The sequence below is a fragment of the Myotis yumanensis genome, unplaced genomic scaffold (genome assembly GCF_028538775.1).
Source record: "Myotis yumanensis isolate MYYU_CA2020_CCGP unplaced genomic scaffold, mMyoYum1.0.hap1 SCAF_6, whole genome shotgun sequence".
Taxonomy (NCBI): domain Eukaryota; kingdom Metazoa; phylum Chordata; class Mammalia; order Chiroptera; family Vespertilionidae; genus Myotis; species Myotis yumanensis.
The window spans coordinates 44,952,830-45,024,918 of NW_027223757.1; the positions used below are offsets into that span (position 1 = coordinate 44,952,830).

The following is a 72,089-nucleotide window of genomic DNA, read 5'->3' on the forward strand; positions in this document are numbered from 1 at the left end:
AGCAACGGAAGAATTAAGGCAAAGCAGATATGATATGAGGCACTCTGCTGGAAATTTCACTCTGCAGAACATAGCATCGAATCTGATGCATTCTTTAGTGGACTTGAAAAAAATCTGATTCTATTTGTGAGGTTACAGATACTAAGAACCTGAGTGGCTCATTTAAAAACAAAAATATTTTATTGATTTTTTACAGATAGGAAGGGAGAGGGATAGAGAGTCAGAAACATCAATGAGAGAGAAACATCGATCAGTTGCCTCCTGCACAGCCCCAACTGGGGATGTGCCCGCAACCAAGGTACATACCCTGATCGGAATCGAACCCGGGACCCTTCAGTCCGAAGGCCGACGCCCTATCCACTGAGCCAAACCGGTCAGGGCATGAGTGGCCCATTTTTTTTTTCATGATTGACCCCAAACATTTGGGCACAGTCAAGAAAATTTGTTTTGGGGTAGCCTAGGGATATTATAGAACCCAGAGCAATGCATGTATGTATATGTGTGTGTGAATGTTTGTATGTGTGTATTGCCTGTGTATGTGGGTAATCAAGGGAGGCTGAAGTGTGTAGGTTTAGAAGAAACTATTTTGGCCTGTTGTTTGGATTAATAAAGAAGAATAGTCAAGAAGGTGAAAACTAATGGAACTGTAGGAAAAATTCCTGTTCATCCTAGATTTTAATATGAAAAAGGGCTGGAAAACTGCACATTGACAGATGTAGAGGTTGTGAAAATAATTTTCTTTAAGTTCTGAAGAAATGTAGGTATGACTCTCTGATTAAAGACACTAAAAAGATAGCAACTTAGGTAAGCTGAGAGGTTTTGTTAAGGAAAGTCTGGTGTGACACTAAACATTTATTTTGATTGAAGAAAGTAGACGCGTAACAGCTAACAAGATGGCACAGCTGCCCAGGGCCTCTCGGATGAGCTCCAGACATGTCCCAAAGATGGAGAGGAACCTGTTACCAATGTGACAGTGGGAGGATCTTAGAGACTAGAGCAGTGACTTGTGGAAAACACAAAACCAGAAATACAACATACTTGAAAAATAAGTGTTTACATTTTAGCAAATGTTTGAAGGAAGAATAAACAAAGGCAAAACTCTCTTTGTACCTTCTGGTTTGCCTCTTCATTCAGGGGAATAACTTCCCAGGTAGAAAGGGTGGGAGCTGAGACCTGAGGCTGGGAAATAACCATTTGCCCTTGCAGGTGACTGGTAATTTGGTGTTTCTAAGTCAGGGGCTGGCTGTTTTTGCCTATCTAACTCCTCTGTCATTCCGGTAAAAAACTGCCTATGTCCTCATATCTGAGTTGTTCAGTGCATTTCTTCCAAAGGGAGGATTCTCTGTTTTTGTTATTAGCAACCATTCTGTTCTAGCACATTCTGGAATGGATGTGGTTTTGAAGACTCTGACTTTCCTACTGTTTTCACTGCTGCTTGGACAGGAAAGTCTAAAGTTTAATCTTTAAGAAGCTGAGACAAATGACCCAGAATAATAGTTTGGCTATTCTGGTTGCACACTGGCCATTGAATTGATTTCTCATTGGATTACCCAAGAAGCAAATGGAACTCAGGTAGTAATGACATTCTTCAGTTCTTCAGTTCAATAGTTAACCAGCTAGGAAAAGCTCTATGTCCAGTTATATTAAGAGGGTGACATGAGCGGACAGGACAACAAACAAAATGGTCCAGAAAATCAGAGGCCCCTGAACTTTACATCCCTGGCCGACTTCAGTGTTACTCAGAATTTATGGTTATGCCAGCCTGTGCACCCTGAAAACATTTTTTCAAGTATTTTAGGATTTTCACATACACATTGCTGCAGTGAGTATCACCAACATTTTGTAGCTGTTTTTCAAGAATAGCCAAGTGACATTATTATGGTCTGCCATCAAACCTGGGAAGCGTGGAGGAGACCAAAGCTGATCATTGCAGGTAAAGATGATATACACAGCAGAGTTTATGCCACAGATTTGTGAATGTTTCAACATATTAGCAGCATATTCGAGTCTTCTGTCTGCTTTTGGTACAGTGCTTCTCATATGTTTTCATCTAAACATTCACAATGAGAGAGATAAGCATTTACCTCATAGATAATTTTTTTGAAGTCTTGTATTTATTTTGAAAAACTTGTGTGGGTTTTGTATTCAATTAAAATGATTATAAAATAATATTTTGCCTTTGCACATTTCCCAACCATCTTAATGCATATAAGGATTACCAGGAATGCATGCTAAAATGTGAATTCCTGGTCTCTACACTCACTTTTCTGCCCCCAGGTTCTGAGAGGTGAGTGCAAGGTAAGACTTGCAAATAAGTACCTCAGGGGATTGATTCTGTTCAGCTGACCCAAGTAGCATGCTATGAGAAACTTAACTTTAGGAAGCAGCCCTGGGGTGTCTCATCACCTGTGTGAGAATCGCCTTTCTGAAGACCCTGAGAATATTTATTACAGAAATGAGTAATTCTGTCTCAGCTGTATTAACCATTCCTGCCCTTTATTCATCCTATGGTCAACCAGTCTGAACTCCTAGCTTTCTTACAAGACCCACATTTGTCTATCTTCAGTGTTTTCACTAGTAGATCATGCCTACCATGATTCTTTGAACGCAATTGCTGATCAATAATCATTGGTTGAATGGATGACTTGATAAGAAAATCTGGTATGTAGAGTCAGGAAGAACACAAAAACAGAGGAAAGAACAGCTGCTACTTAGTTCTGAAAATGTCATTAATTGGAACATGTTTCTTTTCTTTATAGATATTTCTCTTTTAAAAGAATATTTTTATTGATTTTAGAGAGGAAGGTAGAGGGATAGAGAGATAGAAACATCTATATATATATAAAAGGCTAATATGCAAAGTGTCCCCTCGGGAGTTCAGCCAGGAGACTGGGAGTTTGATCACTCATTATGATGTGTGCTGACCAGCGGGGGTGGTGTGGAACATAGCAGGCGACCAGTGGCAGCGGCGGGCACTGAGGGAGTGAGGGAAGGAGGAGGCAGGGAGGCGGGGAACCTGATTGGCCCTGATCGCCAGCCAGGCCGAGGGACCCCACCTATGCAGAAATTTCGTGCACCAGGCTTCTAGTCAATGATGAGAGAGAATCATTGCCTCTCACAGGGGATCAAGCCTGCAACCTGGGCATGTGCCCTGACCAGGAATCAAACTGTGACCTCTTGGTTCATAGATTGACGCTCAACCACTGAGCCACACTAGCTGGGCTAGAGATATTTCTCTTAATTAGGTGGAAAGAGAATCCAGAAACTGATTATGGCAGATATGCAATAAAAAATGGGCATTTGGACCCATAGAATGTACAACGCAAAAAGTGAGCAAATGTCAATTACGGAATTTGGTTGCATTAGTGTGTTACAATAGTACAAGAAATGTTACCACACTAATGTAAGATGTTAATAATAGGGGAAACTAAGTGGCAGGAGTTTGAGGGGGATAGATAAGTCTATATTTTCTGCTCAATTTTTCTGTTACTCTGAAAATGTCCCCCAAATAAAGTCTATTAATTTAAGAAATTAAAAAGTGGGCATTTGGTAATAAGAGAGAAAAAAAGGAGTAAGATGAAATGATAAGAAATTTATCAAAACAGAATTCACCCAATGCTTGTCATGAATGGTATTTCAAGAGTAGGAAAGCGAGGCCCAACTCGCTATGGTTGGGAACACTCTTTCATGATTGTTTATACATAACACTTCTAAAGAATTCTTTGAACTCAGCTTTTTCATTAGTGAAATGAGATTTTCACGTTTAGAAACATGTTATAAAATGCAAGTATCAATAAGCAAGCATGAACCTTATAATAAACATTGCCCAAGAATTCACCTTTTTATAAATTAGAATAGAATTGGTAAAGCAAGTGTATTTATGAGGGCAGAGGTGGAACAGAGCTGTAGGGAGGATACAGTCTACCAAGGAGTTTAAAGAATACTTTCAGGTGAATGAAGAGACATGCTATGGCATCAACCAATCATGGTTTGACAACAAGAGTGATAAGAGAGAAAGAGAGGAGGAGAGCAAGCAAGCTTTGTAGAGCTGGGCTCACTCATATTCAGCAATTCATTCAGAGGGACGAAAATAACAAGGTTCAATGCATGTACAGTGTAAGTATCAAAATGATTCAATGTAGAATATCGTATTGCAAACTCCTTCGGAATTATGCAGTCAGCACAACCTGCAAATTTGAATTGTTTTGTTTTAACCTTTATCAGGGTTCTCCATCCTCCATTTAGTGTTATAGCAATTCAGGATTTCTCTATTTTGTTCCTAAACCATTTTCATATATATATATATATATATATATATATATATATATATATATATATATAAAATTATATACACTTCACAAGCATTTCTCCATAAATAGAAAAGAGATGTTCGCACCTAGTAAGTGTTTCTATTTGGCTTTCTCTTCCCCTGTTAATATGGAGAAAACCATTTATAGTTCATGAGGGTGCTTTTTACCTACACCAGACAAGGCTGTTGAGTGTGATCTCAGTGCAAAAGTTCTAGATGCAACTGGCTCAGGAGAAACCCTTTCAGAAACCTTCTCAAACTTCAGGGTGTAAAAAAACGATCTGAAAATCTTTTCAAAATGCAGATTTTGAATTGGTAGGTCTGGGGAGGGGCCTGCGATCCTGAATTTCTGTCATATTCCCTGGTGATGCTGATGCTGCAAAGCAGGAGTACGAGGGGCTGTGGCTTACCATAGGACTGTTACCTGATCGGATTTTTAAAAAACAAAACACTTTAAACTGTGAAACCTCCAGAGATATGGAAGAAGCCTTGTTTCACTGATCCTTTCAGATGCTCTAAGGATTAACATTTTGTTTATTTCCTTTCTTCTGTCTACAAGGCAGGTGGTTATAAGAAGTTTTCATGAATGCCGCCAAACATTGTACATGCTGCAGTACGTGGCTTATGTAAAAGAGATTGTGAGTCGTCAAAGAGTAGAAACAGTCACCAGGGAGAAAGCTTCATGCTTTCTCAGAAACACAGATTAAGAACATCAAAACTGGCATTTGGTTATTTTATTTATTTAATTCATTTTTTAAAATGAAATTTTTAATTTTTCAATTATAGCTATAGCCAACAAACATTATTATATTAGTTTCAGGTGATTAGACATTACATAACTTACTTTACAATAAATCTCATGCCCATCTGATGCCATACATTGTTATTAAAATACTAAAGGCCCGGTGCATGAAATTCGTGCACGGGGGTGGGGGAGGGTCCCTCAGCCTGTCTGCACCCTCTCACAATCCAGGACCCCTTGGGGGATGTCCATAGGGATCGGCCTAAACCAGCAGTTGGACATCCCTCTAGCAATCTGGGACCACTGGCTCTTAACCGCTCACCAGCCTGCCTGCCTGATTGCCCCTAACCACTCTGCCTGCCTGCCTGATAACCCCTAACTGCTTGCCTGCCTGTCTAATTGCCCCTAACTGCTCGCCTGCCTGCCTGATTGCCCCAACCACTTGCCTGCTTGCCTGATTGCCCCTAATTACTCGTCTGCCTGCCCGATCACCCCTAACTGCCTCTGCCTTGGCCCCCACCACAGTGGCTTCATCCAGAGGATGTCCTGAAGGTCCTTCAGCGGTCTGGTCTAATTAGCATATTATGCTTTTATTATTATAGATTATTGATTATATTCCCTATACTGTACTTTATATCCCCATGACTATTCTGTAACCACCAATTTGTACTTCTTGATTCCTTCACCTTTTTCACCCATCCCTCCCAAGCCCCTTTCATCTGGTAACCGTAAAAATGTTCTCTCTATCTATGTATGAATCTGTTTCTGTGCCCTGACTGGGAATCAAATCATGACCTCTTGGTTCCTGGGTCAATGCTCAACCACTGAACTACACCGGCCGGGCTGGGACATGATTCTTGGCTCCCTCCCTGTGTTTGTTTCTATGTGTTAGATAGAGCCACTATATCTCCCAGACTTGGTAGAGTGGCCTAAGGTAGTAGGTGTTCTATAGGGTCCAGTGATATAGACTCTCCCATCACCCAAGCTGGGCACTCTGGGAGTGCCTCCCTGTGTAGGCTGAGTTTACCCTCCTGTTTTAGTTGAGCCTTGATTGCTGTTGGTATGTTAATGGGAGGAATTTACCCCCAGGCCAATCAGATGCAAGGACTGGCTATGACCACTCACCACTGACCTCTGACCACTGTGGAAGATCAGCTGTGCAGGGGCCCACACCACAGAGTAGGACTTCAGCAGGGTTCTGGTGCCTGATCAGTCTACCCCTTGAGTGTGTTGCTTGTGGAGGTGCTTGGGTGGTGGTGCTTCAGTGTGGTCTGAAGCTGTACACTGGGTGCCCTGACTCTGGGCCTCCCAGGAGGTGCAGGCCAAAGTTGGCTGATGCCTATGTTCTGCCTGGGGCCACCTGGCATGAGCTCCAAATCAGTCTGCAGATGGGTGCTGGCTTGGAGGTGCCCAGGCAAGGTCAAGCTGTGAACCTAGGCTGGCTGCTGCCAGTGCTGGCCTGGGGCCACTTAGAAAGAGGTATGGAGCTTACTGAGGCCAGATCTTGCTTGTTTGAGAGATATTAGGAAAATCTGAAGCATGAGCCAAAGCAGGCCATTCATATGGAAAAGCCACTGGAAACAGCTTAGGTGGGCCAGAAAGTTGGGTGGGGTGGAGCCTCAGGGAATCACCAGGGTGGGACAAACAGTGTTAGCCAGGTTGATGGAATCTCAGATATGGTGCCTGTCTGCTGGTTCTGTGGGGGAAAGGGCTCATCAAAGGAACAATGGCTTCTGCTAGCACTTCTATCTGGGGAAAAGCTGTCCCCCAGTTCTCACCCTGATGCCAGACTATTCAGTTTCTCCCCTTATGTCTCTGGTGCCTTTAAAGCTGCTGCTCCAATGCTGCAGGTCAGAGGGAGTGAGTCTGAGTTAGTTTGTGTGCAGGCCCTTTAAGAGGAACTGCCTGGGACTCCAGCATACCTGTCTTCCTCAGCCTCAGTCTCTGCTGGTTTTTACCAAAAGAGACTTGTCTTCCTGGCACTGGAACCGTGGGCTGGGGTCTGGTGTGGGGCTGGGACCCCTTGCTCCTCAGGGAGGACCTCTGCAGCTGATATATCCCTCCCAATTTTATCCACTACATGTGGGTGTGGGATCAGCCCATTTGGTGTCTCTCTGCTCCTCCTATCAGTCTTGATGTAGCTTCTTCCTTAATTCCCTAGCTGTAGGACTTCCATTCAGCCAGATTGCATGAAGTTAGGAATGATGGTTGTTCTGTAGTTTAGTTGTAATTTAAAAAAAAATATTTTTTATTGATTTTTTACAGAGAGGAAGGGAGAGGGATAGAGAGTTAGAAACATCAATGAGAGAGAAACATCAACCAGCTGCTTCCTGCACACCCCCCACTGGGGATGTGCCCGCAACCAAGGTACATGCCCTTGACTGGAATCGAACCCGGGACCCTTCAGTCCGTAGGCTGACACTCTATCCACTGAGCCAAACCGGTTAGGGTTTAGTTGTAATTTTGATGTGGTTGTGGCAAGATGCGAGTATTGGTTACTTATGCTGCCATCTTGACTGCAAGTCACATTTGGTTATTTTAAATAGCAAAGGAGATGTTCCCCATGATCATCTTTTTTTAAAAGGTAAAGTGATGATGAATTGGCAGTTGAAAATTGACATCTTCACCAGTCTAGATATGATTTCTCAATGGCCCATTCCTATGGATCCTCTGCCCTCTGCAATTTTTAAACAAATCTTTAACTGAGGATAAAGTTCTCCATTGATTTTAGAAAGAGAGGAAAGGAGAGTGATAGAGAGAACCCCAACTGGGGCTCAAACCTGAAACCTGGGTATTTGCCCTGATCAGGAATCAAACCTGCAACCTTTGGTGCATAGGATTATCCTCCAACCAACTGAGCTACCTGGCCAGGGCTTCCCTCTGCAAATTTTCACATGGTTTCATGACTATCTCTGTATAGAGATTGGTGTTTCATGACATAGAAAACACCTTATATCATAATTTGTTGCGTAAATACATTTAGCACCAACAGAGGAATCAATGAACTCATGAAGATTATCTGCAATTCCAAATGTTCTTGCCCGATGACAGCTTTAACCTGTAGAAAGCACTTTGCAGAGGAGCTGAAGTCAGAGTAGGGAGGGGGTGGGAAGAGTGAGAATAATGGGAAGGAAAAGGCAGCTTTGGTGGGGGGGTGGGGGGATGGGGAATCACTCCGAAGGAGGAGGAAAATGTGCTCTGCTCCCCAACCTTGCAGGTAGCATGTTTGGCTGCCACAGGAGCACATTATTTGTTCTTTTTCCCTGACACTGAACTAAAGAATGCATTGTGGGAAAACCCATCGTGACATATGACACACTGCAAAGGAAGATCACAGCATGAGGCAGCATCAAGGGATTGACATGGCCTTGATGCACTTGGGCACAGCACGGGGTCTCCGCGATGTGAGTGGCTCTTCCAACGGAAGCCCGGAAGCCCCGGTGCAATTTGCACAATTCTCCTGAGCGCTCCTGGAGAAGCCCCAAGCCCCCATAAACTGGGCCAAACAGGAGAGCAAAGACCCCGCCCTGCCCCCGCCTGGAGATACACAAAGGGAGGCATTTCAAAAGGAGCTTAGTTAAAAGGAAGAAAAATTATACACACATATTAGAGGAAAATTAGAATGGATTTTAAAAAAGAATCTAACAGTAAGAACTGGAGCAACAGGGAAGGGAAAGTGCAGAACACTGGCTGGCAAAGCACATATCAGAGTAATGTCTTAAACTTTCTTCTTTTTCTTTTTTTCAAGACAAAGTCTCTGGGGATGCTACAAGAGAATCTGATTTGTTTGGGTTAAAGAGTCTTCCCTCTCATAACTTTTCAGTGGTTGTCCACATCCGAATAAAAGTATGTATTTAAAAGAAAAAGGAGAGGGGGAACCCTGCAAGCCCAACCAGCATTTCTTTCTATTCTGTCTCTGAGCAAAAGACCCATCTCCATCCAATCTCTCTTGTTGCTCCTGCGTATAATAAAATGACACTTTTTTCATCAGATTTACTTTCCAAAATTTCTGTATTGCTGCCATACATTAATTATTAATCTTCTACCAGTCCTCTCTGTAGAAGCATCTTAAACTTTGATTTCACTATCCATTCTGAGGGAAATAAGCTTTAATCACAACCCCTTTCTAGTGGGTATTTTCCTCTTCTCACCCTATGAAAAATCTACCCGACACATTGCTAGATAAGTACTTAGAAAAATCTCAGATGTTTTAAAAAGCAGCTTACAAATGCCTCAGATTAAGAATGCCCATTGTTTTCCAGCATCATTGAAATCTCTTTAGAAGAATCTGGGTTATATTACAAACAAGAATTTTATTAAGATTTAATTGGGGTAAGGATAGTAAAAAACTAATCAGTTTTGTTTTGACTCAATTAACCAGCTACCTACTGTTCAAGCCAACCCAAACTGTCAGACCCATTGTTTGTGGCCCCTGCATTTGATGGAGTCTTCCCTCTGCTTGCAAACCTGGATATGGCATTAGTGTTGCTTATTGATTTCATTTCACTTTTAATCCAAAGAAACAGATCAAACTTACTATTTCAAGTTATATTTCAATATAGTAACTTCTTCATGGTTATGATTTTTTTGTAAGTTCTGTCTCTAGAATTGGCTCACTACCTATAGCAGGTGTTCCTAATATTTTTAGGAAGATCATTTACCCCTTTAAGAATTTTAGAAAAGCTATAAAGGTGAAGTGTGTGTGTGTGTGTGTGTGTGTGTATACTTTATACCATTTCAAGAGATTCCTAGGACCCTGAAAGATTATGCATGAACCCTTTCAAGTTTTTGAATCTTAGATCAAGAATTCATGATAGTGATATAGAAGTTCCTGAGTTTTGCTGCCCTACTTTTTCACCTCTACCCGCATGAATCCCAGCTGAAGGCTGTGATGTGCTTACTATCACATATGTAAATGGCCCTAGCAAGCATGGCGTCTGTGTCAATTGCACAGTTAGTGGTTGTGCAGAAATTTGGACACCAACTCTATTACTCTTTGTTGTTGCAGCTGGATTCACTTGGGGCTATATTCTACTTGTGGTCCTCTTGATTGCACTTTTGTTGTTAAGCATTGTGTTTGACATTGACAAGTATAGTTGATGGATCACAGCTCTTGGAGGAAAAACCATGAGACTAGGAGGCAGATGAGATGGTTCTAGGGTTCTCCTTGCTAAGATATAACTGTGTGGCCTTGAGCTAGTCACTTCATCTTTCTGGGCTTCAGTTGCTTTTCTTTTTCTTTTTTAAAAAAATATTTTTATTGATTTCTGAGAGTAAGGGAGAGGGAGAGAGATAGAAAAATCAATGATGAGAGAGAATAATTGATCCCCTGCCTTCTGCACACCCCACTCAGGGGATCGAGTCTGCAGCCCAGGAATTGAACCATGACTTCCTGGGCATAGGTCGCTGCTCAACCACTGAGCCACACTGGCCAGGCTGGGCTTCAGTTTCTTAATAACAGCTACCAACTGTGGAGCACATGCTATATGCTGCCCAAGGGCTCTACATATATCATCACATTTAATTCTCACAAGGACCCTAAGAGACAACTTCTCTTTGCCTCAGTTTAGAGTTGAGGAAACTGAGATTAAGAGAGGTGAAGAGGGCAGAGCCTGGATCTGAACTGAGATGAGTTTGAAGAGTCCAAGGTTAGTTTTCTACCATCTGTTCTACATAGCTCACCATGTAAAATGGGGTGATGAGACTCTAAATCCAAACTGTTCCACAATTCTAAAAGAGGTCACTTGGAGCCATATTGACTAGTAAATATTCTATTTTAAAAAAAGTAGATTTTAAAAACAGCTTTATTAAGGTATAATTGACAAACTATAAACTGCTCATGCTTAAAGTAATTCTTTGTTGAGTTTTGACCTGTGTATACATTTGTGAAACCATTATGACAATCACATTATAAATATGTCCATTACTCCTGAAAGTTTCCTCTTGCCCCATTGTAATCTTTCCTTCCCAACCTTCCCTGCACCTCCTTTCAAGGCAATCACTAATCCACTGTTTGTCACTGTAGATTAGTTTTCATTTCCCAGAAATAAAAAATAATAGTAATCTCTCATTGTGATTTAATTTTCATTTCCCCAGTGAGTAATGATGCTCTGCATATTTTCATGTGCTTATTTGCCATCTGTATATCTTCTTGGTGAAATGCCTTTTCAAATAATTTACTTATTTTAAAAATTGAACTGTTCATTGAGTTTTTAAAATGTATTTTTTATTGTTGACAGTATTACAGATGTATCCCCTCCCCTCCCTTCTTTACCCTCTTCTGCCCAGCCCCTACCCCCCTCCAGGTCTTCACCACCCTATTGTCTGGGTCCATGGGCTATGCATATCAGAATATAAGTTCTTTGGTTTCTCTCTCTGTTTATTGAGTTTTGAAAGGACTTTAGATGAATATAAGTCCTTTATTAGATATATGATTTGAAAATATTTAATCTCAGTCTGTGGTTCTTAGCGTCTTCTATAGAGCATAACTTTTTAACTTTAATGAAGTTCATTTATCAGCTTATTCTTTAATGGATCATGTTATAGTGTTATCTAAGAACTCCTTGCCTAATCCAGTGGTCGGCAAACTCATTAGTCAACAGAGCCAAATATCAACAGTACAGCGACTGAAATTTCTTTTGAGAGCCAAATTTTTAAAATTTAAACTATATAGGTAGGTACATTGTTATTAACTTAATTAGGGTGTTCCTAAGCTGGCCTTTGCTAAAAACATCCTCAATCTGATTGAGGTACGTTAGCTGAGGTAGATCCTTTCCAACTCTCGCATCCACACTCATCTTGTATACTTGTTTCGTCTATCTCCTTTCGTTCATCCTTTCTATATGTCCAAACCATCTCAACATACCTTTCTCAATCCTCGACACTACATCTTCTTTCACTCCACAACGTGCCCTAAAATTAACTTAATAAACTTTACTTAAAGTTTTAAGTCAACTTCGCACTGTACGTGTGTGCCCACACGTGGTATTTTGTGGAAGAGCCACACTCAAGGGGCTAAAGAGCCACATGTGGCTCGCGAGCCGCGGTTTGCCGACCGCTGGCCTAACCTAAATCCACAAAAGTTTTTTTTCTCAAAGTTTTGTAGTTTCAGTTTTTACATTCAGGTCTATGACTTATTTTGAGTAAATTTTTGTATATGGTGTGAGGTATGGATCGAAGTTTCTTGAAGTGAAAAAGGCTGCAATCCTATCAGAAAAGTAGACTAATGCCTTTTATAAGGACATTTGGTTTAAAGCAATGAAGGCTGGGGCCAGGTTTATCTATTTCACTATATCTATATATCTCAAGGGTCTCTCTATGCTGAAGAGTGTTAGACAGTGGGTAGACACAGAAACCTGCATTTCTGTCCCCAGCAGCTCATCTTTATTGCAGGCACTAAGGTGGAGCAAAGCCCAGATTCAGGAGTTTTTGCTTTATTCCTTAGAAAGAACTGACTGCTTTTGCAAAGAGGCCTGGTGAAAGGAGAATCATGCTTTAGCAAGAATCTGGCAATTGTGTGTTATGTATACAAGACAGGGAAGTGTCTATGAAATTCAGCAAGAACTTTCAGGATTGGATGTGAAAGGCTTGGATGGTGGCAGTGGGGTGTGCAAGGAAGGAGCAAGTTTCAAAAAAAGAAGAGTTGACTAGATTGGGAAACAGACTCCAGATACAAGGTGAAGCAGGAGGGAGCCCAGGATGACTTGAAGGCTTTGAGGAGGCTTGATTGATAGAATGCTGGTACCAGGAATAGAAATAGGGATGACAGAAGAGGAGCTTGTTTCAGAGTGAAGATGACACATTTATTTTTAGGTGTTTGAATTTTGAGGAGACAGTGGGATACTAAAGTAGATATGTGCAGCTGTTGTTAGAAAGTATAGGACTGAAGGAGGGTTCAGGGCTCAGGATATAGATTTGGGAGTCACCTGATGAAATTATAGTTCAATTAATTAACTTAGCTATTCATTTACCAAATTATTGGCCTAAACAGTTTGTCATATGCTGAGGTAGGCATTGGGATGGAAAGACACAAAAAAGTAGACTAAAAAGTGTGATCTCTATTCTTGAGGAACAAGTAAGCAGATGATGTAATAAAGGGCTACAATGGTCATGCCCATGGTAGAATGGCAGCACAATGCATGATACCCAGTGAGAGTGAGGGATGCTCAGAAAGCTTCCTGGAGGTGGTGTCACCTAAGCTGTGTCTTAGAACAAGTAGAGATAAATCAGGAAGAAAAGCAGGTAAAGGGTATTAAAGACTGAGGAAGCAGCATGTGAAAAAGTATAGAGGCAAGAGAGAACATAGAGGAATGAACCCAGCCGGCGTGGCTCAGTGTTTGAACATTGACCTAGGTACCAGGAGGTCACGGTTCAACTCCCTGTCATGGCACATTCCTGGGTTGCAGGCTCCATCCCCAGGGTGCGGCATGCAGGAGGTAGCCAATCAATGATTCTATCAATGATTCTATCTCATCATTGATGTGTTTATCTTTCTCTCCCTCTCCCGTTCTCTCTGAAATCAATAAAATTATATATTTTTAAAAAGATGGAGGCATGAAACTAGATGAATATCCCCATTTTAGGGAGCAGGAAGAGGACTTTTAAGAGGAAAGAACAGAAAGTGAGAATGTTGGACTTATTTCACTTCATATCTATATACAGATTTTGTAAGTTAGTAATTCACATATGAAACCTATATGTTCATGTTGAGTAATGTCACCCCCCCAAAAATTAAAATAATAACAATAAAAAACCTCAAAAAAAGAAAAAAAAAAGAAAGTGAGGATGTGCAATGTCACAGAAGCTCGGGGGGAATCTCAGTAAAGAAAGCATGCTCAGCAGTGCTGTCAAGGAGAACAGGAGTTGAAAGGATAACACTTTTTGGACAGTCGGAGGTCCCAGGTGACCTTAAACAGAGCTGGTGAGAGAATAAGCCATATAACCCCAAGGGAATGAGGCGATTTTTGAGGAAGTAGAGGTGGTGAGTGTAGATGGAACCAGTTACAGGATGCTGGGTCTCCAATTTGCCTAGTCATCCACATTATAAGACTCTCATATTTTAAATTTAGTTCTGATAGTTTATGGTATGAATACTGCAGTAGAGCTTGAGACCATGGTGCTTCCTGAAATTCATGTCTTAAGTATAAACATACTATCTACACTAATAAAAGAGAAACATGGTAATTAGCGTATGACCGCTACCCTTTTCATTGGCTAATCAGTGAGTATATGAAAATTAACTGTCAGCCAAGATGGCGGCCGGCAGCCAGGCAGCTGGAAGCGAACATGAGGCTTGCTTGCTGCGGACTCCAACATTCCCCGCCTCACTTGCCAGCCTCTGAGCTACAACTCTAAGCAACTATGTACTATGTTGCAAATAAGAAGATAAACAAAACCCCAGAAACCGGCTTTCATTCAGCCGAGGCTTTAGCAACATTGTATAGATGTTTTCAGAGGCGAGGCCTCAGAGCTAAAGCTGGCCCAGAATAAAAAAAGAAAAAAGAAAAAAAGGAGCAGTTGGGAGCTTCAGTCACTCGCAACCCAGAAAACAGCCCTCAGCCCCTCACCCAGACTGGCCAGGCACCCCAGTGGGGACCCCCACCCTGATCCAGGACACCCTTCAGGGCAAACCAGCCGGCCCCCACCCATGCACCAGGCCTCTATTCTATATAGTAAAACGGTAATATGCCTCCCAGCACCGGGATCAGGGGAGCAGCAAGGCTCCAGGCACCGGGATCAGCGTGACAGGGGGCAGCGCCCAAACCCCCTGATCACCCTGCGGCTCTGTGTGTAACAGGGGGCGGGGACACAACCTCCCTATCTGCCTTGCTCTGTGCCTGATAGGGGGGAGTTCCCCAATCCCCTGATCGCCCTGCGGCTCTGTGTGTGACAGGGTGCGGCGCCCCAACCCCCTGATCGGCCCTGCTCTGTGGGTGATAGAGGGTGGTGCCCCAACCCCCCTCCACGGGCCTTGCTCTGTGTGGGACAGGGTAGAGCCATAACCTCCCCATTGGCCCTGCCCTGAGTGTGACAGGGTGCAGCACCCCAACCCCCTTACCTACCCTGCTCTGTGTGTGACAGGGGGCGGTGCCCCAACCCCCCAATCGGCCCTACCCTGAGCGTGACTGAGGTTGGCATTGCAACCTCCCTATCCGCCCTGCTCTGTGCATGAGGGGGCGGTGCCCCAACTCCCCAATCGGCCCTGCTCTGAGCCTGACCAGGGGCTGCACCTAGGGATTGGGCCTGCCCTCTGCCACCCAGAAGCAGGCCTAAGCCAGCAGGTCGTTATCTCCCGAGGGGTCCCAGACTGCGAGAGGGCACAGGCCGGGCTGGGGGGGACCCCCCCCCCCCAGTGCACAAATTTTTGTGCACCGGGCCTCTAGTATATATATATCCCATGTTCAAAGGCTGTTAAATCACATTGTTTACCCATATCTTCAGAAAAAAATCACTTCTACTGTTGTGGTAAACAACCTGCTTCCCTATTTATAATGGTCTGGCTCTCTAGCAACTTCAGTGCGAAATTATAGCTAATTTGCCTACAAACGTCAGGTGGTCATAATAATCTGGCCACTCAGTGTATATGCCAAAGACATTTTAAAGAAAACAATAGCAAAAAATAAGAATAAACTTCCTCAAGGGACTGAATATAGTTTAAATCAGATTTTGCATCATCAGCCTTATTTTCTGATCTATTAATGGTTCACTGTTTCTGTTTCTTTTGACACTACATTTTATTTTCTCATGATCTCATGACAGAGGCTTTCCTAAGCTGAAAACAAAACAAAACAAAACAAAACAAAACAAACTCTTCTGTTTAGAATAAAACTTGAGTTAAGTGGAATCTATGACTGAGAAACCTAGTTTTGCTCCTTGGACAAAATGAGTATAATGTGAACTGGTGTCTTGCTGATACGTTATTAATTAAAGGCAGTTCTACCAAAAAGGCAGAATGGCTTCAAGAATACTGCTAAGTTAGAAAAAAAGAAATACCTACCTAACACTGGTATGGTACACACAATATCAACAATTTTCAGATGGTTCCATTTTGCTGGTTGATCAATAGCTAGAGCCTACTGAGTTTATAAACTTGGACTACTTTAAAAAATGCTTGAGCTAGTTTACAGATTAAACATGATGCTTCAGGATAGAATCAACTCTGAAGGCAAGAGAGGACATCAGGGGTCTTAGACATTACACTGGAAGCAAAGGCGAACAACGGCATTGGTTTATTAAAGTCTCACTTTCTGACAGCTCACAATAGACACATTTTTAAACAGATAATTAATGTACAAAAAGTGTTTTCTTTTCTGTAATTAAATTTCAGCAGGAATCTACTGAGCCCTGTGTATAGAGCACACACAAAGATGCTGTTTAGAAATAGTTTCTTTAATCAGACCATCCTAAATTACTTAGATTTCTATATTGTTGTATTCCCAGTCAAAAGTGGGATTGGAAGATATATTCAACCATCTTTATAAAAGACACCTGGAGAGGTCACGTATTGACCCTCTACAAGGGCAGAAGGCACAGCGTGGTGAATGGCTTTCAGTCATCAGGTGTCTCAGATGAACAGCCCTCATTTCATTCCTGGTGGTGATGCCTTAACAAGCAATCACATATTCTGAACTGTACCTACAAATGAGTTATAAACTCTGAATTGAGAAAACCTTGTGTATCATGAACTCTCTATATTTGTTTTTCTCAAAATCTTTGACTTATTTTTTTGATACTTTGATATGTCCCATCTCTCAGGCTACTGGTTTAGACATAGACTAAAGAAAAGAAGGGCAGCTTAGCTGGGGTGACTCAGTGGTTGAGCATTGACCTGTGAACCAGGAGGTCAGGGTTCAATTTCTGGTCAGGACACATGCCTGGGTTGTGGGCTCGACCCTTAGTAGCGGGTGTGCAGGAGGCAGCTGATCAATGATTCTCTCTCATCGTTGTTGATGTTTCTATCTCTCTCTCCCTCTCTGAAATCAATAAAAATATATTTAAAAAGAAAAAAGGGGCAGATCAGTGAGGCTGGCTTACTGTATCTAGTAATGGTAGTAATTGCCTCTTTAGACCCTTTATGCCCCTTCTCAGAGAGGAGGCCCACAGGGCTCTTTCAAGTGTGGACCTTGAAATTCTATGAATCCTTATGGGACCGAAAGGAGACCTTGGGAGAAACAGTCATTTCTGAGTTCAGGTTGGGTATGGGGAGTGATAAAAGGCAGAGGTTTTTGTTAACTATTTCTGTGTAACAAGCCATCCCCAAACTTAGTAGCTTAAAACACTTATTTATTATTATTATTTCTCATGGTTCCTTGAGTGACCGTATTCAGTGTCTCATGCAGCTGCAGCCAGATGGAGGCTGGGACTGAAGGCGAGGGGCATCCAAGACGGCATCTTCAGCTACATGTCTGGTACCTCCGCTCTGAGTCCTGAGGCAGCTGGGCTGGCCGGCCAAGGTCTGACTCTCTCTCCAAGTAGCCTCCCTATCTGGCTACCTTGGACTTAATTCAAAGCAGGCAATAGCAGAGTAGTCAGATTTCTTACCTGGAGGCTAGCTTTCCTCGGAGTGAGAATTCCTAGAGCTGTGTGTCTTTTTCTGACCTCCTCTCAGAAGTCATGCAGCCTAACTTCTGCTGCATTCTGCTGGCCGACTCGAGTCACAGGGGCCAGCCCAGCTTCAAGCGGAGGGGGTTTGCACAGAGGTATGAATCCCAGCAAGTGTGTTTATTAGGGAGCCAACTTTGGAGACTAAAACCCACAGCAGAACAAGGATATTTGGGGAATTTCAGACTAAACTAGGTTCTTGGCCATTGGTAAATCTCCAAACTGGAAACAGGTGTGGTGAACCCATTCTACAGGCACAAACCACTAACTGTCCCAAAAGTTCCTGTAAAAGGGGCATAGAAGACTAGTTCAGTGGGGAGGAAAACTTGGTTCCTTTGTCAAAATTTATTATTCTGGAACTGGCAAGACAATCATCCCTGGGAGTGATCTGGGAAATGCCAGATCACTCCCGTAGATGCTTAAGGAAATTCCCGTGCTGTAAACAAGTAAACTGCCTCTGCAGTCCTACACGTGTACAATTTCCTGTCCTCGAGACACTATTCCTGGACCTTATATAATAAAGCAAATACAGAGAATACAGAGGACTGGGGGCTATTTCGCTGCCTCTTGGTCTGTCTGTGATGTTTATTTATATCTCACTGTGGAGGAGTTTATTTATGGAACCAGCTTGTGGATGCCTTGGATCACCCTTAGTGCTTTGGCTCCGTGTAGGGTGCCAGACAGATGGGTTATATGTGGGGCAGGACTATAAGGTGTTACCCAAGAAACTGTCTTTCCAACCCTCTGATAGTCACCCTATCTCTTTTCTTCAGAAGTCTCCTCTTTATTGCTCCTTCTTTCAAATTTCAATAATGGTAATAATTATAAGAAGAAACATAAATACAACAAAAATAACAACAGCAATAGAGTAAAAGGGAAGAATTCCGGAGGATAGGAAACAGTCTTAAAGAAAGGACGTACAGTTTCTGGACACCTTCGCCCTGATGAATTTCATGCCAGGAATGTAATTTAAAATCAAAGAAACAAACAACCTGGATGGTCACAGGCGAGTGGGTAGAATAAAGAGCAACTTGATGACTGCATTGTGTATGATTTCAGGAGAGAAAAATAAGGGACAAAGTTGGAATAGAGTGTGGCAGAGAAGATAAAGGGAGCAGAGGGGAAAAGAGCATCAGAAAAATTTAGAGAAATCTAGGAAGAGGCCGCTCCCAGGAAGGAAAAATACAATTGCTACCAAACATGCTTCTCTATATTTAAGGGTTGAACATAAAATGATGCATAAAGTTTACAATCGTAATTTTTCTGAGAGATAGAAGTAGCGAGAAGATGAAGGTGTCAGAAGAGAGGCTTGTGCAATAAACATGCATAGTCACAGTGATGAAGAGGAAGGTCAAAGAGGGTCAAGGGCAACGGCCTTTCCTATGGTAACTTGAAAGCAAAAACCTTATGGATTGGGCTCATCCCCACACCTTGCCAGGCCAATATTTTTTGCTAATAGGATTGCAATAAATGCTCCTACCTGAAGAAGAATTTTTCACTAAAAGAGAGTCATATCTGAAAACTTGCTTTGAATGAAGACGTAACTGAGAACATAAGGGGTAGTATGATTCATTGTGTAGCATTGGAGTCAATTCCTCGTTCTGCCTCTTACCAGTTCTGTGACCCCGGCAAATTATTTATTCTCTTTCAGCGCCAGTTTTCTTACTCCCAAGATGGGGGATAGCAGCAGAAACATGCCTCAGATGGCTGCTGAGAGGATTAAATGGAACACCCGTGCAAAGACTGAGCATGTTAATGCAAGACAGTAGCTGATGTTATTATTAATCTATTGTCGTTAGTAATAATAACACATTTCAACTTCCTTCTATATTAAGTCCCTCCCTTCCCCCAAGGATGTCCTCTCTGACTGTAAAATCAAAGTGTATTTCTTTGCACGGTACATGGCTGTTAATGAAAAATGAAAATGTTTTGGCAGAGATGCAGTGTTTACTCAGATATACTGGTTAAGCCACACAAAACTTTTCCATTTTCCTGCCTCTCAATTAGCTCTAATTCTTGACTCCACTGCTCCTGCTTTTGGAGTGAAAGGGGTTCGATGGCCCACTGGGCCGCTGGATTAAGCTGTACTTAAGTTACTTATATGCAGAAATAAACTTGTCTTCTCTCCTCTTATCCTTCCTGTACAATGGCACATCCCGACTAATTACATTAGTTTCTGCGATTCTCCAGGGTCTCCAGATAACAAGAAGCAGCGATGTTACAGGACATATGCTTTTACGCTTTATTGGCCACTGTTATCCACGGACAGAGCACGGGAGCTGAGCAAACAGTCCAGACCCCAATATGAAAACCCACCGACTGTCAATCGCATGAAGTCTGGGTTTGATTGGAGTGCCATTTTTCTGCCCTTTCCTCTGTGCTCACAGAGAAAGCAACAGCTCTTAAGTCCCTAGGAGATGCTGCTTGATTTAAGCCCTGTGAAATTCTAACCGAAAGGTAATAGAAAGGAGAAACCAAGCTTATCAAATTTTCCTTAGGAGCATTGGTCTGTTTCACCTGTGGTAATTGGCTGAGTTCAGGCCTGCACTCCGACAAGCTACAGAAAGTTTCCAGAAAGTACTACTAATAAATAACCCAGTGCTTTGGAAAACAACCTTTTATACTCTCTGGTATTAGATTTAGATGAGGTCTAAGAAGAGTATAGAACTACACAGGGCTGGTAAGTGAATTGGGGTTGCTTTTTGGGGGAAGTAACAGTTATTGGTTAATTACAAGAAAAATTTAGGTGCGGTGAGGTTGTTAATTGGATGAAGGGCACTGTGTGGAATGGAGGTTGGTTTCTATTATCGCAGTGTAATAGAGGAAGAAGCCAGTGAGAGAATTACCTTCTTCAGACACAGATAATTTAACCTATTTATTGGAGCATTTTATAAGAAACAAAGAAGAAGAAAAAAGAACCTCACAGGTGTCCTTTTAATTTAATCAGTGCAGTTGGTGTTATGACCAAAACTGCTTAGGCTGCAGGGCCTTCTGTTGAAAGGGCAGTGCATGGAACCATCCTCTGGAAAGGTGTCAGGAGTGAAGCTGTTCATGGCATAAATAAGGAGATAAATCTTAAACAGCTTACTCTGAGGATCTGATATGAAAAATAAGAAAAGCCATCAGAGCGTTTCAGGCGGGTCTCACAGGCACAAACCAGCCCAGTCCGCTTTGCCAAGCCCGATGGCTGCACTCACACAACAGTTCATCACGGCTCCATGGGTTCTGGTGAAATTGAAAATCGCAGACAGAGTTGAGGATAACTGACTCATAGAGAGGACCAAGAGGTCCAAGTCTTTCTGTCGTTAGTGGCCAGGAGGAAGTTGGCTGCTCTTGGGGACAGAGCAGAGAGGGAGCGTGGGGAAGACAGTAGCAGGTACCTGCATGGCAGCTTTGCTCACCAAGGACAGGGAGCAGACGGACATTAGCACTGGTTCGTGGGCCTTCCATCACACTGTGAATGTCTCTTCTGGATCACCCACTCAATTTTTCTTTGGATTTTGTCTGATGTACAAGGTGCACTTCACATCAAAGCAAGAAAGAAATTCCAGAAATGAGTTTTGATTCAATTCTACAGATATCTATTGAGCACCGAAGGTCCAGCCACTGCTTCTGCATCTGGGCAAGTAGGCAGATACGAGATGAAAAGCAAAGATCCAGAGCAGACCACCCCTTTCCTCTAGGTGGGGAAATCCAAGTTCCAGATAACTCATTCCAGAGACGGACGGCCCTTGTGACACCCTCGCTCGACAGGTTTCACAAATGAAGCCGTTTCTCTGGCTCTGTGCTCATTGGGGCACCGCTGAAATGCCCCTTGGAGAGCACTAGTGTACCTCATGTCATTTTCAGTTTCAGGAATATTAGGAGAAAATGATTTCCCTCTATTGCCCAGAGCAGTACTGTGAGGGGATGGGGGGAGGGAGGGGAGGGATAGAAAAAACATGTTATTAGGAGAGTCAGAGCCTCCTGCTGTCCTAGGCTGCAGCCTGGCCAGGTCCAGCCTCCACAACCAGCGGCTCTGGCTGCTGTCAGCTGCGGTGACACTGCAGCTCCTCTGAGGACTGGGAGGACGTGCCGGGGATAACAAAGATGCCCATGTAAATAAGAAGCCACTGGGGTTCGCTGGGTTTTGACGGCTCGCCAGTGTCCATTTGTGGAAGTCTGCATTAGTGAAGCAATCGCAGTAGTCTCTGACCTTTTGTTATGAGCAAGAAGACCAACTGTGGGCCTGAAAAGTACATAATGACAAATTGGCAATAATATTAACACGAAAACTTTTGAGAAATGGGCTTTCGCTTGGTTTCTCCCTGGCCCATTTCCCATCCCTGGCCTTGGCTCTGGAGTTGGAAGAGCTTGTATTCCAGTTGCCTCCCCCTTGGGAGCCGTGAGGTTTGGGAGGCGCTGCCTCGGGGTGGACTGGCCATCTCTCTTCTGGTTCTCCTTGCAGCTTTGCCTGAGGAGCTGCTATAAATCCCCTGGGAAGGCACTGTGCCCAGTTCTTGGCTTCGGAGCCTTTTTCAATTAATAGGAATAATAGTTCTGAATTGAGAGTGTGCCTCAACATTTTAGCATTTTTAAGATGGGAATCCAGGGAGCATTCATTTGACACTTAATACATAATACTTTGTAGTATCACTTAACTGTCTGGAAATAGTTTTATTTTTTGGTGATTATAAAAAGAATACAGCTTACTGAAAAATCTTAGACAGTAAAGAAAAAAATGTAAGGGATGAATTAAAAAATCCTCTGTCTTTTAATTACCTAGACATAGCCACTGCTAATACTTTTGCATTTATTCTTGAAGATTTAACTGTATGTTAATACACAATATTTTTTTAAAATATATTTTATTAATTTTTACAGAGAAGAAGGGAGAGAGATAGAGAGCTAGAAACATTGATGAGAGAGAAACATCGATCAGCTGCCTCCTGCACACCTCCTACTGGGGATGTGCCCGAAACCCAGGTACATGCCCTTGACCGGAATCGAACCTGGGACCTTTCAGTCTGCAGGCCGACGCTCTATCCACTGAGCCAAACCGGTTCTGGCAATACACAATATTTATTTGTTAAAAATTCGACTGTACTATCCAAACTGTTTAGCAAAGTCCTTTATTTTTCTATATCAACAAATACGGATCTTAATTCCATTTTTATGGTCTCATAGTATTCCATAATGTGGATGAACCATAATTGACTCAGGCTGTTCATTGTTGGTGGGTATTGGGTTGTTTCTATTTTTAAAATGTTTGGTCTTATATAAATACAGCCTCAGTGAACATCTTTGTACATACACCTTTGCACTCGTAAAATTTTTCCTTGTGATAAACTCCTAGAAGTGTAATTTCTGGGTCAAAGTGAATACACCTTTTATTTATTATTATTTTAAATATATATTTTATTGATTCTAAGAGGAAGAGAGAGGGAGAAAGAGATAGGAACATCGGTGATGAGAGAGAATCATTGATTGGCTGTTCCTGCATGCCCCCTAATGGGGATCAAGCTTGCAACCTGGGCAATATGCCCTGACCGGGAATCGAACCAGGGTCTCCTGGTTCATAGGTCAATAGCCAACCACTGAGCCATGCCAACCAGGTGTGAATATACTTCTAAAAGGCTTGAAATGTATATTTTGGCTCCAGAGAGATCATCCAATTTTTTTTCTGTCAGCAGCAGCATGTGAGTGCCCATGTGCCCAGCATTCCCCAGAACTCCGTGCCTGTGCATTTTCCGTTCTGGTGAAAACTAAGGTCTTAACAACATTTTGATTTTTTTGTCATTGAACTTGTTGTTTTTGTTAAACTTGTTCATTTTGTCAATGACCTTGTTGTTTTATTTCACTTTCTTTGATTAAACATGACAGTTAAGGTCTTGTCATTCATTTACTAGCTTATTTTTCATTCATTTTCAAATACTGGTTAAATGGTTATTAAGTGCAGACACTGTGCTATATTACCTGGGTGAGCAATAGTGAGAAAAAAAGTTCTCACCTTCATGGTCTTAGAGTCTGAGGGGACACTGTATTAGTGTCCTAGGGCTGCCATAACAATCCCGCTAACTGCACGTTTTAAAACAACAGCAATTTACTGTCTCAGTTCTGGAGGGTTTCTAGAAAGGTCTGAAAATCAAAGTGTTGGCAGGCCCTGCTCCCTCTGAAACTTGTCAGAGAATTCTTCCTTATTTCTAACTTCTGTCAGTTGTTGGCAGCCTTTGGCTTGTACTGCATTGCTCCGGTCCTCCATCTTCACATGGTGATTGCCCATGTCTATGTCTTTACACGGATAGCCTTTTGTAAGAGAACCGTCACATTGGATCAGGGGCCCACCCTACTCTCTCTAGTACCGCACCATTTTAATGAATTACATCTGCAAGAGCCTTATTTCCAAGGAAGGCCATATTCTAAGGTTTAGGATATCAACATATCCTTTTTTTGTGTGGATGTAATTCAACTCATAATAGAGACCCAGACATTAATTAAGTTACTAGTGAAATGAATGATTATATCTGGAATCACTGCCATGATGGAGAGGTACAAGGGGCTATAAGAGAAAAGAGGGTCCCCGGGACTAGATGACCTATTTGAGTTGTTACAGAACAGCTGAAGTAGCCAGGCTGAGGGAAAGATGTGGAGGAAGAGCAGCCAGCAGGGCTCCCAACACAGCAAAGGCATCAGGAGGGCAGAGTGGGGCAGCTCAGGGACTAAGGAACAGTGTGACCAGAGTGTAGAGACCAGGGGCCAGGTGGGGGAGGTGAGGCAGGAAAGGTGCTGGAGCCTGGCATGTGGACCAGAAGCCTGATTCTGAGAACAAAGGGAATGCATTGACATGATTTGTCTGGGGTCGGGGAGGGGGTGAAAGGATTGGAATTGAGTTTCTGTGGCTTCACTATGGGAAATGGATTGGAAGGTTCTGGGTGGATGTCAGAGCCAGGTGGAAGCTGTTACAAAGTGTAGGTGAGAGATAGTAGTTTGGACAAAAGGTGGTGACAGTGGAGAAGAGGCATGATGACAGACCCAAGAGATGAGAGAGAAGCAAAAGAGTCAGGATTTGTTGAGAGATGAAGTCTAGGCGGTGAGGGAGAGGCAATACAAGAATAAGCCTAAGTCTTTCAGTTTGTGTCCAAGATAGAGGGTAGAGTCCTCACAGAGAAATCAGCAACACTTGGGAGAGATCCAGGGATCCAGGTGTTGGACATCTTACGTTGAGGTACCCTTGGGATGTGTGGGTGGAAATGTTGAACAGGGTGGCTCAGTGGTTGAGCGTCGACCTATGAACCACAAGGTCACAATTCGATTCCGGGTCAGGGCACATAGTAGGGGGCATGTAGAAGACAGATGATCAATGATTCTCTGAATACACACAGAGAACACAAAGGATACCGGAGACTTGGAAGCCACTGAGCCATATCCTCTGCACACTTGCCCAAACACTTTTTCCAGGGAAGTGCAGTTCCTTGTTTTGACATATAATGAATACTTGCAGGTAATTAATTGAAGTTACAAGCATACTGTTCATGCTAATGTAATCATTACTCAAGTTGGGATCTGCTTTCGTGATTCTAAATGTAGTAGTAGTAGTGATCACAGGAACTATTGTCCAACATGCAATGTCCTCACTCATTCAGAAACTTCATCTCTGCTGGTGTGTTCAGATCTGTGCTACGTAGACGTGAGGGCTCCTTATTTTTCTTCTTCTTCATTGTAATCTTTATGATTATTCATCCTTGCAAATCCCACTAAGTTTTGGATCTCTATTAGAGCTTCTAGTCCTGGGGGGAGAAGGTATGAGGAGGAGGGAAAAAAGAAAATATTGACATTTGTTTATGTAAGAGATGTTTATGAAGTGTCTCTCAATGCCATAGACTGTGCTGGCTCCATGCTGAACCCAGATGAGCTAAGGTCTTTTAGCTGGAGAGGAAATTAACACTAGCTTTCAAGTATAAGGTGAGATAGATGAGATGCCTATGCGGTGAAGGTGAGTAGCTTTCTTCATGTCAGCTAAGGATAAGGCAAAAACAAACAAACAAACAAAAAACCAAACCAACACACACAAAACAACCAACAACAACCCAGCATCATTTGGGTTAGAAGCAACTGTAAACAGAACTGGTGTAAGCACAGGGGCCATATTTTCTGAATTAGAAACTGAGACACATGGTCTGACACATGATCTGACAGATGGAGGGAATATTTTGGATTATGACTGTCCTAGAAAAATCTCTTACAGATGGCATAGGTGTAGTGCACAGCCATTGACATGTGACTTGAGGGGCATGGAGAAAATGCTGTGTCCTTCTTTAAGATGAGGTTTCCAGTGCCACATGTTCCACTATTAGAGATTTATTTCTGTGTCCTGTGGAAGCCTTTAGATATTCAAGCTTGTCTTATTCAAATGGGAATATATCCCGTATGTAAGATCTTAAACATTTTTCAAGTTACAGATTTTGTAGGTTCAGTTTTGAAAGTAAAAGTGTGTAGGAATGGGAACCTGTGGGAAATCACAGGGACAGGAGGCAAGGGAAATGTTCTTACATTTTGCCTAGAGCTTGCTTCATCTACAAGAGTTGCTAGATGATGTCACAAATACCCAGGAAAGTTGTGAGTCTCTTCCTTGGAAATTTGAAAGTAAAGATGTCTGGTCAAGGGGTAGCCTTGCCTGGCAAGCCTGAGCCCGGTGCAAGCGCTGCTCAGCTCACAGATGAGCAATGCATATGGTACACAAAGATGCACTAGACCCCTGTTATATCCCATTGTGTGAATCGTGAAAATTCACAGTATTGTCATATCAATAAACTGAACTCTTGCCTATCAACTGGCAGGATTTTAGGGGGCAAAATTTTGTGAGTTTATGATAAAATTCCACGTTCTTATTCATGCCCACTTAAACTTTCAAAAATTCGGTGTTCCCATCTGTTAAATGGGCATCATGATGCCTGCCCTTAGGGTTATTGAGAGTATGAAATGAGATCATGCAACCACAGCATCTAGTACAGTTGCTGAAGAAAAGTTGGTGTTAGATAATTGTACTTACCTTCTTCCTGGCTCAGGTCAGAGTTGGAGTATATGGCAGATACTCTTAGTTGCCCACCTAATTTTCCCTCTTCCCTTCTTTCTAGGTTCAGGCCAAATTCAGTTCAAGAAACCTGTATTTTTCAACCTCCCTTGTGGTTATGAGTGCCATTTAACTTGTTCCATCCAATGTGACATAAGTGGACTCCATCTTTTTGCTGATAAAGGTATCACCATTTTCTCTTGCTTCTTCTTTCGACCTGGAATGCAGATACGATGGCCAGAGCTGTGGCAATCATTTTGGGACCATGACAAAATGGACAAGGTAAGTATCATATAATTTCATTCAAATGTGGAATCTAATGCACTAACAAGCAAAATAGAAACAGACTCATAGATAGAAAGCAGGTTGACAGCTGTTGGGGAGGGGATGTTGGGTGGGGTGTGGGTTTGAACAAAAAAGAAAAAAAGAAAGAACTCATCAACACGGACAATAGTGTAGTAATGGAGGGGTTGGGAGAGAGTATAAGGGGAATAAATGGTGATGGACAGGGACTTGACTTGGGGTGCTGAAAACTTAATACAGGGTACAGATGATGTCCTGTAGAATTGTGCACCTGAAAACTGTATAATTTTGTTAACCAATAAATTTAATAAAAAAGGAAAACTATATCCCCCCCCCCCCAAAAAAAAAGAGTCTCAACATAAATACCTTTGCACTGTGGAACCAATACTAGCAACTATTTTATCAAGACAACTTCTACCTGGGTACAAATGAGCTTCTGTTTTGTTAAATCTACTATTTCATCAGATTTTCTGTAATAGTTTATTGCAATCTAAATAACATAGGGGTTAAGCTTAGTCAATATTAAATGAGGTTTTTTAAATGTTCTGTTAGGATTTTTATTGACTCCCCAAATAAAACTTCTCTGTAAATATTTCTTACTGGTGTCAGTAAACTATGGCATACCAACCAAAGCACACTTCCTCTGCTCTCTGTGCCCTGCTACTTTAAATAGTTGCCAATGTCCAGTGAATTTCCCCCCTTACCTCTTGCCTCTTCCAAATCTCACCCACCTTAATTTTTATTCAAGTCACCCAGACAGAATTACCTCTCAACTATTAACCTCTGGTTTTGCATGTCAGAAGAAAAAAAAAAGATTGATTGTTTTTGCTTTCACAAAAATAAATTTAGATATGTCTATAATATTTAAGTCCATTTTCTGAAAACAGAATTTTATGCTTTCTATTTGAGGAACACTTAAAGTTACCTCTTAGATACCAGGCACCAAGAGCTAAGCAGTACATTTGGTTGCTAGTCTGCAATAAGATGATATAGACATTGAGAGCCAGCATTTGGAAACTTTTGAAATGATTAGACGTGACTGCAACATTCATTTTTAGTGTATTTTACTAAAGTATTTATCCATTATGAATTGGAAACTTGAAAAAAAATTTTCTTTCTCTCTCCCATAGATACATTGAAAAGCACTGCTGTAATGAATAAATATCAGATAATATAAAAAGTCACTATAGAGTTTATGATTCTTTTCAAAATTAACCTTTTAAAAATGATAGCATTTTTATAGTGTGAGAAACAAACCTACTGAGTGTTTTGAAACATGACGATTTGCTAGTTATTTAGTACACACACACACACACACACACACACACACCCTATGTGGTTATGTGCTTAGGGACCCAAATGAATACTTGCTAGAGCAATAGCTTCTTATTTTTCTTAACTAAATGTGATTGCCCTTTGCTTATATAAATTAATACTTCAACACACAGAATGGAAATGACTTATTCGCAGAAGTAGGACATAATAGTATCTACAACACATCAAGAGAAATTTAGAAATAGGACTACCTAAGATAATGAGAGGCATTTGGGAATTTGGGGAAGAGGAGAATTTGACCTATGGAAGTAATTATTATGAATTTTAAATTATGTACTAAGTATAGCAACATTGAGATGCTTTTGTTAACTAGCTTAGAATTTTTTTTGAGAAGAGAATACCAAAATATGAAACAAACACAGGTATTTCATATTCTAAAAATGTAAAATAAGAAAATCTTCAATGCTGTGAGCTCTTGAAAGAATTCAGGACTGATTCTGGATGGCTGTACTGGAGTTTGTTCTGCTGTTAGTTGATACAATCATTGTTCCAAGGAAAACTGTGAACCTTGTCAGCCAGATGATACAGGGAATTTTGGTTTGCAACTTTTTGCCCAAAACTTTGTTTTTCTTAAAAAAAATCTGTGTGCTGTTTAGGAAAATTTCAGGGTACTGCTTACCATTTTAGCTAACACAAACAACCTTGACAATCATAATCTATTTTTTTTATCCCTTTTCACCCAGAGAAGTAAGCAGTCATCAATTATAGGCCCTCGCATGAAATACAAATTTAGCGCCATGGAAATGAAAACTAAAGCAATTTGTACCTTTAGTATTCCAAGGGGAATCATTCTTGGTCTATTTACTATGAAATATTCCCTCTATCTTATACTCCTCTAACTTATATCAATGTCATCGACCATAACTTGAATCATAATGAGTAGATGATACCCTTGCATGACTGGAATCATGTCATCATTATTAGATGACCTAGTTAGCATATGTGGTTAAAAATGCCATTGCCTTTTTATTTATTGACTTATTTCAGAATGGCACAGGTTATATCCAGACTGGGCTCCTGATTTGTCCTTAGGAAATGGCATAGTGTTTTTTGTGTTTTTTTTTAAACCCGTATCCACTAACTACATATACTGAGCCATCCACACTATTTTAAAATATTTCCTTATAAACCATATTTTTCCCTGTATGACTTTTATTATCAATGGCTCTGGGAAAAAATGTAAAACATGGGCAAAGAAATGTGATAGCCTTGTTTCAAAAGCATTGATAGACTTTAGGAGGAACCTCAAATCAGCAAAGATGTCAGTGAGAAAAACAAGCTTTTCCGAACCCCCGGGGGGTCAAGTGTGAGTGCAGGGTGCTTGTGTTCGCTGCCAGCCTTGTCTTTGGTGAGGGAAGGTGCTCCCTGAGGATGGTTCCTGATAACACAGCACCCAAGGTCAGAAATCTTGGCACCATTTCTAGTCTCATGCTTCCTAATAAAAATGTATAAAGGAAGAATGCGGCATCTGCCTTAGAAATGATGCTAGAATTTTTCCTCACCTTGATTCTTCCACTACTGAAATCTGCCTTTGTCCTTCGTTATTTCCAGCTGTTGCAGGTTGCTGCCCCTGATCTTCCTGGGCCAATGCTCCTTTCTCCTCAGGGGGCACCCACATGCTCCAGACAGTTATTCGCTCAGTTTTGGAAGAACTCACTGCCTTATGTCCTCTCATTTCGTCTCCGGCTTTTTGTTTCTTTCCAAATTCTATTGGAGTCTCCTCTTTTGTTCCTTTTAACTCAGTCTTAGTATTTGTGGGTTTCTCCACTTTCTTGCTAGGCCTGCCGCACTGTTTCCCAGGACTTAAAAGAAATTAGAGTAGATTTTTTAAAAAGTGGGCTGCCTGCCTAATGAGCAATGAAATACAGTTGACCCTTGAACAAGGCCAGGCTTAGGGCGTTGATCCTCTATGCAGTGGAAAATTTGCTTATAACTTAACTTGGCCCTCTGCATACACAGAATCCCAAGATGGAAAATACATTTTCTTTTAATCTTTGTTCTCTTGTAGGTGGTTATTAAAGAATTTGAGGTAGAAAGAAAACAGGTTTTTTTATAGATAGTATAATATCAGTGATTCTATGTGTTTATTTTCTTAATTGCTTAATAATCATGCTACCTAATTAACGATAGGGTTGGAGTCTTATTAGATAATATAATGATAAGTTAACTAGAAATTAGTCAAATTATCTGAGTCATCCTCATATGGCCTGAATTTTCTTTACAGATTTGACCTGTTGTTAGCAATAGAAGGTGAGAGTATTTGAATGAGACAATGCACATACTGTAAGCTAAGTTAAATGAATCCTGTTTTTATTTTTAGTATATAATTGGTAGAGAAAGTCTTACCCTCTGAACCATTATTCTTACTGTATGGTTCATTAGCTCATGATGAAGTCTTAATATAAAATGCTATGGTTTCTTTTTCAGGCTAAAAACTTAGTTTACTAAAATATGACTTACCCTCAATAAACAAAAATCGGGGTATTCTGATTAATTTCCTTCCTTTTCCGTGGATTTTGATGCTTAATTCAAAATCAAGGTCGGATCTATTACTAATGAAATCATATAACTTTGAGTCTCAACGGTATGACCTTCTGACTAGTGTATTTTATTGCAAAGTTTCTTATCTCTCTTAGTCATGGGACCGGATTTGTTGTCTCTGTTCTTCAGCCTGTGGTATAGTGAGTTGCGAAGCTCTCTAAGGCAATTCTCACTGCCCTATGCAGAAGGCCTAACATTTTTTAATACAACCTACACCAGAAAGAAAGGTCTGAATTGCAGCTTTAATATCAAAGCAATATGTTTCAATTGACTAAGCAGGCCATTAACAATTTAGATAAAAAGATGAATGTAACAATTAATGAGCTATAAAAACCCATTGATCATTAACCCTTTGGAGCACGTAGATATGTATGTGCATTGTAAACATTTATTTGGTAATGTGAAAGCTTTTGAGGTTGTATTCTTATTATTTAAATTTATGATTAGTTGTTTATGTGTACATAGGTGGAAATGAGAAGTCTGGCTCTAAACTTCATTGATATGATTATGCAGGGTTCTTTGAGGGGATATTGGAATTGAGATAGAAACTGGAATACAGGATAAGAGTCACTCTTTCAAACAATAAGTGTTTAATAAATAGCTTCTTTGTCTGTACACCTGTGTATGGTGTGGTAAAGGTGTTGAAAGAGTCCAAGACATGACCCCAGCCTCAAAAATTACAATAGAAGATAAACCTAGCAGTCATGATGCAATGTCAGAGTTACCAGTATGACTGACGGAAAGCTTTGGCTGAGCTCCAGGTAGGGAGGGAAAGCACTGTAGTCTGGAATACACTAGTTAGAAACACTAGTCAGAAGGTCATACAGTTGAGAATCAAAGTTATATGGGGAAGGCTTTATGGGTCAGATGGTCCTTGATCTGGACTTTAAAGGAAAGGCTGGACTTGGATCAAGGGAGACAGAACTGTGAGCAGAGGCCTGGGAAGGGGAATGAGCATGGTGTGTTCAAGGGCATGGGGGAAACCAACTGGGCTGGAACTGGAGAATCAAAGCACATGAGCATAGAAAAAACCGAGTTAGTGCCCTGACATGTGGAACAAGCTAGGAGAGCTGTGGATAGAATGCCAAGTTCTGACTCCTTTTGCTGCTGATGTGGAGGGCCTATGTGGAAAGCAAATTTGGAGCCACTAAAATCATAGAGGCAGAGCCCAGACTCAAGGTCTTAAGTGCTGCAGATAATGTCAGGTTTGCAGAGGAAAAGATACATCCTCTGGGCACTTAAGGTTGGCTCTAGACAAATCAGTGAAATGTGGATGGTTATTTTTTGCATCTCTTCTTTATCATTTTTGGTGCTTCTCCCATAGTTCCTGGGTCTTGCTCTGGTTTCTGTTGCACACGGCTTCTTTTTGCCTGGCCTCTCTTCAAAGTAGCTGTAGTTTCACTTTCCTTAGTTGCACCTCCTGAAAGCTGGAATCTCTGAGATTCTGCCAACTATTTAGCATACATGAAAGAAAGATAGCACCCTGTGCCTAGTGACAATATCTCTTCTGCTTTATTTTTTGTAAACACTTTAATATTCTTTGGGTAAATAAGTCTTAATTCAGTAGTCCCCTTTTCCACAGGGGATACGTTCTAAGACTGTGGATAGTACTGAACCCTACATATACTATGTTTTTTTCCTATACATACACACCTATAATAAAGCTTACTTTATAAATTAGGCTCATACGAGATTAACAACAATAACTAATAATAAAATAGGACAATTATAACAATAAAATAAGAATTACTTGTACACACAAGCACTGGAATACTTCAACAGGCCAGTTGCACAAGTGAGCCCAGCCAACATCAGCAGAGGCACCACCCCATCAACCCACAGAATGATGAGAAATGATACCTTGCTTTGGTGTTAAGCTACTAAGTATTGGTGTTAGGTAGATAACTGAAACACCAATGAAATATGAAAAACTGTCACACCCTAACTCTGTAACTTAGCCTAAAGAACACTCAACTTTATTTTTCCAATCCACTCATGCTGATCTTTGCCAAAATCATCTACCTGACTGGAAGCCTTTCATAAAGAGTCCCTGAAGTTTAATTTGCTGCAGGGACCATCCCAGGACCGTGTTTCTTTGTTTAAGGCCTTGGCTTTAATTGAGCTGCTTTTCATATCCTAGGGAACCCAAATTCCTTCACAGTGGAATGCACTGGGGGGTAGTGTCTCTGCAGGCCACAAAAGGACAATTATGTAATAGCTTATACACCACTTAGCACTTTAGAACTTGTGTGATTGAGAGGCAGTGTGAAGAAAAGAGGAAATAATGAATGCATATTGGACCACAAATATAACAGGGAAGTAATATATTAATTACAACAGTACCCAAACTTTTTTTTCCCCATGAAATCCTTATACTTCTGCAATTCACTTTTAATCAACATCAATGAAATGCTGGTTAAACGAGTCATAACTCAGTTCTGGAAGTGTCCTGCATAATAGCATACATTCCCTATTTTCATATAGAAGACAAACAAAATTATATGTAACTCTTTTTAAATTAGTTAATGATGCATATATTAAAATTTATGTTACAGTGAAACTTACATTCGGCGTGCCTTCTACGTGGTGTTTGGTGCCATAGAAAATAGAACCATCTGAGTCATGCATATATGTCATTCATAATGCAATAAAATCACAAAAATGTGATTAGTGGATTATATCAGTTATCATCTTTTAAAATAAATTCTATTAAAAAAGTATAAAAACCATAGCTTATGTAAAGTCTCACAGCAGAACTTAGGTGGAGAAGGCAAGTAACAAGTACTCTAAGGTTTTGATGACTTTCCGAAAACTGGGGAAGGAGAGAAACTCTTCCACTGGACCTAGCTGGTTGTTGTCTCTGATGCAAAGCATTAGGTCTACATTAGATGAGTGAGTTTGAAGCAAGGTTTCATTTTATAGACTTAAAATTATGCTTTTCCCTCCTTTGGCTTAAGTCATGCTCATTCTACACAGGTAGGAACTCCTTACTGTCACTTCTCAGTGTGTGAAAGATTCAGGTTACCAGAAAGGCTTCTCATTAAGCTCCAACTAGAAAGTTGGGCAAATATCTTCACCCCATAAAGCCCAGGGACTCAGTAGAGAGCCTACATTCTGCATTAGGCAAACCTGAGAACCCAGCATGCCACATACACCAGCTCCTCACTCTTCCTCCAGGAACGGATTTCCACAGTCATTAAATAATCTTTTTACTCAGGCTTCCTCATTAAATGTGTCCCCCAAATTTGTTACAGCTCGATGTCCTTTAACGTGCCCATGGTGAAGTGGAGGAGACAGACTTAACCATTTAAACAGGAAGTGCATTAAGGCAGATAATAGAGATATGGATAAAGCGCTAAGGGAGAAGGAAAAGGGGTTTTTTAGAAGGATTGATGTCAAGGTGTCAATACAAGTTTACTCCGGGGAGGATTGTCCAAGTTGAGGGAACCCCACATGCTATAGCACAGAGTTAAAACACTAGCAGGGGCTGTCTAGAAAACAGAGAGGAGCTTTTGTGAGCAGGGGATTGTCAGGATATGGGGAGTGTGAGGTAGATTGGGACCGGACTGTGAAGAGACTTTTTCTGCTGTAACGGGAAAGAAGAACTTAGTTTTGAACCCAACTTGTTAATGGCTGTACAACAAGAACTTGACCCTGAGTATTGAGCTGGTTATAGTTCCTCGAGGAGGCTCTGTTCCATTATGCATAAGACTCAGGTAATAACCAGGCAATTAGTTGACATAAAATTATTTATTGTTCAATTATGTGAAATCATGATGGTACACATTCAAGAATTTGGCTTTTTAAAAACTGAAACCTGAATAGTTAGGATGATATATAACATATAGAAGCAAATTAAAAACTTGTAATTAATAGATCTGGCACTATCACTAATTAAGGATAATTAAAGAATAGGGTCACTCTATTGAAATGAAGAATTGAGATGACTGACTGGATAATTGACATCCAGAGCCCTGTTGACCTGAATTACCTGAGGTTTTTTACTTTAATTATGTGATTAGTTGCCTCCAATTCCCTATTTTGCTTTGCCAGCATGATACAACATCATGGCTAAATAGGCCACCAAAAAGGAAATGAAGTTCTCAGCAAAGATGGTCAGAAACGATTTCAAAGGGCACCTGACAAGCATGGGAACAGAAGTTATGGGGTGAATTCTAAAAGAAAATAGCACTTTATTTTTAATGCCGTCAAACTGAGATAAAATTACTTTTTTTAAAAAAGGAAAATCAACTATTTTAATTGTACTTAAATTGCTGTGAATTTTTTTTTAAATATTGTATTGATTTTTTTTTTTTTTTTTACAGAGAGGAAGTTAGAGGGATAGAGAGTTAGAAACATCGATCAGCTGCCTCTTGCACACCCACTACTGGGGATGTGCCTGCAACCAAGGTACATGCCCTTGACCAGAATTGCACCTGAGACCCTTTAAGTCTGAAGGCCGACGCTCTATCCACTGAGCCAAACCGGTTAGGGCAAATCGCTGCGAATTTTTAAATTCCTCCATACCAAGTGAGGACAGCTTCCTTTCCCCTCAGTTTCATTTTCTGATACAGTTTTGTGCATGAAAACCTCTACCTGCGACTGTGTTCTTTACTTAAACATTTGGTTTCTGCTGTTGCCTCTGGAGATGTGCCTGTCGTTTTTGTCAAGGTTCTGTAGAGGACAGTGGTCACATGAATCCTACTTGAACGCTGATGCACAAACAGAACTCTCTAAAGCAAATATCCGATGTTGACAACTTACAGCAGAAACAGATTAAAAAAATATATATACCTATACTTTAAAAAATGGACTCTTAGGAGTATAAATAAAAAACATTTTAAAGAAGGTTCTGTCTGTTCTTTTTTTTCCTTTTCTCCTCAACACATCAGAGTTAAACATCGAATCAATATCATTTCAGTATGAGATAGTGGCAACAGCATGTGACCATCAGCAGAGTAATTAAAAAGCCAATGAGTTTACTTGGTGAGATGTAATTTAGCCATAGTCGGTGGCTGCTTTCAAGAAATCTATTTACCCCCAAGTATCCTCAGGCATATGTGGGAGAGTGTGAAATGATTGAGTTTTAGTTATCCTTGTTATGTAGCAAATTTCAATTATAATTTCTACTGTAAAAAAAATTGTTAGAGCAATATTACCTTGCAGTTCTCTGAGCTTTCAGGCGCCAGAGATTTAAGAGAAAGAATATTACTGTTTTACTGATTCCAAAAGCCTCATTTTATAGATTACCGCCTCCCCTCCCCCCCCATTGGTTGCAAATTCCTTGATCCAACTCATAATTGCTGCTGTTTTTGGAGCTTAGATGGGTACCTGCTTAGAAACAATTTGTGGAAAACAACAATAAAACTTCGCTTTTGAAAATTTTTGATAAAGTGCCCCCAGATTCTCCAGGGAGCTTTTCACCCACAATTTAACACATAATGAGACTTTCCTACTTGTTTACCGCTTTTATGACCCACTTTAGAAAGACCAAGGTGCGCACAGAAGCACAGGAGTTAGTAAATGGGTTTCAGCCCAGGTGACAATTCCAAGAGATTGCGAATGGGGCCCTGTGTTGAGATGATCGCGAGGAAAAACGGCACAATTCATTCGCCATGTCTGCCGTGCATGCAGGAGCCCGGGGCTGCAGCGATCCTTGCTTGGCTCATTAGAACAGGCGTGTAGGAAAGCATTTCAAACTGAGGCCACAGATTTGCCTCCTTTTGTCCTTCTTCCAGCCTTCAAGAGTCATGTTCTTCTACCTTGCCTACAAGTCCTAGAACAATACTTTGATCATGAAGACATATGGCAAACACTCCTCTGATTAATTCAGAGTCCCCAAGTAGGAAGCAATATCTTTGCCATTGATTTGCCATAAATGCCCCAGGCCCTAGCTAAGTGTTATGTGAAATCCTTTTTGCAGTATTTCAAAATTTCTATATTGTTACGGTAGGAATGTTCGGTATAGTTATGGTTTTGAAGAAGACATTTTCCCAAATATAAATGATTATAACACGTCATAGTCTTATATTCGTAATGGGTCTTATATAAAAAAGTTTTATTTTCTTCTACACACACACACACACACACAACCTATAAAGCCATTAGTACCTTTTGGAAAACTTTTAATTATTAGCTGATTTGCTTTACTGTTTCCCCCCTGAAATGTAGAAAATGAACAGTTACCACTGTACTTTAGAGGAAAAGGAACATTAATCAAGAGGATACACTACATAGGTACTTGATATTGGGCATGTTTGAGAGCCTTGTCTAATGAGAAATTCTAGACTGTCCCTGTACTCTTCATATGCAGGGCATCTTCCAGTGCTGCCTACTTCCCAGGGCTAGAACCACTGGGCAATCTCTGGCTCAAATCACACTGCACACATTTCACGGAGCCGACCTGTTCAATACCATAGCAACTAGCCATATATGGCTACTTAAATACCAAATGAATTCAAATGAAATACAATTTAAAATCCAGTTATTGTTACAATAGCCACATATCAAGTGCTCAGTAGCCACAGACAGCTGGTGAGTACCCTTATGGGTCAGAGCAGAGCAGGTATAGAACATTGCCATCCTTTTAGAAAGTTCTATTGGAAGACATGTTCTTGAGCAGCGGTCGCCAACCAGTGGTCCGCAGACCACTGGTGGTCCGTGAGGTTGGAAAGTTTGGCAAAAGTCGGTGGTGGTTCAGTTTCCACACTGCTCCTCTCACAGAGCACGGGCATCTGGACAGCAGAGTTGTGGCCAGAAAGCGGGGGTCTCCAGTGTTTGCAGCTGGCAGGCTCACCTTTCCCCATTCGCTCCACAGGCTAACACATTTGCTTAGAGAAACTTGTCACAGTCGTCTTCCTATTTTAAGCCTGGCTTTTATTGTCCTTTCCTTTCATTGTTATCTGTGTCTTATCTCAGCAATGAGACTGTAAGTTAATGAAGGCTGGGGCTGTGCTATACATTTCGTTCCTTTTCAGCTTTGGTGTGAGATAGACATTTGTTATATTGAACTGTTTTTCTGACTAAAGATTCTAGGTTTTAGACCAGGATACTCTAGCAATGGTGTCTTTCCCCTCCCAATGATAATAGTTCAGGGTATACACTCAATATAATAGCTTAAAAATATCTTTTTAAAGATAATGTTCTAGGCATTTTTTTTAAAAAGCCTCATTAGTAACTGGGAGAATAAAAAGGGTCAAAAATTGTTTTTTGAATTCCTATATTTCTGAGGGTTAATGAATGCACACATATTTTTGTGTACCTGTTGGAGAGTATATAAATCTGGAGGAAATAGTGCAGTAAGACCATGACATACACTATATTTATAGCAGCAGTTGAGCAACTTAACACTGAAGCTGGTAAGATAAAAAAAGAACAGAGGCAATTCTTTGAAGTGGTTGTATGTGCATAAGCTTCCTGTCCCCTTGAGCAAAAAAGAAGAAAAAAAGGTTACATTTATTAGGGATTGGAAAATATTTGTACTGTGGGACAATTGCTTGTTGGCAACATTAGGGAAAAGTTACCAACACGTTTCACTTGCAGTTTTTAACGGCATTGTGGTTATTTCTGACTTGTAGAGGTGGTTCTGCCTCGGGATTTGTCAGGCACCCGCCGAGCGTGGCCTGTGTAAATGAGAGGTCGGGCCCTTGCCTGGCTGCAACCACCGGCCGCTCTGCTGATGCCGCAGCCCATGTTCAACATCTCCCTTGTCTAGAGACTTCCGTGAGGTCTGCAGATTAGCAGCGGCCAGAAAGTCAAAGGCTGAGAGGATGGTTGACTGACTCAGGGAATAAAGCTCTGGACATTACATTACCCCTGGCTTGGAGCATACGGAATCAGTCCTGCCGCTCTCCAAGGGGCGGAGAGAGCGCCTTCCGCGGCTCGGCTGGGCCAGACCGTGTGTGCTGAACCAAAGAGCACACTGAACAAAGACATCTAAATTTACAGCTCGGGTTAGAGAGCTGAGAGGCTAATCCAGTACACAGAAAGCGACGTTCAAATGGCAGCTCTTTGTGTATTTGAATGTGTGCTTGCCCCAGGATGCAAGAAAATATTATATATATTTTTTAATTGGGACAGAAGAATAAAAAATATATAAATATATGTATTTAATGTGCATATTAAATATATATATATTCCTCTGCCCCAATTGTGGCTGCTGTCTGAAATAAACCGATTACTGAAAAAAGTGATATCTATAAAAAGGCAATATGCATAAGTAATACAGAACTACTTTTAAAAATACATGACTTGTAGATAAGAATTCACATTTGTTTTAAGGTAGCACTTTAATATTTCAAGGACATTGAATTTTCAGTATCTAATTTGACCCCTTGATAGTCAACACATTATATAAATCTGAAGTTACAGATTGCTTGCACACTTTTCAGTCCTTTGTTCTACACAATGCTGTTTAGAAACAAAATGACTCCTTAGAGGTTGCTAAATGAACCTAGATGACCATGAAGACTGGCCATTTGAGTTTTAAAACCAAATAAACTCCAATAAATAAGCCAATTTAGAAAAAGAGAAAACAATATGCAATAGTTACAATTCAGGGACTCCGGATCTAGACTGCCTAGTTCAGGGGTGGGCAACCCCTGGCACGCGTGCCAAACATGGCACGCCAGTAACTTTTGCTGGCACTCGAAACCCTCTCTTATAATCTTCCATTTACAATTTTTTTCTTAATATCAACTTTTTTATTTTTCAGATAAATTCAGTGTAGGTGCATCTTAGATAAATAAATAATTTTACCTAACAAGTTATCTTAAAGACCATAGACATGGATTGATGAGAGAGGGGAAGAGCAATTTCTATGCCTCTGCCTTAACTCTCCCTGCCTTCCTAGATCTGACCAGTGTTTTGGTTTCATCCACATATGCTTGTGAATCTTTGTTCTCAGTGATGAATTTTGTTAAGTCTCATAATAGGAGTAGCCTGACGGATGAAAGTAGTAGCTAGTGCATATCTCTGAAAATCATGAAATATAAACCTGATGTAAAATCTCTGTCATCAGTGATGCAGCAGCAAAAGTCCCACTGATAATAACAAACGGAGTCATAAAGTTTTCTGTCGGACTATCCATGTACATGTATACATTATCATATACTGTGTTTTTGTCGCTCGAATGAATTTTATTATTTCTTCAAGGTTCTTCACATATGTACACCTTAAGAGATATCAAGTAGGCGTAACATGTTCTCAAAAAATTAGGGTTGGCACGCAGAAGAATTTTGAGTCAGAGATTTTGCTGGTTTTGGCACGCACTCACAAAAAGGTTGCCCACCCCTGGCCTAGTTCAAAACCTGGTTTTCCATTTATTAGTTCAGTGGTGTTGATCAAGTTACTTAACCTTTTCATGCCTCAATTTCTTCATCTGTAAAATGGGGGTAATAATGGTACCTACCTGACAGAGTTGTTGAGGTATTAAATGAATTAATACATGGAAAGTTTTAGAATAGTGCTGGACACATAGTAAGCATTATTTAATTATTGGCTATTGTAATCCTATATAATAAAAGGCTAATATGCAAATTGACTGAACAAAGGGGGCTGACGCTTAACACAGGAGCAGCCCCCTGTTAGTCAGTGCACTCCCACAGGGGAAGCGCCGCTCAGCCAGAAGCCCTGAGCCAGGCTCACGGCTAGCACAGCGGCAGTGGCAGGAGCCTCTCCCACCTCCATGGCAGCACTGAGGATGTCCGACTGCCAGCTTAGGCCACTCCCCAACGAGCTGAGAGACCCCCTGAGTGCACAAATTTCATGCACTGGCCTCTAGTTGTTATTATAGGTTAAAAGTTTTAAAGGAGATATTTTTTATTAAAAAAGGCTATCATTCAGGAGGTAAGTATTAATCCCAAAGGCTTGCACAAATTAAGTTTGCTTTCTTAGAGATAAGTACAATAGTTTTTCCAAAGATTCTTCACTAAGAAAACACAAGCTTATAAAAGTTTCCTGGGATAAATTCATTTTGATTACGGTGAATTATCCTTTGATATACCCCTGAACACATGTTAAGATGCTATATTTGGGTTCCTGGAAGTATTTGTGAGACTAAGCAAAAGCAGTTGGCAGTTTTACTGTAGAATACAGGGCCAAAGCCACAGCTGGAAAAACACAATTTGTTGCTAAAACTACATTTATTCTTTATTTTCCAATTGTGGTTTAAGGTGTGAATGTAAGGGCTAAGAAAATATTTAAGGCTGTGTTGTTCCCTTTACTCTGAATAATTTTTGCTTTTCCAAAATAGTCCTCACTGCCCCAGGACTCAGTTAGTAGTGAAAAGTTGTGTTACCTGAAATCAATGTGAAAAAGCAGTGATTGTCTCAATACTGGCATGCAAATTGTGTGGGCTCTGAGAAGTCTAAGGCATACTGGTCACCTGTGTTTATAGTTAAAGGGTCATTCTCTCCCTCTGTTCTGTGGAGGTTTTAGGCTCTTAAGTCAATACCTCAACAATGATGTATATGAATGATGTAAAGATGTCATAAATGTCACTATAATGATCCACAGACTAGTTTGCTAATTATTGCCTAAATAGATGATGGGCAAATACTTCTTTTTAAATAAAGGATATTGAAAAAAGATGGAGAAATTTACGTTTTTAAAAAAGACATGTTACTGAATGATGTTTTAAAATAGAAATAAGCTGCAATCCAGATGGAAGGAACCAAGGAGACACAATATTATTGAGCACCTATTATGTTCCGGGACCTTTATTTATGCTCATCTATTCATCCAACAATGATCATGTGTATGCATATATGCATAAGCCATGGACACAGACAATGGTGTGGTGAAGGCCTGTGGCAGGGGGTGGGTGAAGGCTAGAAGGGGACAATGGGAGAATAAAAGGGGACATATGTAACACTTTCAATAGTAAAGATAAACAAACAAACAAACAAAAATACAAAAATGATCATATAGCTACTACCTTATAAATGAGGAAGTTGAAGCCTGGAGAGATTAAGCATCTCCTGCAGTTGCACAGTTGATGTGGGACTGAGCTGGGATTCAAATGAAGTGAAGTCACCTTCAAAGTCTTGTCATATTAGCACCCTGCGGAGTATGAAAGAGGACAATTCAAAATGGTGATCTCTTATGTCATTAGTGAGCATATACCTAGTCAAAAGTGTTAAAATATTTTACTTGTGATAGAATTTTCTTATCTTGAATATATGTGTTAAATTCTGTTTCCACATTTACATACTCTCTTATTATGCAACTACTTGTTTCTTTTACTGAATCTTGATTTTTAAAAAAATATTAAAAAAGGATCTTTCTAGTTTTATTTTAGTTCTCCCTCCAAAAAATGTTAGATAAAAATAGCTGGATGACAACTTGTGCATAATTGAGTTATTACTCATGTTGTGCCTCTGTTAATATCTTTGACTTCAAAAATATACCTGCTTTTCCAAAAGGAAAGTGAAATAAGGAATTGAACAGAAAAAGAACTTTGAGAAATATACATTGGCAGTTTAATGTCATTGGTGAACAAAGAGAGAGAGGAGAGAGGGAGGGAGAGAGAGAGAGAGAGAGAGAGAGAATAAAATATTTAAACATGAGATTTTCAACTCATACATTAAAAATGTTTGTTTAAATTCTAATGCTCAGTGTTGGCATGGGCTTGAGGAAATAACTTGAGGAATTGGAAACTACCTCATGCTCAGGTAGTCACAGAGAAAACTGATATAATAAGATGCTTTCCTGGGGGCAATTTGGCAATGTGTGTCAAAAAAATCTCCCAAATATGCATACCCTGTTATCCCATGCACAGAGTGCAGGATACTCTTCCTATCTTCAGCAGGAGGAGATTTATTACAGGGTGTAACACAGATTATAGAATCATTAAGACAGCTAGAAACTCAAGGTTGAGCTTTCAGGCTAACTCTCAACGACACACTGTAGAGCTGGTCGCCAAGGACAGCCACTGACTTGACCTGTCAAAGTGAGAAGCTGCTGCTCTTGGTGCTGTAGAACCTTGTCACTTTTGCCACATCACTGACGGTTTCACTAGCGGATGCCTTGAGCCTGTTTTCCCTCCTGAGTTCTGAATTCAGGTTCCACAGAAGTGCATCTCATAGCAGAATCTGAATGATATCCAGAATTCCAGCTGAACTGAGTTCTGCTGATGTTAAGTTATAGCATTTGGGCTTCTGTACTATATGTGAAGGCATTCAGAGAGGAGGCTGGACTAGATATTGATGAGCCAACCCTCAGTTTCTGTCACACTCAGCAATTCTACTTCTAGCAATTAATTTTAGAGAAATAATTATGGATTTCCCAAATATATAGCTAAAAGCATATTCATCACAGTGTTGTTTATAACAGTGGAAAATTGAAAATAATTGAAATGACCCAAAACAGAGGATTGAAATTCGCTCTGGAATATTATGGAACAATTAAAAGTGCAGCTATAAAAGAAAATCTAGGTGACCTTGAGTTTGGCAATTAGTTCTCTGCTGTGTAAAAAGGCAATGTTGAGAGAATGAAAAGGCATGATACAGAGTGGAAGACAATATTTGCAAAACACATATCGGAAAGAGAACTTGTATCCAAAATATGCAAAAAACTATAAAAATTCAACAAGAAAACAAACAACCAGTTAAAAAGTGGGCAAAAGATCTGAACACCTCACCAAAGCACATATACAGATGGCAAATAAGCATATTAGGGAAATGCAAATTAAAACAACAATGAGATATGACTACATATTTATCAGAATGTCTAAGATCTAAAAGCACTGACAACATCAAGTGCTGAGAAGGATGTGGAGCAAGAGGAAGTCTCATTCATTGGTGCTGGGTGGGACTGCAAAATGGTACACCACTTTGGAAGATAGCTTGGCAATTTCTTACAAGCTAGACATAGTCTTTCTAGGTATTTGCCCCAATGAGTTGAAACTTATGTCCACACAAACACCTCTACACAAATGTTCATAGAATCTTTATTCATAATTGCCAAAGATTTGAAATTAAACAAGATATCTCCCAATAGGTGAATGGATAAGTGGTGGTCCATTCATTCAATGGATTATTATTTAGTGAAAGAAAGAAATGAGCTATCAAGCCATGAGAAAGCATGGAGGAAACTTCAATATATATTGTTAAATGAAAAAAGCCAGTCTGAAAAGCTACATACTATTAACTACATGGCATTCTGAAAAAAAAAAAAACACTGTAAAAAAATCAATGGGAGAAGAAATAAGGATGACTACCTAGGGCACAGAGTTAGGGAAGTGAAATGACACTGTATGATACTGTAATGGTGGATACATGACACTGCAATTGTCAAAATTCATAGAATATACAACACAAAGAGTGAACTCTAGGGTAAACTACAGACTTTAATTAATAATAAGGTATCAGTTTTGGTCAATCAATTATAATGACTATACCATATTAATGCAAGATAATAATGGGGAAAACTGTATGTGTATGTGTGTGTGGGGGGGGAGGGGATTGGTATATATGGGAATCAGCCCAACATTTCTGTAAATTTAAAATGTGACTAAAAAGCCCATTATTTTTTAAGAGAAGCTATAGGAGATTATTTAATGTCAAGATAAAAATGCACATCACACAATTTTATTATACTATTTTTGCTTAAAATGAGTGCACACACACATGTGCGCACACACACAAATTTATCCATGGACAAATTCTTAAACTCAAAAGGTCAACAGTCATTTTCCCTGAGCTATGAGATGAAGTGCAAATTTTGTCTATTTTTAATACAAATTTTCCAAAATTTTACAATGTAACTTGCATAATTTTTCTGAAGAGAAGAAAAGTAGTTTTATTAAAAGCCTCTACCAAAGTATCTACTACAAATAACTATTTTTAATGTGTAAGTTCCTGAAATGATGCATTTGTTTTTTCCCCCTTAACAAACAACATTTCTCTAAAAATATTTAATTAATTATGTTTCCCTGGAGATGATTATTTTATAATGCTCACTAGTTATTTTTGCAGAAATGTTAAGCTGCAACTTGAAACTAAGTCTCAATCTGATGTCATCCTCCTCCTGTCGGTACCTGGTCCTCTTCCAGGATTCCTTCCATCTGAAAACTGCAGTGCTGCTCTCTCCATCTCCTAGAATCAAAATCACAGGCACCTCTCAAAGCTTCTCCCTCAGCTTGCACATCAGAGTTCTCCTCTGCCTCCCCAATTCTTCCAAAAGGCGATGCTAGGCCTATTTATATCGAAATGCCCTTCTTTAAAATTCACCAAATACCTATGTTGCTTAAATAATAGAATTCCCTGGCCAGTGTGGCTCAGTTGGTTGCAGTGTTGTCCAGTACACCAAGGAGTGGCAGGTTCCATTCCTAGTCAGGGCACATACTCAGGTTATGGGTTCAATCCTGGGTCGGGGTGTGTACAGCAGGCAACCTATCCATGTCTCCCACTCACAGAGGTTTCTCTCTCTCTCTCTCTCTCTCTCTCTCTCTCTCTCTCTCTCTCTCCTTAAAATCAATAAAAAAATTTAAAACTCTAGTTGAGTGTTCAAAACATTCCCTTGGCTGACTTAATTGCCACTTCCTCCACATTCTGTATACCGCTGTTTCTGCACCTTCATTTCATATCTGAAACATGGAATCTGTTTCTTGTAATTCATTCTTCCACCTTTAACATCAGAGGCTTTTGCAATTCTATTTTTCCTTTAAATTTTTTATCAGTTCCTCAAAACTTTTCATGTTTTTTTTTTTTTAAAAAAATCCCCTTCAAAATCTATCCACCTTGTTGTGCTGCCCTAGAACTGCACTGAGCCTCAATTATAACACTTTATAATCTCCTTTATATAGTGTGAGTGATTTCCACATCCATTTTCCTCAACAGACCAAAATGTCCTTTAAGATAGGGACCATGGTTTTGTATCACCTAAAACACACAAAGTGCCAATCTTTGCACAATAAATGGCTGTTAAATTGAATTGATTTGAATTACATTAGAAGTCATCTGAAAGTGCTGGCAAAATACTATTAATGGTGTCTGTGTAAGATGCTTTGAATTAAATGTGAGGACAAATACATTAATGCTAATATGCTCTCAAGCAAACACCACCAGCTCTGTGGTGAGGATTATCAAACATCAGCTTCCTACCTGGGACTTGTGATTAGAATGCCTGATTCTGTAAGTTCGGAAAAAGTTCACTTTTAGAAAATTATCTGAACCATGATCAGAAAACTGCCTCATATGATCAATGTAAGAAAAAGTATAAAATATGCACAATTTGAGAAGTGATCTGAGATCAATTTCATGTGTGAAAACATGCTTGTGTTGAAATAGTGGTGAAGGAAACAGAGGAAATGATGTGTGACCCCTTTTCTTCACCACTCCTCCCAAAACACAAATCAGTAGAAAGCTGATGATTCAGAGTTCCCTTTTCTTAAAAATAAAATAATCTTCCTCTAGAGGTGGTTATTTGATCATTGTTACATATAGGAACATGTACAATGCTGTTTGACATCTCTTCAAGAAGAAAATGGGGATGTCAGTACTCTAAGGTCCTTTGTGAATTTGTAAAGGTTTTTAATAATAACTGATTTTTAATTTATTTGTTATGGAACAACATCAAATGACATTACCTATAATGCATTTTTAATAACCCACTATTAATTCCTGTTATAGAAACATGTATTGATAGGGAAATTCAAGATGCTGTCCATGGTTCTGATGCTCACATAACACTATAGGAGCAGTATCTCAAATATAAAAGAATCAAAAGCGGAAGCTTTCATTGTGCAGTGTCTTTTTATAATAATTTAATTTTCTACTTGATTAAATAAATAATATTTTGCTTAATTTCTTATTTATTCATTTGTTTACAAAGTTGTGATCCATATAGACTATAAACCACTGACCCCTCTTATAACCAACTGTTTAATGACATGTAATATTGCAGTCTAGTTTTAATATAGCTAAAAAACATAACCTTTGTGCAATAGTAAAACAATGAAACAGATTATTAACTCCTCGAAAGATCATGGTAACCTGGTAAATATCTGGTGTGTGTGATGCTCATTTTATTTTGGTCTAGCTTCTGCATTTAGATGGATCCTATTACTCTGTTGTAAACAGGGAGTCAAAGAAATAAATAAAAAGCCTTTACATACAATATACATAAAAATTTGTTAAACTTTTTAGTAAAAAAGCACCCAAACTTCTTTTGAAATATTATAAAAATTGAAGTATTCCAATCTATAATTATAACGAAACTAGAGGCCTGGTGCATGAATTTGTGCACGGGTGAGGTCCCTTGGCCTGGCTACTGATTGGGGCCATCTTGCCCAGTCCAGGGGGAGGGACCATGGGAGGTTGGCTGTGGGAGTGCACTGACCACCAGGGGGCAGCTCCTGCATTGAGCGTCTGCCCTCTGGTGGTTAGTGTGTCATCATAGCGACCAGTCATTTGGTTGAAGGGTCATAATGGTTGCTTAGACTTTTATATATATATAGATGTTGGCTCTCTTATAACACTGTTTAGACCAATTATATCATGAATCCTGATAAAATTCCTCAGTACAATTAAAACAATACACAAAGTAAATAAAATAATTTTAAAACCAGAAAAAAAACATAAGACTAAATTGTTTCCTGTGTCCAGATGGTAAGAGCAAGGTTGGACCAAACAAATGATACAGTGCAGTAAGCACTAAAATTTAGTCATGATAGGATCATCTATAAGAGTGCTACTTTAAGTTTGGATTTTTTCCATTTATCAGGTTTTGTCACACCTGAAATCCTACCCAAATTCAGGGTATATTTTGTACGTGCGGTAATCTAACTTTATAGGGAGTAGTCTAGTGATCCTCGTTTACTATCAAGATGTAATGCTGGTGATTAAATTACAGATGACACACCACATCAATTCTGATTAGAGATGTGCAGGCAGTAAAATGTTTACATTTTAGTAGATGATTTCAGTCATCCTTCTCACCCATTTTTCATTACATTAAACTTGGTGATTATCAGTGGGTACTTCAGACTACACTTGCCCAACTTATACATTTGGCATCTTATTAAGGAAAGCTTTATTTTTTCATTCACATGCTAGTACTACTGTAGGTGGCTGTAAATATTAAGTGAGAAGATGTTTATCAGGATGATTTATATATTTTAAAGTCCTATGAAATAGGATGAGGCATTATGTTTATGTAAAAAAATATTTGTTTAGTACACATTATGTTTCAGGCATTTTTGTAGGTACTGGAGGAGAGAAGTTAACTTAAAAAAAACATCTTGCCTTCATTAAGCTGATATTCTAGTGAGGGGAGACAGATAATAAAAATAAAATGTGTAGTATTTCAAGATGATAAGTGCTCTAAAAAGTAAAGAAGAGAAAATGGATAGAGAGCGATGGGGTAGATATTAAGAGCTAAATTTTAAAATAGAATGCCAAGGGCAGGTCTTGTGAGAAGGCAACTTTGAACAAAGACCAAAAAGAATCAAGGCAGAGATTGCTGGGAAAAGGCAGTTCCAAGCAGAAGGTGCAACAAGTTCTAAGTCAGGAGGTTGTGTGGTATGGTTGAGGAGCATCAAAGAGACCACTGTGACTGGAGCAGTCTGAGCAAGGGCAAGGGCAAGAGCAATAAGATAACAGCTAAAGCAGCATGTGAAGAAGGTAATGTAGAGGGTGTAAGCCATATAGGCGATGGATTTCCATGTGACTGGCTTTGGCCAATGGAATAGGAGCCGCAGTGACATTGTTACCGTGGAGAACTCATGCACCTCACCCTGCTTTCCTTTTCCTCTGAATTGCAACTGACAACATTAGTTGGTGGCTCCTTTTACAAAGACCTGTGTTCTGGAGTGTCCAAGATGAAATGATATGAAGTAGAGTTTTTCTTCCATGTATAATAGTCAGCTAATGTGAAAAAGAAATAAGCCTTTGTTGTTTTAAGGCACAGAGATTTGGGAGTTGTTTGTTATTACAGCATAATGGAACACCTCCTAATTTATACAGGAAACCATTAGAGGTTTTTAAGCAGAGGAGTTACATATCTGACTTCCATATCAAGTAGGCTATTCTAGCACTGAGAATAGTCCACAGAGGGCAAGGGAGAATGCAGAAGATGAGAATGGGGCTATTGTACTTACGTATACAAGCAAAGAGATTGTAGCTCAGACTGAGAAAATAGCAATGGCAGTAGCAGAACATGGTAGGATTGTAGGTATGTTCTGAAAGAAAGCAAAGAGAATTTTCTGATGTATTTCATGGGGGTATGAGAGGAAGAGCAGGTTTTAAAATGACTTCAAAGTTTCCAGCTTAACAATTGGAAGGATGAAATTTCCACTTACTGAAATGAGAATGACTTTGGAATAAATGAGTTGGCGTCATAGGATCAGGAGTGTTATTTTATACATGTTGGGCTGGAAGTGCCTATTAGCCATCTAACTGAAAACGTGAAGTAAATAGTCCTACACATAAGTCTGGTGTCCAGGGGAGATATCTAGGCAGGTGATACAAATTTAAGAATAATTAGTATAGGTTATTCTTAATAATCAGTATAGATAGTATTTAGGTATTAATTTTTTTTTCACTTAACTTCAGTACCTAGATCCTCTGAGGATTTGTTCCTATTGGCTTGCTTTTACTTCTCTCTCTTTTAAAATGATGTGGTATTTTATTTTGAAATTTTTAGTAATTTTGGATTAGATACTAGATATTATGAATTTAAAAAAAATCTTTGTTTTGTGAGGCTACTGAAAGCTCTGCTCTGCTCCTCAGAGGCTTCCTGCTTCAGTTTTGGGTCTCTTGCCCCATTTAGCCCTGGAATTTGAAAAATGTCTTGAAGACATTTTTTTTCTTTCCCCTAGCAATGGCCCCCTGTAAATATAAAGGCTTATTTGCAAGCCCTCTATTTGCTCCAAATTGATAAATGGGGGAGAGTAAACAGCTGAGAAAGTCAGCTCACTTTTAGGAAGTGCTTATCTTTTCTGAGTTATAGTTACCTTAGCAGCACACTCCTGGCTTTATTTTTATTTTTTAAAAATATATTTCTTTATTGATTTCAGAGAGGAAGGGAGAAGGAGAGAGAGAGATAGAAACATCAATGATGAGAGAGAATCATTGATTGGCTGCCTCCTGCACGCCCCACACTGGGGATCAAGCCCTCAACTCAGGCATGTGCCCTTGGCTGGAACCAACTTGGGACCCTTCAGTCCGTAGGCTGACGCCTTATCCACTGAGCCGAGCCGGCTAGGGCAGCGCACTCCTGGCTTTAAAGATTATTTTTTTTTTGACTTTCATACTTGTTCTTGATGGAATGCTGGTCTTCTGCTACTCACTTTGTGCCATTCAGAAATTCAGATAATATTTAAAGTCATGACATTGGTTGAGATCTCAAAGGGAATGGAATAGAGTCTGGAGCTTTCCAAAAGAGAGATGTCCATAAATACCTGGAAGTAAATCATAGTTTGTAATATTGAATTGTATTTAAGAAAATTATATCTCATAATTTAACTGTTCATGATCATTTTTGCTATATTTTTAGTATTCATGCTTTTTCTTTCCAAACAATTAGCTGATTAACAGTTAAGTATAGGACTCCAGTTGGCATGAATTCTTTTGGGATCCTTTTAATAATTTCCTTTACTCCCACAGATGAACGGAAAAGGGCCATTTTGTTAATAATTTCATTTATGGGTTAAAGCCAAAAATACTTACAATATGAGTGAAATTTAAATATGAATAAAATTATAGAAGGTCTTGAAACCAGCACATTCAATCTTTTATGATTACTCTTCTGATTACTGTCCTGGTGGGATAAGATAGAATAGTCAAATTGGGATACTTCAAATTAAAGAAGAGAACATTTATGAGAAAGAATGTATACCATGGGTAGGGCCATCCCCTATGGCTAGAAACACAAGGTGTCATCATCACCCCTAAGCCTGAAGGGGCAAAGGAAGGGAATAATTACTAGGACCTGGAGACAAAGGGGGCCAGGTGCTGACAGGCAGTTCATCGTGGCTCCGTAGGGAGGCTATCTCAATCCTCCCTCCTATCTTTTGCCTGCGTTTCCCAATGAGAAGTCAGAAAACAGGTAACCTATGGATTCATCCGTACAGGTCAACTTTGGGCGCAATCTCCCTATTTCTCTCTCACCCCCCCCCTTTTTTTAAACAAGAATTGACATATGGCTCTAGAGTGAATTCAGCTACAGTTCTTTTGAGACTATGAAAATTATAGCATGCCGTAGCATTACTCATATGAGTTTGCAAGTTAATTTAATAGAACTCTGATACCAAAGCTGATAAAGCTGTAAAAATACAAATTAGGCAAAGATATTTAACAAACCTGTCCTGAATACAAAGTATCAAGTATTTCCTCTTATAAGCATTCTTCATATTCTTATAAACATATATTCTGACATGCAGTATATGCATACACACATACACAAAAGAGTTTGGAAGCAGTTTGCTAAAAATATAAGCATCAAAAACCTAAATGATATGGAAGTTTTGTTAACCAACTTGTTTTCATCTGGTCCGCATTCATAGGAACTCAATCTAGAACCTTTAATTGAGGCTCAATTTTTTTCCCTTCACTTTTGCTTTTGAAGCTTAAGCTTAGAAGCTTAGATGCATTAATCTCATTCTTTACATATTATTGATATTATAATGCAATTTCACTGTAAATATTAATAGAGAAGTTACAATGCCAAAGGACACAGAGACAGCGCTAGATATCTCAGAGTAACGAGTTACTAAAATGTCATTAATACAGAATGATTTCATAAATAATCCTAATCCTGACTCAAAAAGTTGCTTTAAAATTTCATGATGACTCTGTTTCTGGGGCCCTGATGTGAGAGGAAAGATCGAGAACTGAATTCAGAGTCCTTGAAAAACCTGTTCCCCTTCACGTGTGTGTATATGTATGTGTGTGTGTATTTTATCTTGATCAAAGATGTCATAATTCTCCATTGACCCTGGAAACAAAACATTGAATTTATGTTCTCATCCATTCATGTAAACAATAATCATTTATCAAGGATATACCATCCTGGAGATAAAGACCACGGAGGCTGAGAGGGCCTCATGAAGGAGCTCAGTTTGGAAGGCATGATGGAAAGGTTAACGGGGCCATAAACCGTATAATGGATCTTTGCTCAGTAAGCTGTTGAAGTCCCAGAGAGACACCAAAAATCCTGTTTGTGCACATGTGTGAGGGAGGGTACTCCAGAGAAAGTTTACCCCCCTTTTCCAAACAAGAATCACATTCTCTTCATCTCCAAAATGTTTCTTGGAAATCATCCTCTCTTCTCTATTAGGGTTGCAGTGACTCTGGTTGAGGACTTAGTACTTTCTATCTGGCCTATTGCAGACGTTCCTTAGTCTTTTAACCTCCAATTTCTTCTGCTTACAACCCATACTTCCCAGTTAATGGCACTTTATTTTCCCTGGAGCAGGGTGTCCTCATTCCATCCTGTCCCCCTCACCTACTCTCTGCTCTATGCTACATTCCTAAGTGTTTTTACCTTGTTCCCTCCTGGAATGCCTTTTCTTGCTCATCCTGCATTTTCATCCTTGGAAATCTTGCCACTTCCTCAAAGTTTATATTTATTCTCTCTTCTAAGCACCCATACATTTTTATTTTTATGGTACTGGGATAGCCTGTTTTATGCTTTATCTTCCTTGCTAGATTGTAAGCTTTTTGAGGGCCTCAATCACATTATTTATCTATTTCTTGTGTGTGTGTGTGTGTGTGTGTGTGTGTGTGTGTGTGTGTGTGTGTGTTTAGCAACTGTTATGATGTTTTTACATTTGAAAGGGAGAGGCACTCAGATTTCTAAAAATTGAATTTTGCAAACATTTCATAACTACTAGGGAAGACTAGAGATAAACTCTAATATAATCCAGTATTAACAAATTTTTGTGCGAGATGCAATAACACTGGAAAGGCATTATGTTTGTCTCTCATTAGATACATTCAGTGATTAGTGAGTAATTTAAGTGAAAGCAACAAAAATTATAACTTTTATATACAGAAACCAATACAGCAAAATTTCATTGAAAACACTTACCAACCTCATATGCTCCCAAATCCCTATTGAATTCTATCATAAACATGCCCTCTTGTAACCAATATGTTGCACGTTGAAACCAGTCTTGAAATAAAACACTTTCTTTTAAATATTTTGCAATTTAGTAGTTTTGTTTTCATGTAAACATTTTTATGCAGAGTATATTTTATAGTTTGAAACACAAACTCTTTAACTTAAAAACAATTTATATCTTCCCCATGCAGAGCTGTCAGAAAGAAGGAGAGATTCCGTAAACTTCATGTCACTATCAGCCACTGATAGCCAGTGATTTGTTCCGAATCCAAAGGCTAAACCAAACCTCATGCTGCTGTATGTCAGATACAATTGGTCCGCAGTCAAAGTTTTACAGCTCAGACAGGGCACACTTTATCCTTCAGGCTGCTGCTTAAGATAGCCATGACCCAGAGGAGAACCAGTCAACAAAACAGACAGACAAGAGGATGTGATTTGTATGCATCCCTGAGCCAGCTCACATCACCCTTGACCTACAGGTCAGGCTGCAAATGACAGCAGGGTGCATGCACCTGATCAGACAGAATATTCTCATTATAAAGCCTGGGAAGAGGGGGAAAGTCCTCTGTGTTTACCCACAGATCAGAAGCAGTCTTCCTAGGAAATGAGCAGAAAGCCCCACAAAAATAAAAGCTGATTGAGCTCAACAGGAAGATGTGACCAACGTGTAAATCTTTTATAAAATATTAAATCAACCATTTATCCAGATAAACTTGGGTGAATACAACATGATTATACAAAGAGAAGTTTATCAAAGGGAAGGCATGTTCATTTAATCACAGATGGGCCAGCCAAAGAATAGCTAACCTCAAATGAGGAATCCAATTGAGCTGCAATAGAAAAGCTTTATCAAATATACTTGGCCATAATCATTTGTTTTAGAATAGATTTTGGTTAAGCATGAGTCTGAAATAGTAGTGCAATCCCACAAATTTAGTTTCTTTTAAATTATTGGAGGTGATGAAAGTTTTCATACTTTTAAAAGAAGTCTGGATTTCCAGAATGCTCTGTATTGAGATGGGAATTACGATGGAGGAGGTAGGCCAAATAGCTATGTGGTGATTTTTAAGAACAGGAAAGAGAACTCTGTTTTGGCTTATTGGAAGTAGCTTTGCCTGAGGCTAGTAGAATAGAGGCAATGACCTCTGGAGGTTCCTGTGAGAGCTCTGATTCTGCATAGCAGTACCTGAAATACAGTAGAGATTCATCATAAAACTGTTCTGACACACTATGGGTGAAATTTCACTGTCCAAATTGTAATCATTACATACATCATTACCGAGTTGGTCTGTAGAGTGGGTATTAATCTTGTTTCTGAAATACTCAAGGAATAAAGGAATATATGTGCATGTATATATAATCATAAACCATGTCTATAACTCTATGCCTATAAGAATACAGAGATAATGAATGGAGCTTACATGCAGTTTTAGTCACCAGTGTCCAGTTTATGTTTCTTTGGCAACATGTGATGGAAGGGTGGAATAATTCAACCTTCTATCAATAAGCATTATCTTCCCCTTAGACTGCAAGTTCACAATTTCACAGAAGTGTCTTATTTACCTTCATATCCTCAACATGTAGTAGAGCAATGCCTGTTGGCTCTGAGAAAGACTTGGGCTTGAAGGTATGAAAGTGATGAACCAATAAAACTTATCACTGAGGCAAAACAGGTAGAATTAATTTCATTTCCTTTCATGTTCAGTTCAGCCTTTTAGGAATTCTTTTTCTAAAAGTCTTACTTATCATGTTTATATTAACCAAGTTTTAGCTTTAGTGTTGTTTTTTTTACGACAATGGGCTGAAGAAAGATCTTGGAGACAAAGGAAAGAACATTCCAGGGGCAGACTCTATACTAATCCTCTCACTTTAAAAAACAAACAAACATTTTATTGATTTTTTACAGAGAGGAAGGGAGAAGGATAGAGAGTTAGAAACATAGATGAGAGAGAAACATAGATTAGCTGCCTCCTGCATACCTCCTACTGGGGATGTGCCCGCAATCAAGGTACATGCCCTTGACCAGAATCTAACCTGGGACCTTTCAGTCCACAGGGCGACGCTCTATCCACTAAGCCAAACCGGTTAGGGCTAATCCTCTCACTTTTAACAAATTGCTTAAACTTTTGAAATCTCATTTTTAAAAATGTGAAACTGAAGAATAGTTAGGCTTACCTCCTAAGATTGTAATACATTTTAAATAAGAATATATGTGAAATTATTTATAAAATATAAAATGCTACTAAATGTTATTTTTTCTCGATTTGGTGAGATCCAAACATTCAGGTCTTATAGTCAAACTGGAGGCTCGGTGTATGAAATTCGTACATTCAGGGGAGGGGGTTCCTCAGCCTGGATTGTGAGAGGGCACAGGCCAGGCCAAGGGACCCTACCAGTGCATGATTGGGGCGAGGAGGGATGCGGGAGGTTGGCCAGCTGGGGAGGGACCGCTGGAGGGCTCCAGGGTGTGTCTGGCCCATCTCTCTCAGTCTCGATCTGCCAGACCCCAGCAGTAAGCTAACCTACTGGTTGGAGCGTCTGCCCCCTGGTGGTCAGTGCACATCATAGCAACTGGTCGACTGGTCGACTGTCTGCCCCCTGGTGGTCAGTGTATGTCATAGTGAGTGGTTGAGTGGCCTTAGTATATCATTAGCATATTACGCTTTGCTTGGTTGAATGGATGACCAGATGACCAGACACTTAGCATATTAGGCTTTTATTATATAAGATAAGAAAATTTCAATATCATAATATAGAAATTTGCTAATAAATGAATTCTGTTATATGTTCTGTGCACTGTATCATGATGTGATATTAACAAATAATAGAATTTTAAAAAGATTCTGGTATCCTGTGGCACAGTGTTGCCAAATGTGGCAGATAAAAATACAGATACTTTGGGTGGTGGGCACACTATGCAATATATAATATTGTATCATAGAAATGTATACTTGAAACCTATATGATCCTGTTAACCAATGTCACCCCAATAAATTTAATTAAAATTTTAATACAAATATAGTTAAATATTAATTTCAGATAAACATTTTTTAAATCTAATAATGTCCCATATAACATTCAAATTTAACTGGGTATTCTGTATCTCATATGGCAAGCCTACTTTGGCATCAATAAACAATCTAAAGCCTGGATTAATTATAACTCAGCTTTCTTTTAAAATTGTCCTCTTGATTCCCTTATTATGTGGATATTATATTTTATCTTCATTTTAATTGCATCATCATGCCCTTAGATCCACACTCACTATTATATACTGTCCTTTGTACTGCTAGGGTTGCAAACTATTTTTCTAGTTCTTTTAATTTCATTCATATACACACACACACACACACACACACACACACACACACACATATATACATATATAATATATATTTCAGAGAGGAAAGGAGAGGGAGAGAGAGATAGAAACATCAATGATGAGATAGAATCATTAATTGGCTGCCTCCTACATGCCCCACACTGGGAATCAAGCCTGCAACCTGGGCATGTGCCCTGACCAGTAATCGAACCGTGACCTCCTGGTTCATAGGTTGATGCTCAACCACTGAGCCATGCTGGCCTATGGATTGTACTTCCTCATTGAAGGTGAGGGGAAGGGAAACGCTGTTTTTCCTTTCATCACTTTCAGTTGCAAGTGACTGTGGAATGATGCAAATGGTTATGGGCTTCAGCAGTAACCACACTAATTGCAGCAGCCTCCCTGGGAGTTTAGATTCTCAGTTTCTTGCCCATGGCAGCAATGGGATTCCAATAGCAGCAGCAGCAGCAGAGGCCAAGCCTCCAGATAACTCAGCAGTAAGAGTGGGCTCATGGCCATCTTCCTAGAAATGGTAGCCACTTCCTAATCTTTAGGTAAAAACCTTCTAATGTCTTGAACTTCCCTAGTTCCTTCTCATATTTTTCTCACTCTTTAGTTCTTCCAATTAGTTTGTGATCCACTTCCTGTGTTGAAATCCTGCTGTTTGAAGTATCTGGACTGGTTTCTGTTCTCTTGTCTGCACATTGTCTAAGTTTATTGGTGGAAAAGTTTGAGAATCTTTACAACATCACTGCTGCCTTAAGCTACCTTGGATCCTGTGATATAGGAATAATGGAAGACTCTTGTAGGACATGGCTCTTTAACCACAGAGACCTTTTAGCATGAGGATTTTAGGAAGGAGTCTACAATTACTGATAGGCTAAATGGAAATCTGATTCACATGAAAGTAGCCTCCACTTATATGATAAGGAAAATAAACATTTATGATCAAATTTTGTATCCTTAGACACACATTAATAATAGCTTGGTTAGACTTTCAGTAACAGTAATACATGTAATATGAGAGAGAAAAAAGACATGTAGATATCATTAATATAAAATAAGTATATTTTCCCTGAGATCCTATTATGAGGGAAACTTATTGGCAGATAATCTGTATTTTATATAATTGTTTTGTTGAATTATTTGTTTTGGTTTATTTTTCTGTTCCTAGGTAGATCAAGGCCTTAACTAATAGACATTTAAAAATACCTTTTTATTTAGTCTGTCATAGAATTTCATCATCGTACAGTCCAGACATTATGTCTTATTTCTAAATGTTCTCTTCTTGAAATTTCAGTCAACTGCCTCTTTATCTTTTCTTTACTTGAAAATAGGAATGCATCTGGACTAATCCTGTTAAAGAGTATCATCTAGGTAGTTATTTAAAGAAAAAAATAGTTTTGCTTTCACAAGAATGCAAATATTTGTGTGGAGAATTTCTGACCAAAAGATGGATGGAGCTAGAAATTAGGCAGGACTATGGGTCTTATTTTATAAAATGGTCTTTTAATTTATAGCACCATGGATCAGATATTCCAAAGTTATCTTAGTTCAAACAGCATTTTTACTCTTTTATAGGGTAGCATTCTAAACTAAGTCTATAGGGCCAAATAAGTTAAGTGCACTTAATAAGAAAACCTTTTATTTGTAAAAAAAGTATGGCTTGAGATAAAGCCTGAACTAAAACATACAATAGAAGATTGGTTGCTGAGTTTGCCATTTTCTCCTTAAATAATATACATTTAAAATACTTAAAACTCAAAACACAAAACAAAACAAAAAACCCTCAAGAAGATAAGAAGCCTCCTGTTGATTCCTATCTTTGACCATGGTGCAGTGTAGTTCCTGGATTAGGGTCTTGCACATAGTAGGGACTTAATGCAGGGAATAGAATTAATTATTAAACAATAGCAATAACATTATATTTAAAATAGCAGTTTATTTAAACATAAATAACAATAATAGTGAATGTGAAGCCTATTAGACAATTTTAAAATGCTTTATAGAGAATACTCAAGGGGGAGAAAAAACAATTATTTATAACAAAGTGCTCATCAATGTTCTGTGTTATATCAAAGTCTTAATATATATTATACTACATTGCATGTTAAATAAAAATTACTGGGAGAATTTGTGCATTTTATTTATTTTTAAAAAATTAACATATACATATTTCATACTTACATAATGGAATAAACATAAAGAAAATAAAATATTATTTTCAAAATAAAGTAATTAGTTACAAAACAAAAATTTTAAAAATGCATTCATTCATGCATAGATACAAGTTCTTAAATATTTAAGCCAATGGGCTTTTCTTTAAATACCTTTAGTTAATAAGTTTGTGTAAAATGTAATATGTATCCATTCTGAAGAAATGTACTTGATTTGCAAAGATATTTAGATTATTGAATTTTAAAGTTTGTAATGCTTATTTAACTGCAGAGGTTTTAATGTGATTTTTCCAGTGCCTGTGTTAGGTATCTGTGTTAATACCTTTAGATCAATATTAGGAAGCTTTTTATATTACATAATAACTTCTATCCTATTGACCTGATACAGTTTACTTACTCTGCTGAGCTTACTAATTAAGAGTCATTGAATAATAATCTGGTAAAACCTGGTTTTAAGAATAATATTATAATAATGGACTGAAAGCGAAGGGAGCAAATTAGAAATAATGGAAGTTAAAGTACTTCTTCTTCTATGCTCTTTTCCTCCTCTCCTCTCTTTTTCTACATTCATTCAGTCCATCAGTTAGGAAATTTTAATATAATAAATTCAACACTTTTACTTGCATCTAGTGGAAAACCATATGCAATAGCAATAATGAGCAGAGAAGGGAACCTAGGCTTTGGAGTCAGAGTTGCCTCGTGGTTCTACTCTTTACTGGCTATGGAACCTGGACGTGCTACTTAATCTCCATGAGCCTCAGTTTTCTCATCTGTAAAACCACAGAAATTAGCATCCTCTCAGATTTTATGGTAAGAATGAGATAATGTATACAAAATGCTTAACACTATGTTGGGCACAGTTTCTTCTACTTACAATTTTACTGTGCTTCAGATACTGTAGATGAGTAAGGTAAGTTCCTTCTCTCCTTTGATTTTTTTCTTAGTAGAATGAGATAGTTGAATGAACTTGAAATTTCCTTCCAGCTGCAAAATCTATGGTTTTATAACACCTTCCTTCTGAATGATGCTCCTGTCATGGGGTACCTACATGGTCAGCTGGTCTTTCTTAACCAACTTGCAGATGAATGGGTTGAAATGAGAGATGCAAGATCTAAAGACTGAGCAGGTGGTCTAGGGTTTAGAGCCCAGAGTGGAATAACAAGCCTGCAATATTAATGAACTAAAAGAAGTCTTACACTTTGAATTAATATAAAGATTTTGGAATACTCCAAATAATCCAGAAAACAGAATAGAAACAATAGTAGCAGTGATAGCAACTTTGTCCAGGAATATTGTAAAAAATGAGTTAAGTGAGTTTTTCTTTTAGTGAAACATTGAGTACACTAACTAGACATTAATGATAGTTAACATTTGTTGAATCCTCTTGCATAGACAGTCTTATATTATATCTTCAAAAACTCAAAAGAGAGGAAGAGGATATGAAGAGGTTGGGATGTTATTATCAAGGAGGTCCTCCCAGCTTCTCCAATCATGGACTTGTCAAAGGTTCCCACATGTCTTGTAGAAGAGGGTCTATGTCCTATTCTTTTATTTTTTGTACTGATCATGTCTAGCTAATTACCTGGATACAGTAGGAACTCCAAGTAATATTTGTTGATACAAAAATAACAAGGAAGTGAATAAAATTTTGTCTGAAAGATTCCAATAGTTTGTAGGTTAAATTCTGAGAAGTCATCATTTTCAATCACATGGGAAGCCTGAGGGGCCAAGAAGGATGATCTCTTTATTTAGTATACCTTTTAAAAATAACAGTACATTCCTACTACATAAAAACTAAAGGGATTTTTTTAAGACTAAAAGTCTTTGAGATATAACTTTTAAATATTCAACAAAAGGGTCTTTCCCCAGCCCCCAGAGCCTCCATATTTTATAATATTTTTTAAAAATATGAAGGTGCTAGTTTCTGCTATAAGTTAATATTGTCCTGACCAATTTGAATTTTCAAACTGTAGATTGAATGGATATTCTTGAAAAAAAGTCAGAATTTATTTAAATCATGAGTAATGTTAAAGACTAATTTTTAATTGTTTTAAAACTATATCTTTTGCTGTTCACCAGACACATCTTTAAGATTTATAGATAAAGCTATTGGCCACTCATATGGGGCTCAACATAGTATTTTTCTTTCTTTGAGATCACTGTAATAATTGAATATTTATCTCCCAAATCATTTCTTCAAATGACACCCCCTCACCCTCCTTGTAGCCACATAACAAAACTGCATAGGGTTAAACTTGACTTTGTAAAGACACTGAAAACTCTCTGAATTTTCACTTAAGACCTGAAGACTAAGACTCAAGAGTTAAGACAAATAAAAGTGAGATTAGAGTTATTTTTTGGAACACTGACAGCTAGAGAGAGTTTTTTTTAAGTCTTTGTTAAAATGTGCTTTTTGGTTTAGGGTGTCCTCACTTCCTTTTAGTCATCCAAAATGAGTGAACACAGATGTAAATAAAACATCTACAAGAATTCTTATGTAAATAAAAAAATATAGCCTTCAGAGAAAGAAAAGAGCAGTGATAAAGGAGAGCCAGGGCTGTGGGGCTTTGTGCACAAGGGAGGGAAGGGTTTCTTTGTGCCACAACAAAATGTAACCCTGCCCATGAAAGGAAGGAGACAGAAGGATAGTCTTTGCTAAAAGCCGGGCTGTATGCAACTGACCCAGTGGCAGAAATCCTGGTTCCATCTCTAGGGCTCCGTAGCTGTACACCAGGGATCCTATGTGTATGCAGGATACCCAGGCCTGTTCTTTTTAAAATGAAAAGGAAACTGATACTAATCAGCAGAATTATATTTGAAGCCATTATTGCTTAAAGAAGAAATAAAAACAAGCAAACAACTTTTGCCTTTAACGTTTGGGGTCTTTTCTCTAATGCTACTGATTGTTAACCAGAGGACAATGTGCTTCCTTCTCCACTACCCTCTCAGACTGGTGTCCTAAATGTACAATTCCAAGTTCTCCAAGGAGATGGGCATTTTACGTGTGAACAAAATTAGCACCATTTGAGCAAAGTATCAATCATCCTTTGATGTTGGCAGCCTTTTGCTAAAATGTTTTAATGGATGTTGCCTTACTTTATGACAATTCACATCCTGGCATAAGCCATACTCAGTTACATAAAGGGGACAAGGTTCTGGGAAATATTCACAAACAATTAAATCAATAATCTGCAATTATGGATATCAATGCTTTTCAGGTTCTGAACAGTAAAGTAGCTTATCACAAGGCAACTAACCTTGTACGCTTTTATCAAACATCTCAGCTGGGATAAAAATTGCAAAGGTATTGCTTCCTCCTCAAGTTACTGACCTGCCATTTACTACACAGCTATTGTTGGGTTTAAAACATGTGAATGAGACATTTCTTTTAGTAATGTTAGGCACTTAATTCAAAACACAAGTCAAATGTTTTACATTAATTTTGCCTCTTCTCTTCAGTAATACATTATTAGCTTTTTATGACCTAAAAGTTAAGCAAATTTGCATAAATATGATAGACTTGGAAAAAAAAACACTTTATAGACATAGATCCCCATGGTAATTCTTTGATGCTTCCCTTATTTTCAAAGAGATGGTACTAATTTTTTGGTTATCGTTTGGAACAAAATAATTCAAACCTATTTTTAAATGGCTTTAGATTTAAAAAAAAATTTCAACATGCCATTCAACCATGACATGAAAAATCTGTCATTTGTCACACATTAATTAAAATGGTAATGAAAACTTTAATTGTTTAAAATAGCTGTTTTAAACAAGGTGAAAACAACAATTGTGACTTTAAAACTCATACAAAGGGAAAAATACACACATACACACACCAGCAAGAATGAATCACCACTTAACACACAAAAAAGCAAGGATTCAAAGACACATTATCTCAGTGCTTTCTGGGTGGAGGAAACATCTTATAGTAACTTTCAGTAGGAATCTCACTGACCCCTATAACAACTTGGATGTTGTCTCGCTATAACTCAGTTAATAGAAAAGGCATCTTGCTTTCTAAATTTCACACCTGCTGTCCCGGGCCCTTGGGAATCATTCCATTCATCGGTAAACACGACCCACATACATCAGAAGTTTCCACTTTTTTCCAGCTCTTTTTAACACCAAGATCCCTCCCTGCTTCCCAGCCTCCTTGCCGCTATCTAGGGAATCTTTCACTTTTTGTCCTTTCCCGACCCTTCTGGACCACATTTTCTCTTCTCATTCAGGCCATCTGCTCTCAAGGAAAGTAAAACTTCTGCTAGGAAAACAATCAGCATCCCTAGCAATTAGCAGCTTTTGTGAACTACCCTTTCAGCCCCTGCCTATGAAGACATACATTGTGCAAATCACAATTCAAATTATGATCGTAGTTTAAAAATAGTTTGTAATTGATACATTTCTGGCCACTGCCTCCCCCTTTATCCTGCTAGTGGTACAATCTTCTTGCTCTTGACAGAAGTCTTTCTAAAGATCTGCTCAAGCCTCACTAAGCAGCTGTGAGTTAGGTCATTTTCCCAGGAGTTTTACATGTGGAAAACTGGGCATTAGTAAGGCCTCAAAAAGGACACCATCTGGCCCTCGTGAAAAAAAGGATCATGACACTTCCTGTGGTACCAACAGACCCTGATGAACCAGAAAGGAATTCAGCCCAGGACTGTGATCCAATAGAGACCGGCCCCACAATCACCTCCGTGACAGCCAACTCCATTCATCTTAGCAGTTATCTCATAGCACAATGGACTTTTGTGCCATGCTGTTTACTGAAGGCGGAGTAAAATCCATTTTGATTTTTGTGTTTAGTCTCAGTGCCTGTCCTCCTTCCCGGAACACATACCACATCAGGAGAGAGGGAGCTGCACAAAGAACAGTTCTTTCCGTTCCCATTCAAACTTCTCAGTTTCCCTCCCACTGTACATGGGACATAATAATAAAATGCTGGACTCCTCAGAGGCTGCAACAAAGACCTCTTCCTGACATGAAAAGCCGTCCCTCCCACTTTCAATAAAAATGATTTTAAAACTATTCAGATCATCAGGATTGTTTTTTCTTTAGGTAGAAAAAAATCGAAATCTAAGCATGTAAAAAGTCATACTTGAACACTTACTGGACGGGTTCTGATTCTATTGACTCCATTAGGTGTTAGAAGGTTGAAAGATGCTGTTAAAAATTATAGCCTCAACCTCAGCAACAAGCTAGGTGTCCTTTTCAAAAAGAAACGTGACTGACCAAAGCAAGATGGGAGTGGATGCTGTTGACACCTTTCACTGTTGTATCATGTGTTACAGTTTACAAAGCCTTTTCATATTTCTTACTGTACAATATGGAAATTGGGAGAGTTTGATGAACAACAAATCCTTAATTCTTAATTTTTCTCTTTGGCTGAATATATTATAAAAACAGACAATAAAGAAAGAGGCCACTTAACTAAATATTTAAACAAAAATTATTTTTTTTGCAGAGGACGATAGGAAACCTGGAAACTGCTCCGCCCAGAAATGAACCACGGCCACTCAGGATACATTAAGGTTTCCATCCGAGGGCTTTTCTACCATCTCACGGCACCACAAAGAGGATTTGGGTGCCATAGGAAGATGCTTTCTTAAATCTGAGCACGCCCCTCTCAATTCCAGTGGGATTCTCCTTCATTATCTACCTTCTATCTTGAAAATAAATTATTGCAGCCCTAAGATGCTAGACTGCCACTGGGGCTTCATCTGCACACAGACCTGAACCCTCCCCCACTGGTGGGCCCTTCAATAGAAAGCCATATTGTCACACAAAGGGACCTCGGAGTTAGAGAAAATGATTAGGGCCCATCATGTTTCCTATTCTCAGAATCAGGTTTGGGAAGGGGTGTCGGGATGCTGCCTTCCTCCAAATCAATCTTCTGCTGCCCAGATTTTGAGGAACTTAAAAAAGCCAACACAGAATGAGTAGAATTTAATGAAAGAAAACATTTCTCTGACTCTGATTCCCTGATGGCAATGACGGGGCTCTATTGTGGGAAAACATAGCTGCAACTCATTTATTAACATGTGTGTCCAAGGCCTAATTATAGGCGTTCTCCTTTAATGTAGCACAGTCACCACTGGTGTTATTCATAAAGTGCCCATTGAGACAAGTTCAAAACCACAACCTTTATCTGAAGTCCTCAGTGAATTTTCTCTGGATTCTGTAACCACTGGTGGCATATTATGACTATAAAGCCCTAGTTTTTGTGTATAAGTCTCCCCCTGTAATATTGAAAATAGCTGCAAGTAATGGCTTAAGAATGAAGAAGAGAGATTGAGAGAAAGAAAAAGAGCGTGTTTCTATTTTGAAAGATCTAAAAACAGGGTATGAAACAGCCAGCATTTCATTGCTGAAATGTTTGCACAATATGCACACAGTTATTTATCCTGTTATAAGTTATAGCCATTCATAGGATGCTTCCAATGGCTTCAATAAGAAAACTACCAAAGAAACTTGGAAGCAAGGGCCAGCTGTCAGGGCCTGAAAGATGGCTACACAGAGTAGCGGACAGTGAGCTGCCGGCTCAGATGCAGAACTTGGAAAACCACCTCTGAAGTTTCGGAGGCAATTCCCTCAAACAGAAGGAGGGGGGAGGTGGAGGGAGGGGTCACCCCAGCAGGAGGAAGAAGCCCAGGTTTCCTCAGTGCTGCTGGACTGAAGAGCCACTTTGCCCCCAGAAAAGGGGGTGATATATCTGACTCTATCAGGCACATAAATGCTCAGTAATTTGAGATGCAATATTTCCTTAAAGATCACTAATACTCCCTGTAAGAGTAATAAAGGATTTTTTTTAAAGGGAAAGAACAATCGAAAACTTGGTAGATCATACAATAATTAATTTTACCAATTATCTCTTCTGACACTTTTCTCAGCATTGATTTTGCAGCATTAACATATTTTCCTCGTAGTAAATGATTTTTAAAGGATTAAAATGTTAATTAAAAATATAAGTGCCGGCTCAGTTGCTGGGAAGACCTGCATGAGCATAGTGTTAACCCCCCTCCCCCCTCCCCTCTGAAAGAAGCCCTGTTTTGAGGCAACAGTTCCCTAAGAAGAAAACGACAGAACCAGAAACAATTTGCTCCTTTAAGGATTGGAGAATGCTTATGTTGAAACCTCACAAAAGCGGCGTTATGTCCTTGAACATTCTAAAGATCATTGTTAATAGGATCAATTTTTGTGTGTTATTCAACGGGTCCCTTCCTAGCCTGCAAGAACCACAGTTTAGCAGAGGGACATGGTGGTGATGGGGGTGGGGGTGGGGGTAAAGGAGGGCCCAGCGAATTCTATGTGATCAGCTCAGCTGCAATAATCTCTTTTCTCCTTCTTGACGAAGCCACACATGAGAGCACTCTGGTGTCTTTCATCATTATTTGTCACCCTTTTGTGCAGAGCAACTTATATCCACAGCCATTCCAGCAATTAAAATGAAAAAGAACCAAACAGTATTCTCATTGAATACAGAGGCCAGTGCCACCAAGTGCCATCCTACCTATTGAATGTCGGGTATCTAATGCCATTAGAGCTCTGTAAGTATTCTGTGAAAAAAAAGCACACAAAAACAAAACCACACAAATAAACTGTTACATGCAGAATGTAGAGAATGATTTAAAAAGATAAAATCTTTTAATGCCTTGGCAGAAGCCTGATCGCCTGTAACAGGCTCTCTCTCTCCTTGATAATGTGAAGGAGGAGGAAGCAACTGACAGCGACTCAGACTCATGTGGAGAGATTGAGAACTTCAAATTTCAGTAGACAAGTAGTTAAAGAGTGAAATCAATTAAACCAGAATAAGTCCATCTTGTTTCTGTTGTAATACCTTTTCAAAATAACAATGAGCATTGTATTAGCCTGATTTTCACGATTTAAACACTTCACCAAAACTAAAATGTGTCCCCACATTTTTGGGAAAGGTACATTTAGATTTCCTTTTCCCAAAAAGGTTAAACAGGAATAAAAAAAAGAAAAAAAAAAGAAAAAGTGAGGGTATGCCAACTGTCCCAAGAGCACCCACAGTTAGGATTGAAGAGTAATGATCACCTGACATTGGTGCTGATTTCAGATCACATGCGCCAGAAAATGGAGACTCAGTGAGGATCTTTCCTCATTCTTTATATGATTTCCACTTGAAAATATTAAGGTCACTACAATACCATCAATTTTGAATCAAACATATTTGTTCTTCCATTCAGGGTGTAGATTTTAGAAAGTATATTAATAAAGTTTTCCAAAATAGCAAGAATGTACTTTCCTAAATATTATAATACCAACCACCTATAGATCCTTGTCCTATCTTATAGTTTAACTAGAGGCCAAGTGCACAAAATTTGTGCACCAGTAGGTTCCCTAGGCCTGGCCAGTGATCAGGGCCGATCTTTGGGGCAACCAGCGGGGCGATCAGGGGGTCCTCACTGGCACCCACCTTGGCTGACCAGGGGCCTGTGGGTCTGTGGGCTGGGGGCAGCTCCTGCATTAAGCGTCTGCCCCCTGGTGGTCAGTGCACATCATAGTGACCAGTCGTTCTACCATTTGGTCGATTTGCATATTAGGCTTTTTTTTTTTATATAGGATTGGGGAAAGAAAGATTTATGCCTAACATGGTAATTAGCATCTAAAGTAATATGCTGCTGAAATTCTGAGAAGGCATCCAGGACTTGAGTAGATGATAAAGAATATTCTAGAGAATGTCCTGGGATCTTAAGGAAGACAAGGAGGGCCTGCTTGAGGCAAGGAGCAAGGGTATGTTTGAATATGGCAAAGGTAATGAAAATGCAGTAAGCATTTTACATATAGACACACCCAAGCACATGGGGCCATCTAGAAAGTGCTTCAGGCTCCTATTGCAGTTTCAGTGCTGAGGAAACCTGTCTGTCTGTACAGAGGGTTGGAGCTAGAATTCCTGAATACTGATTTTGGTTTTATGCCAAGGGCAATGGAAGGGTGTCAGCAATGATGATCTGGCTTTGGTTGACTTTGACATGATCATAGAAAATGATCAAGTGACTAAGGACAGAGTTAGGGCATGCAGTGTTGTTCAGTCTTGGAGGTGGGGAGGTAGAAACTGTCAATGATCCAACAGGTAAGAGAAATGCCTGTAAGAGCAGTTCCCCATCAGTGACCGTCAATGACCTTCAGGGTCACATGGCCTAGTGTGTGGCTTACAACCTGGGGTGGCTGGGGACTGGCCAGGCATGTGATCCAGAAAACAACTTCTTTGCAACACTCTTAGGACCCATTATGACCGAAGAAAACAGAAGAGAAAGAAAAGATCTTTCTTCCCTTCTCCAAATCTGGGATTTGATGATAATCTCTTTACAACCCACTTGGGGATGGAATACTCTAGAACTAGAATAGTAGTATCTTATATTTAACATTCTCCCCTATAATCTAAAAAAAAAACCCTGTGTAAAGGTTCACTATGGCTTTTACAGATCTCTTTAAAATAAATACACAATGTCTTACAAATGACAAAAATTTCTGGCAAAGCCCTATTGAGGTTCCCCCAAATGTCTCTGTTTCTAACAACAATAGCAACAAAAAAGAATTTTAATACATTAAATAGCCAGCCTGGGTTGGTTTAGGTGGTTCTGTTGCTAAATAATGATCCAGTTTGTCCCTTTAAAATGACCATATTTTCTTGGTGCAATTTTTGGCAAAATATGTAACTTTGAGAATATCAGTAGGGAGTGGCTGGAAATTTGGCTTTCAATTTTGTAAACTTTCGAGAATGCTTAATTGTTTGCTAAGATGTCAGCTGCAAGATCAGTGGAGCTGAAAAAAAGTGTGCCTTCACATTGGCCCTATGTCTACTTTCACTGTGAAAGGAACTGGCTGCGGAGTGTTGCAAACACTTGGAGCTATGCATTCTGCATTACAATGAAGTGCCGCGGTATTACACAATACAGTGGTGTTTTGTGTGTGTGTGTTTTTTTTTAAAGGGCATCATATCCAAAACACTTTGAATGCTAAGCAAGAGCAACAGATGATAAATACTAGGATATGCTAAACATCAGAACAATTACATTAAAATGAACTTCTTCCAGACTGAATGGTCTCTCTGATTTCTACTTGGTAAACAATGAGCTTGGATACTATACAAGGACTCTTTTAAAAAATATTGGAAGGAACTGTCAGAATTAGAATTAAAAAACACAACGCAACTTATCTTTACATTAAGGATATAATTTCTGGCGATATCTATATACATGTCAAGTGTGTATAGGTCTGGTGATATTTCAGAATGTGTCATTTGACTTAGTCTTCCACTTAGCTGTGAGAAAGAAAATGTCATAAAGTACATTCACAGTTGGAATTCCTTTTCTGATTCTGTTAATTACTGTAAATAGAGACCCTTTAGTTTTGTTGTACTATAGAGACTCCTAAAAATGATGCTATTACCTCCTTTCTCAGTAATTCCCCTTTTCAAAGTCCAATAAATGCCAATTTTTAAAACTACAAATAAATGAAATTTAGTAAAATCACCTAGCATTTTAGGGACAAATAATACTTACATCTAGGATACATTAAATTGAATTTCTGATCATATTTAATGCTAAGCTAAGTGAACAGAGTTAGGACTTAAACTCAGGTATTTGGATTCTAATTCTTCTACCTGACTTATGGTAGAAAAGGGGCATAGAGCTACTGAAATTTATTTAGACCAGAGTTCAATATTTATGGAGTTAGGTCTACAGTTTTCCATGGTATCTTTTCCCCTTAAATTTAAAATCTCTTTTCTTTTGATCTTCCATAACATTCTGGTCTCTGAGACATTTGGTAATTATTATATTTTGCTGTGTTGACTACTTTACTTTGGTTGTATTAGAGTGGAGTCTGTCCTTTTTATCACCTGGCACTGAGCCTGACAAATAGTAGATGCTCAATAAATGTAGGGAGAAGGAAGGAATGAGGGCAGGAAGAATATGTGTATATATTTGGTCTCCTAGATTAAGTTGTCAACCCTTGAAGGATAGAGAAGACATGCTATGCTTTTGTTGCTCCTGGTGCCTAGTATCCTGCTAGGGCAGGTTATATGGGGCAGCAACAGGGAATATTTGACGCTGAGGATGACTACTGTGAAGGGACGGGACCTGGAGGTAAGAAAGAGAGGAGGGAGAAAAATAAACAGAAAGGAAAATTTAGAGCAGAGAACCAAACTCTATTTCATCTTCCCATCTCAAATTGCCTCAAACTGCTCCCTTGTTTTAGCCAAAGGGAAGACAGAAGGCATGAGAAGAGGGAAATTCAGAAAGTAGAAAAGTATATGAATTATGGCTGTAATAGTGAGCGGCATTTCAAATTTATCAAATCATTTCCTAACACAATAAATATAAAAATTTTCTAAAAAGTTACTAGTTAGTAAATTTAAACTATTATCTTGTAAAGTTATTGGGAAATTGGAGTTTAGTGGAAATGAGGAGAATTGCAAAAAAAAAAAAAATCCCTAAAACTTGGGAAATTATAATTATTTTTTCCTAATGAATAGACTTAACAGGCTATAGACTCTCAAATGTGATACATTTGGCAAAGAATAGGCCCTGTCATAAAATCTGAAAGAAGTCTGTGCCATCATTAATCTGCTACCCAGGCAACATTTTGGGGGCCTTAATGAATAGCTCCTAATTGGCTGAGATTGGCCCACATACTCGGGAGCTGTTCACCAAATATATATATTTTCAAGACATTACATCTTTCCTGCATCTGTAATATCCGAAGATTATCCTGCTCATATTAAAGTATATTTTCACCAAATATCACCGTGACTCATGTGAATAAGTACTCCACTATGTTTTTAAAAATGTATTTCTGGTTTTATACATATAACCCAAAAATATAATTGAAAATACTAATTCCTGTATTAAAAATAATTGATAATAAAGAATCTTTGTATTCAAAATATAGATTACTGATTCTTAGAGCCCTGATAGCATTGCTACTCAAAATAAAATTGGAAGTCTACTTTTATTGTTAGAAAACCAAGATGAATGAAAATTCTATTTTTATATTTAATAATTGACCAAAGGGTCATGGAGGGGATCCTTTGATCCATCTACCAGTGATATTAGAAGCACCACAAGGGCAAGGACTGTGGCTTCCCCAGATCCCTCTCTTGGGAGCCTGCACTGCAATGCCTAGTGCACTTCTGAGGACTCCCCCTCCCTGCCTAGGGTGCAGTGCATAAGGGAGTGGGGCTCAGTAGAGGAGAGGATAGAGGACACTCTGACTTCTAGTCTCACCCCCATTCTACAGGAGTCCACCAAGCAAGCTCTTATCACCTCAGCAGTTCCTCCTCTCCTGTCTTCAACCCCTCAGAGGCTTTTTGAATAACTACAATTATTTTATTATTTGCTCATTTATTGCCTCTCACATGAATGGAAATAAAGTATTTGAAAGTTTTTAAAAAATAATCTGAGGAGAATGTAAGCACATATATGATAACATCTACAAGAGTTTAAGTAGGGACCTTTGGTAAAGGAAACATGACTCCTTATTATAACCAAACCTCTATTCTCCTCCACAGGAAACAAAGTAATAATTCACTGACTTGGCCATAGTGCTCATTCCATGATCCCAGTCTTCTCCATGTGTGAGGACCTCCTTTTCCTCAGCATCAAGTCTGTATTGTCAACCCCAAACCCCAAACCTGGGGTGGCCCGTTGGAGAACAATCATTGAATCTGAGACAAAGATGGTGCTGACTCATGAAGAAGAAATGAGCAGAAAAAGAGACTTCTGTGAGGAAGTGGAATAAGAGGTGCAGAGGGGGAAATCACAGGGATAAAGGAAAGGAAGGTCGGAGAAAGAGAGCCCTGGCTGAGTGATGGTAGGAGATAACAGTATGGAAATTAAGGATGGGCCATGCGGCAATCTGACAAAGTTGTAAAAGATTTTACATACAATGAATCACATATGATCATCCTGGCTAGAAAAGGGCAAGGTGACATGAACATATGAGTAAAGTAAACACTGGATAAATAAAGATTCCATTCAACTTGATTATGATGAACCATCCAGTAAACTCGAATCCATGTGATGCAGAGCCTGCTGAAGTAGCTTTAATCCTCCTGAAGGACCGGGTAGTTGGATTCCCACTCATGGAGTGCCCTTGTTACTAACTCTCAGAACTCCGGAAGGGCATAATTTTGTAACAGCAGAATGCCCTGCCCCAAAGCCTGGAAATTTAGAAAGCACTTTCTTCATTTCTGCAAAATCATAAGTGTTCATAGTTCATCTAGGAAGTTAGTAAAAATAATTAGACTTTTGTGTTTATTTGTGAGTGGAAAGGGTGGGGAAATGGGAGGATAGATCATGGTGCAAAGAGGGGAAAGCATCACAGAGTAATTTGTAGAAATCAGAAGTCCACAGAGAAAGAAGACTCTTGTAGGGAAAGTTGGTGACATCATTTCACTCTATGACAAGACTGTAAAGGTGCTGAGCAGCTCTGCACCTGGCAGCCGACTACTGGCTTGTCTGTTATTTTTCTTGCTCTTTAAAATGTCACATCACTTATACTATTTTTAATTCTTTGTCAGTGGACAGATAATTGGCATAGAAAACCAAGAACAGAAATTTTCTCAGAATATGCTGGTTATGATTTACAAGCTTCTGATTCTTTTCCTGTCATGGGGG

At 39.3% G+C, this 72,089-nt stretch overlaps 1 long non-coding RNA gene across 1 annotated transcript; it reads right to left on the reverse strand.

Annotated features, from left to right (window-relative positions):
* Positions 1-25,349: 25,349 nt before the first annotated feature.
* On the reverse strand, positions 25,350-41,901 carry LOC139013111 (uncharacterized). Its single transcript, XR_011471933.1, has 3 exons — positions 41,816-41,901; positions 26,680-26,917; positions 25,350-25,417 (listed from the first exon to the last, which is right to left on the reverse strand). It is a non-coding gene; the product is annotated as an uncharacterized lncRNA (long non-coding RNA).
* Positions 41,902-72,089: the final 30,188 nt, after the last annotated feature.